At 33.9% G+C, this 70,429-nt stretch overlaps 7 protein-coding genes and 1 non-coding gene across 14 annotated transcripts in view; 5 read left to right on the top strand and 3 right to left on the bottom strand.

The window, feature by feature from the left end:
- Positions 1-8,987: 8,987 nt before the first annotated feature.
- On the top strand, positions 8,988-16,444 carry LOC110632549 (uncharacterized). 2 transcript variants are annotated; one of them, XM_021780815.2, is made up of 7 exons: positions 8,988-9,379; positions 9,468-9,610; positions 10,369-10,640; positions 10,774-10,967; positions 14,782-15,044; positions 15,631-15,693; positions 16,040-16,444. In XM_021780815.2, the coding sequence occupies exons 1-7, from the start codon at positions 9,094-9,096 to the stop codon at positions 16,283-16,285; spliced, it is 1,467 nt and encodes a 488-aa protein (XP_021636507.2). In that variant the 5' UTR covers positions 8,988-9,093; the 3' UTR covers positions 16,286-16,444. The 2 variants fall into 2 exon arrangements, with proteins under 2 accessions (XP_021636507.2, XP_021636515.2); XM_021780823.2 differs by having other exon boundaries at positions 8,991-9,379; positions 10,813-10,967.
- A 1,960-nt stretch (positions 16,445-18,404) lies between these two features.
- LOC110632539 (26S proteasome regulatory subunit S10B homolog B) lies at positions 18,405-22,041 on the top strand. The gene is made up of 10 exons (XM_021780804.2): positions 18,405-18,584; positions 19,113-19,232; positions 19,709-19,845; positions 19,994-20,155; positions 20,244-20,330; positions 20,426-20,512; positions 20,597-20,734; positions 21,267-21,458; positions 21,532-21,630; positions 21,799-22,041. Exons 1-10 carry the CDS (start codon positions 18,482-18,484, stop codon positions 21,871-21,873), a joined length of 1,200 nt encoding a protein of 399 aa, XP_021636496.1. The 5' UTR covers positions 18,405-18,481; the 3' UTR covers positions 21,874-22,041.
- Positions 22,042-22,977: 936 nt separating this feature from the next.
- Positions 22,978-24,571, bottom strand: LOC110634023 (uncharacterized). Of its 2 annotated transcripts, none has more exons than XM_021782913.2 (5): positions 24,243-24,571; positions 24,031-24,105; positions 23,730-23,849; positions 23,467-23,562; positions 22,978-23,259 (listed from the first exon to the last, which is right to left on the bottom strand). In XM_021782913.2, the coding sequence occupies exons 1-5, from the start codon at positions 24,447-24,449 to the stop codon at positions 23,128-23,130; spliced, it is 630 nt and encodes a 209-aa protein (XP_021638605.2). In that variant the 5' UTR covers positions 24,450-24,571; the 3' UTR covers positions 22,978-23,127. The 2 variants fall into 2 exon arrangements, with proteins under 2 accessions (XP_021638605.2, XP_021638597.2); XM_021782905.2 differs by having other exon boundaries at positions 24,031-24,171.
- Positions 24,572-25,904: 1,333 nt separating this feature from the next.
- Positions 25,905-29,210, top strand: LOC110632513 (uncharacterized). Of its 4 annotated transcripts, none has more exons than XM_021780793.2 (8): positions 25,905-26,192; positions 26,339-26,431; positions 27,012-27,093; positions 27,195-27,273; positions 27,892-27,931; positions 28,019-28,153; positions 28,424-28,535; positions 28,621-28,990. In XM_021780793.2, the coding sequence occupies exons 1-8, from the start codon at positions 25,981-25,983 to the stop codon at positions 28,735-28,737; spliced, it is 870 nt and encodes a 289-aa protein (XP_021636485.2). In that variant the 5' UTR covers positions 25,905-25,980; the 3' UTR covers positions 28,738-28,990. The 4 variants fall into 4 exon arrangements, with proteins under 4 accessions (XP_021636485.2, XP_021636478.2, XP_021636464.2 ...); XM_021780786.2 differs by having other exon boundaries at positions 25,907-26,192; positions 28,424-28,561; positions 28,670-29,210; XM_021780772.2 differs by having other exon boundaries at positions 25,909-26,192; positions 28,424-28,561; positions 28,667-29,210.
- Positions 29,211-29,845: 635 nt separating this feature from the next.
- TRNAL-CAA (transfer RNA leucine (anticodon CAA)) lies at positions 29,846-29,929 on the top strand. Its single transcript has one exon. It is a non-coding gene; the product is annotated as a tRNA-Leu (tRNA).
- A 353-nt stretch (positions 29,930-30,282) lies between these two features.
- On the bottom strand, positions 30,283-35,609 carry LOC110632479 (uncharacterized). Of its 2 annotated transcripts, none has more exons than XM_058132417.1 (6): positions 35,312-35,609; positions 33,756-33,799; positions 33,253-33,665; positions 32,064-32,095; positions 30,960-31,941; positions 30,283-30,844 (listed from the first exon to the last, which is right to left on the bottom strand). In XM_058132417.1, the coding sequence occupies exons 3-5, from the start codon at positions 33,581-33,583 to the stop codon at positions 30,979-30,981; spliced, it is 1,326 nt and encodes a 441-aa protein (XP_057988400.1). In that variant the 5' UTR covers positions 33,584-33,665; positions 33,756-33,799; positions 35,312-35,609; the 3' UTR covers positions 30,283-30,844; positions 30,960-30,978. The 2 variants fall into 2 exon arrangements, with proteins under 2 accessions (XP_057988400.1, XP_021636440.1); XM_021780748.2 differs by having other exon boundaries at positions 33,253-33,668; positions 35,312-35,608.
- A 6,902-nt stretch (positions 35,610-42,511) lies between these two features.
- LOC110632461 (protein TIC 20-I, chloroplastic-like) lies at positions 42,512-45,533 on the top strand. Its single transcript, XM_021780702.2, has 3 exons — positions 42,512-42,803; positions 44,273-44,475; positions 44,753-45,533. Exons 2-3 carry the CDS (start codon positions 44,283-44,285, stop codon positions 45,388-45,390), a joined length of 831 nt encoding a protein of 276 aa, XP_021636394.2. The 5' UTR covers positions 42,512-42,803; positions 44,273-44,282; the 3' UTR covers positions 45,391-45,533.
- Positions 45,534-68,915: 23,382 nt separating this feature from the next.
- The window catches only part of LOC110632454 (bZIP transcription factor 44), a 1,538-nt gene continuing 24 nt past the window's right edge, over positions 68,916-70,429 (bottom strand). The window contains exon 1 of the mRNA XM_021780693.2: positions 68,916-70,429. This exon is cut by the window's right edge and continues 24 nt beyond it. Within this exon, the coding sequence (XP_021636385.2) occupies positions 69,251-69,727 (477 nt within the window). The 5' untranslated portion in view covers positions 69,728-70,429 and the 3' untranslated portion in view covers positions 68,916-69,250.

Consider the following 70,429-nt stretch of genomic DNA (forward strand, 5'->3'; position numbering starts at 1 on the left):
TTTATTCCCAGCCTTTGGATCCATTTTGTAAGGCAAGACTCTGAGCCATTGGATTAAGAGAAGAAAGGACGGATATTCTGAACGAAATCCCGACCCTCCATTTTGATTCTCTTTAATTCTCAGACATCCGATTATGTCCTTTTGAATCTAAACCCTCCGTCTCCCCTTGGTGAGATCCTGACCCTTCATTTTGGGCACCCGTTCCCTATAAATACCTGCATGCAATACTGTAGAAGGGACGAGAAAAATGAGAAGGTGGTGATTATAGTGAAAAGACTCTGAAATTTGATTCAGTCTTGCTACTTGCCATTCTGAGCTTTTGTGGTGTGGAGATACTTTAGAAACCAGTTTTCTTAAGTATTTTCATCAAAAGGAGCTCTAAGTCCTAAAACTTCCATTTTTAGTTTCTGTGCTACCATCTTCACATCACCTCCTTTCCACCGTTCTAGTATCTGGCATTACTTTTTGAGTTCAACCTCGTTCCGACCTATTCCCATTACTTCAGGTAAGTTCAAGTCTTTCGGCCGTCAGCTTTCGCCTCTATAAGATTAGCGGACTCCGAAGTCAGCTCATCTGTCTCCTCAACTTGCCATAGGTAAGCGTCTAAATTGTTATTCTGTTGAATATCCTTGTTTTGTCTTCCCCAGTTCTCTTTTGAAATTGCTTTTATATCCGATCGCACTAAATCTCAAAATAGTTTATCTAAGCCAATAGTTATTCCCTGTGTCTTCTTTTATTTCATTCACAAATTCCATTTATCGTCACTCAGTTTTCATTTCCTTCAAGAGTAGATATTCAAATCATTGGCAACTTGTAAATGCTCAAAAGAATATAGGCAGGGGTATTTCGACATAAGAGTTTTCGATCTAAAAATAAAATAAAATAAAAATGACAAAGGAAGATAGGTGTAGCATAGGTCGAATTGGTTGAAAACAAGAATAGGTTAAACAAATAAGTTATGAGGTCGGGCTACGAAATGAGCCCGGGGGGTAATATAATAGATCGGGAATCAAGATAAGATCGGATCCCGGATTAGCGACTAACAGAGATCGGATATCGCTAATCGAAGAATTCTAATAAAGCCATCATGTGAAAGATCGGCAAGGAGTTCGGTCTTTCATCCACTCTCTAGTTATAAGGCCCTGTAGGCTAGGAAAAGCTTTATACGAGTTTTCTTGTGTCTTAGGTACTTTATTCTCATAAAAGGGAGTCCAGAAGGACCCTTTGCCAAAAATCATTAGTTTCAAAGTTCCTACAAACGCCATTCTAATAAACACATTAAGAGTTCGGGGGAGAGTTCTTACCCGAACTCAATTTAAATTTTTAATGAAACACATTAAGAGTCCGGGGGAGAGTTCTTACCCGGGTTCGACTTAATTTTTAAACATAATATGTTAAGAGACTAGGGGAGAGTTCTTATCCAAGTTCTCAACTTAAATTCTCAAATACCAAGAGATCAGGGGAGAGTTCTTACCCGAATTCTCTATCAAAATTTCAATAAAATATGTGGAGATCGGAAGAGAGTTCTTATCCGAAATCTCTCGCTTAAATTCTAAACAGAATATACTAAGAGATCGGAAAAGAGTCCTTACTTGAATTCTCGGCCAAAATTTTAATAAAATATGTGGAGATCGGATGAGAGTTCTTATCTGGAATCTCTCGCTTAAATTTTAAATAGAATACACTAAGAGATCGAGGGAGAGTTCTTACCCGTATGCTCAGCCAAAAATCTTAATAAAATATGTCGAGATCGGAGGAGAGTTCTTATCCGAAATCTCCCACTTAAATTTTTAACCGAATACATCAAGGGATTGGGAGAGAGTTTTTACCCAAATTCCCTTAAATTAAATCCAAACCAAAACATCACAACTTCAATATTCAAATTAACCCCCAACAAAAATCCATCACAAAACACCTATTCACTGAAGGGTCATCTCATTTACTAATGTTCTTGGGCAACCCTAAATATTGAAATATTAAAAATTCCTTTTATCTGAACAAAAGATTAACATCATCATTCCAACCCCCTAATTATCAGTTTTAATTTATAAAGAGTATAAAATTAAATTTGTTTACCCTCGTTGAGGGACGATGTGAGGTGCCTAACACCTTCCCCACATGTATACAGACTCCAAACCTAGAATCTCTGTTCTCAAAGTGGTTTTAATTTTATTCCTACAAATGGTTTCCTTTAATTTCCCTCAAAATTAAAGTGGCGACTCCTTACTTTTCCCACTTCGGTGACAGTTCATCCAGGTGACCGCAAAACCCTTGCGACAGCTTGGCGACTCCACTGGGGACAAAGTCTCAACCCTGGTTTAGAGGTCCAAAAACATATTTAATTTTATGCTCATATAAATTAAAACCGTAATTAGGGGGTTTAACTTACAAAATTTGATAGTCTTGATATATTAATTGTTATTATTCTTTCTAACCATTTTGCTTACTTTAATTATCTTATTTATCACAGCACTCTTCGTCTGAAAAAAAAAAAAAAGGAAAAAAACTCCCCCATGCAGATAAGAGGTAAATATGTCCCTTCACGCACTGAATACTTACACAATGTCCTCACACACTTTAGCCCTATACCCGGGCTTTCTTACCCTTTTAGGAAATAGGAGGGAGTCATGTAGCGGTACCCGTGGGTTTTACCCCATTAGTATCTACGAAGGCTTTTGCTCAGATTGGAACTTGTTCCATCTACTGTGATACTCGTGGAATTCTCCCGTTAGTATTATGGTGGTAGAATGGGGCTCTGCTGTTTACAGTAGGGACAATTTAGGAACCTATGGCTTTAGAAAAATTAGACCTTGAACTAAACTATCACGGTAGCTGAAAACAATAGCAAATTACCCCGTAAGGTAGAACTTTCCAATTAGATAACCTATCTGGTATTAAGACTCTCCCTATTTTAGGACAAAAGGGACATACTTGCTTTTACCTTACTTTGCTTATATTTTTAAATTTTTAAATAACATAAGGGTAATTTTGAATCATACTGTTAGGATGATCTAAACACCTTCCTACTTTGATAGGTGTATAGATATTGTCATGCCAACAGTATAATTCAAAATTACCTGAATTTATTCTGCTAACCTATTTTCTCTGCAGGCATTATAAAGCGGAGTCTGTAAAGGATAAACGAAAACTTTAATATGGCATCCTCGAGTCAGTCAACTGAAAGAGTTCCAAGGCAGGAACAAAATGCTAGACAATGGTCTAAACCGCTTCATAGTTCAGAGTCCTCACAGATTGACGACGTAGGGGTAGACGTCGGCCCATTACCTCCATTGGATCCAAGCAAGATTGAAGTTAGAATGACTGGTCTTGAGGATCTATCTAGCAGTTGGAAATCGCTTCCTGATCATGTCAAAGCAAAGTTTGAGGAAAAGTATGAGAGGATTGCAACTTTGATATGGGTCAGAGTATAAGCTCCTGCATTAAAGGCCATGCTATCGACTTGGAACCCCAAATATGGGGTGTTCTCCTTCAATGATATTGATACAACTCCCACTATAGAGGAATATCAAGCACTGCTAGAAATCCCTTTTGTAGCGCAGAATCGGATTTATCTACACTTTGAGCATAGGCAGACCTGGAAACGGTTCGTACATATACTTGGAATCTCCGTAAAAGAAGCAAAGGCAAAAGAAACCGTCAAGGGAAGCACATATGGGTGGTATTGGACTCACGTCAAAAAGCATTTAGATCTGCATATCTAGAGCAAGCAATGGGAATGGGCCTCGTTGGCACTAGCGTTGGGAATTTACGGCCTGATATTGTTTCTCGGACCTTTAGGAGTCATAACCTACGGTGTCACGGAAATATTTTGAGCAGTAGAGAGGCAAAATGTCAACCCAATACCAGCAATCCTCGCAGAGACCCTTTTAAATCTGACCTATTGTTGACGACAGGGTAAGGGAACCATCAAGTGATGTTCCCAACTATTACATCTTTGGATCCTCAGCCAAATCTGTCCTTTGGAAACTAAGGGATTAACCTGGTATCCTGACCGACCTCTCATTAAAAAAATGGTTAGATTGGTAATAAGTCTGAAGAATGAACTACAATGGCAGATTCTAAGCTTCAACAGTCATAACTATTGCTGGAGAAAGTTATGGACTGTGGGCCAGCCTATTTTGTTCAGTACAGGAGATAATCACTTGGTACCTTTGATCGGACTGACCGAATATATAAGTTATATCCCAGCTTTGGTAATGAGACAATTCGGTTCAACCCAATTCGAGCCCAATGTTGAAGGACTTCATCAAGCTCGTTTCTATCATGAACTTGGCGGAGAGGAAGAGCTGAAAGCATTTCGCAAATCCTGGGAAAAGGGCACCATGATTGAACGGTCGCCTAAAGGGCTGAGCACCACAGAAGATTATCTCAGATGGAGAGCAAGCAGAGGTCAAGGGTGCCAAGTTTCCAAACTAGCCGAGCCTAAGGGTAGCACGCCTCATCGGGAAGTTCTTTCAGAAAAAGTTAATGCCAAGATGGTCAGCTCTCTACCAAGTTTGAACTCCGAAAACCAGCAATTGCAAGAACGTATAAGGCACTTGGAAGACCAACAGCAAATCCTGAAAAAGGAGGTAAAAAGGCTCAGGGGAGAAATGATAATAGGAAAAGCAGAATTTGAGGAGCAGGAAACACAGTGGGAAAAGGAAAATACCTCGTTTCAAGATGCATTGAGAGAGGCAGGAGTTCAGAATAGCAAATTGCGAGAAAAGCTGGAATACCAAGAAATACTCATGGAAGAATATAAGCAGGAAAACAAAAAGAAGAAGCTTGAATTGAAGGAGCAAGCGCAGCTTATCAATGACATTTTCAAAGAATGTGCCAAAGAAAGGAAAGAAAAAGAAGACAAGCAACCCTCCATCAAGAGCTGAGAGAAAATTTTGACCAGCTAGAAAGAATAATAGCACAGGGGAAACAAGAGCTCCTACCAGAATCTGAGTACGCCGTGAAGACATTTAACCCTGCCAGACAAGAAAAAAGACTCTATGAGTACCTCAAAAGATGTCATTGTATTTTAAAGAGTCTTCCTGAACCTAGGCAATAGCAAAATGCTATGTATGAACTAATTGATTAATGAATTGTTTTGAACCATGTTTAGCAAAATGTGAACGAATAGTGTAACTCCCGTGGGAACTATCCCCGTTAGGGTTATGCGAAAAGATGAATGCGTCATATGGACAAGTATCATAGATGTGCATATGATCCCGTCATTCGCCGTTGGACTATCAAGCGATGCCATGATAAAGTTGACACAATTTGCCTTCTGCAGACTCCATTTTGGCGGTTATCTGCCACTGTATCCTTTGTTTAGTTAGGATCTTTAACTCCAATAGAATTTAAAATTAATTTAACAAATTTTCCCACAGGAAATCAATATTACTCCAGACAAAGCAAACCCGATCAAGCAAGTAGTTCTGTCACACCCCGGCTTAGGGGGCCCCAGCTCAAGCCCCTCTATGGGTGGCCTTCTTGCCAGCGTACCCTTCTAGAGGCCGGACCTGCGACTCACAAGGTACTGTCTGCTTTGTGGAATTAAATCCCTTCGCTTCTGCAGCTTAATTGGTGAGAGGCGAAGCAAATCCGTGAGTGATAAGGGTTCGAATCCTAGCTCTGCAGAAGCGAAGGGATTTAATTCCACAAAGCGGACAGTACCTTGTGAGTCGCAGGTCCGGCCTCTAGAAGGGTACGCTGGCAAGAAGGCCACCCATAGAGGGGCTTGAGCTGGGGCCCCCTAAGCCGGGGTGTGACAATAAAAAGGCGCCTTTATGATAAAACAAGATAGGGTGCTCCGGCACCGAATGTGGCACTTCTTGCTCGGCTATACGGTAGACGGGTAAGGGGCGTCACATTTAGTGGTATCAGAGCTAGACTCCCTCTAATACGGTGTGTGGTGCGAGGACGCACCAGGCGGAAGCTGGTGGGCTTGTCACGACCCAGGGATGGGGTTGGGACGTGCTTGTTCAACCAGCTACGCATTGGGGTGAAAACTTCGTGTCCCACATCGGAAACGGGAAGAAAAGATTTGGGCCATATATGTGGGAGCCTTCCTCACCTGGTCAGCGCGCTTTTGGGAATGAAACCTCCCAAGGGACAAATCCGTGAGGCCCATGGACCAAAGCGGACAATACTAACTAGAGAAGGATCTGGCTGTTACAAGTTCAACCAAAGAGAGTGTACTTAACAAGGTCTCGAGTGAAGAAGATAATGGAAGACCAAGAACAAGTACAGAACCTACAGGAACAAGTTTCAGAATTGAGAGACCAAGTCTCAGAGTTGATGAAGCTAATGAAAGAGATGTCCCAAAATAGACCTACTTCAGAACCAAATTTGCCACTACCTCCCCCACTCCCTATAACTGTTGATTCCCATCAAGCTTTAACCTCTTTCACCTTTCAACCTCCTATTCCTGATCCAACAATCATTGTTAACCCAACACTCCCAAATAATGACTTACCCTTTTCCTATTTTTCGGCTGTCTCAAATGCCGAACCTCATCCTTCCATACCAATCCCTCCAGTTCACTCTGTAACTTACTTCCCAACTGGGGGAATAGCTCATGCACTAGGAGGGAAAAGTAAAGCAAGAGAAAATGAGAAATTATCTACTCTAGAAGAAAGATTAAGAGGTATAGAGGGTCTGAATATGTATGGCTCAGTAGATGTATCGTCACTGAGATTGGTACCAGATGTGGTGGTACCACCCAAGTTCAAAGTTTTGGACTTTGACAAGTATATCAGAAATTCAGATCCCGCATCCATCTGATCACTTACATAGCCAAGATGTCTGCCCTCACTGAAGATGATAGGCTTCTGGTCTATTTCTTTCACGAAAGCCTCTCCGGGGCAGCTTTGCGATGGTGCATACAACTAAATAGGAGCAAACTACGCTCCTGGAAAGATTTAGCCGATGCTTTCCTGAAACAATACAAGTTCAACTGCGATGTTGGCCCCAAAAGGAGAGACCTCTAAAATTTGGTGCAGAGAGAGAGGGAAAGCTTTAAGGAGTATGCCCAGAGATGGAGAGAGAAAGCAGCGGAGATATATCCTCCAGTTACTGATAATGAACTCTGCTCTCTGTTCATTGAGACATTGAAGGCTCTGTACTTTAATCTGATGATCGAAAACACCTCCAACAGCTTTTTAGACATCATTCAAGCTGACGAAAGAATTGAAGCTAACCTCAGGTTAGGGAAACTACAGGAGTTGACTGAGAACTTTGCAAAGAAGACTGCCATTTTTGAAAAGAATAAGGAAGGTGATGTACACTCCATCACCCGACAAGCCCAACCTCCATTCTCTCAAAATAACTTTCGGCCGTACCCTCCTACTCAAGGCCCGATAATAGCAAATATTTCGTCCCCTTTTCCCAATTATCCTCACCCTCGCCCATAATACTCGCCGCAAGCTACTTACCACCCCAGACCACCTGCTCAACTTGTTCAATCAAGACCACCACCTCCCCAAACCAACCCGAGACCACAAAGAAACCCTGATCCACCGCTCCCTCTTTCACTCAGTGAAATATACCGGTACCTACTCGGTATAAATCAAATAGTGTCTATCCCCTTTGACTCGATTCAGCCACCATATCCTAGGTGGTATGATGCTAATGCCTGCTGTTAATATCATGGTGGGGCACTGGGGCACTCAACTGATAACTGTGGAGCTCTCCAGGGAAGAGTACAGGCCTTAATCAGAAATGAGTGGTTAAAAATTAAGAGAAATGGCTCTCTTCCCAACGTCACATCAAACCCATTGCCCAATCATGGTACAGGCAATGGCGTAAATATGATAGAACCTTGGGATGAAAGGTGGACCTTGGAGGTAGATCAGCTGATCCCTCATTTTGAGGAAATTTTTACAATGGCAGTAAGAGAGAGATACCTTTGCCCCCATGCATCCCGGTCGAAAAGTGATATAGGATGCCCCTACCACGAAGGAGCTGCTGGCCATGAGCTCCAAAACTATGATGAATTCCGGCAAGAAGTACGGAGGATGCTTTCGCTCAAAACTTTAAGATGTTAGCGGAGGTTAAGGATAGAGGGCGAAGTGAACATGGCCAGATTCGGCTAAGATGCCTCTACCCCCAACCCAAGGTTAACCTTTTCTACTCCCAACACACCAACGCTACCGATAACGGTTATCCGAACTCAATTTAAATTTTTAACGAAATACATTAAAAGTTCGGGGGAGAGTTTTTACCCGAACTCAATTTAAATTTTTAATGAAATACATTAAAAGTCCGGGGGAGAGTTCTTACTCGGGTTCGGCTTAATTTTTAAACATAACATGTTAAGAGACCGGGGGAGAGTTCTTACCCAAGTTTTCAACTTAAATTCTCAAATATCAAGAGATCGGGGGAGAGTTCTTACCCGAATTCTCAATCAAAATTTCAATAAAATATGTGGAGATCGAAATACAATTTTTATCTGAAATCTCCCGCTTTAATTCTAAACAGAATATATTAAGAGATCAGGAGAGAGTCCTTACCCGAATTCTCGATCAAAATTTTAATAAAATATGTGAGGATCAGAAGAGAATTCTTATCTGGAATCTCCTGCTTAAATTTTTAACCGAATATATCAAGAGATCCGGAGAAAATTTTTATCCGAATTCCCTTAAATTAAATCCAAACCAAAACATCGCAACTTCAATATTCAAATTAATCCCCAACAAAAATTCATCACAAAATACCTTTTCACAGGTCATCTTATATACTAATATTCTTGGATAACCCTAAATAATGAAATATTAAAAATTCATTTTATCTAAATAAAAAATTAACATTATCATTCCAACCCTTAATTTTCAGCTTTAATTTAATTTATAAAGGGTATAACATTAAATCTATTTATGTCGTTGAGGAACGTGATAGTATGAACGTGATAGTATGCTTAAGTACCTTATCCACCCATATAGGGACCCGAACTCTGTTTCTCGGAATTAGTTTTAATTTTATTCCTACAAATAGTTTCCTTTAATATCAAGTGGCGACGCAAAACCATTGCGACATGCTTCTTCTTCTGATTCTAAACGCAAAAAATTGCAAGGATTAAACGGTGAAGTCTGAAGTGGAATGGGTAAACAATCAAGCTCGTGGATTACAATGCAAAAGAAGAGATGGCCACTGATGATTCTCGCATTGTTCACTCTATCAACTGTAATGGTGTTTTTCATGAGATCTGCCTTCGATTCCTGTCATTCTACCCCTAGCAGTACTAATCACCATTTTAGAGAAGCAAATGAAGTTCCAAAAGCTCAATTTTACTCCGCTTCTCATACACCCAGTGTTGCTCCGAATCCTCTTGATTTCATGAAGTCGAAACTTGTTCTCCTTGTATCCCACGAGCTTTCTCTTTCTGGTACTCTCCATATTTCTCTCTCTATGCTCAATTTTTTTGCTTTCTGGTCGTTTCTTAGGAAATGAGTGGTGAATTTTCAATATTGCAGGTGGTCCTTTGTTGTTGATGGAGTTGGCGTTTCTGTTAAGAGGTGTTGGTTCCCAAGTTGTTTGGATAACTAACCAGAAACCGGTGGAACCTGATGAGGTGATCTACAGTTTGGAGCATAAAATGTTGGACCGAGGAGTCCAGGTGATTTTTGAGCTTTCATTCATTTTTCCTTTTTAAATGATTTTCTTTTGAAATGGGAAAGAATAATTTTTCTGAAAATTCAGCCATTAGCATTTGCTTTGATCGGGCAAACTTTTCTAGATGTAGTATGTGAAGAATTCTTTTTAGTCGTGGGATTATGGTTATATGATCTTCATTGTTCTTATGATGCTGGAATTCTCAAGAAAATATCAGTGGCTTTTAGTGCAATGACTCTGAGGTTTATTATTATCTGCTTAATGACAATATGTCAGATAATAAGATAAACAATGCTTAGAGTTAGTATCTGTATCTCTTCATGTAACATTGGTGAGGATATAATTAAATCTTAGATCATTTGTATTGCCTCAGAAGTTAGAACAGATTTTGATTAAAAAAAAAGTTAGAGATTGTCCCAGACATTGCCTTTATTCTCCTTGTGTTCTGTCTTGAAAATCGGTTTGATTGATTGTCTTTCTTTTAGGGGCCAACTTTGTGCACCATAATTCAACTGCCTTGGTCTTGTCAAAGGCAGACTGCCACTCAAGGGATAAGGGATTTGCAAGAAAAAGAAATAGCTCCTTTGTGGTCTAGCCCCAATATTAGAACCCCAGGAATAAGATGGAGAGCCAACCTGCTTACCAGCTAGACTAATCCTGGGATTATCTTTCTTTTTATCTGAAATAGAGAAACTGATATTCTTTGTAATTTTGATGACTTCGTTTATGGTCTTCCTGATGATGAATTTTATTTATTGTTAGGTCTTGTCAGCAAAAGGTCAGAGTGCCATAGATACAGCTCTTAAGGCTGACCTGGTTGTTTTAAATACTGCTGTTGCTGGGAAGTGGCTGGATGCTGTTCTGAAGGAGAATGTTCAACAAGTTCTACCAAAGGTTCTGTGGTGGATTCATGAAATGCGAGGGCATTATTTCAAACTAGAGTATGTTAAGCACCTCCCTTTTGTTGCAGGTGCAATGATTGATTCGCATACAACAGCAGAATACTGGAAAAACAGGACTAGAGAGCGGTTAGGGTATGCTTCTTACTCTTGTAAGTGTCTGTCTTACTGTGCTTTAATTCATACCAGGGCTTCTCTATTTCAGTTTTTCCCCCACATTGAATTTGATTTGTATTTCATTTTCCATATGCTTTTTGTGATATTCCAGATGGACCAAACCTCATATATACCTTGTTTTGATTTGTAGAATTAGAATGCCTGAAACTTATGTTGTGCATCTTGGAAATAGCAAAGACCTCATGCAAGTGGCTGAAGATACTGTAGCCAAACGTGTTCTGCGTGAGCATGTTCGGGAATCTATTGGAGTGAGAAATGATGATTTACTGTTTGCCATCATAAATAGTATGTACTTCCTATGATAATGATAGATAATTCGACCTGCACCATTCTATTAGTGGTTAGAAATTTTATTGTATGCATAGATTTCTTTTTTCTTCCCCCTGTGGTTAATTTAACAAAATAATGCAAAGAAAATAAAATGTACTGTTACTGATGTTATGTTAGTAAGTTGTGCTAAAGTCCATCCTTTGCATAGCTCTTATTCTTATTAGTATGATATTTGGCTTCTCTATTTCCTATATGAAAATGGCATGTCTCGAACCTTTTATTTTTGTGAAAAGGAGATATGTTAATGTATTTCCTATAAGAAAAAGAAAGTAATTGGTTGATCTACTTTTAATAGAGAAAGACAGTATTGTTAATCTCTTTAAATGAAAGACAGAGAAACGGCATGTTTTGTATCTCTCCCATGACACAAGGTGAAATGTTAATTTTCACAGATAATTATTGAATGTCAACCGCCTCTTGATTGAGGCATGCATGGACATTGATTTGTGGGCTGTATGTTGGGTATCTTTCTGCATCAATCATTGGATGCAACTCTTGTGTGACTCTGTCAATGATCGAGTCTCTCACCTAGCACAAATCCTAATTTTGAAAATTATGTCACCAATGACAACATTGCCCTGAATGCGTTTGTTCTGGTAAATATAGCTTTAATGCAAAATTTTTTTAGTATCATATACTAACAACTTCTTTACTGGACAATACATTACTGATTGACGTACTGTTAGATATCGGTCCAAGATTAGTTACTGAACATAGACATTGAACATAATTCTCGGAAGAAGAAGAATGAGATGAGAGAGAGAAGAAGAATGAGATGAGAAAAAAATAGAATCTTGAGAGAAGAAAAATATCTTGTTATTGATTTTACAATTGAATCCCTTGATACAAGCAATATCTCTTATTTATAAGAGAGTATCTTATCAGTTGCTAACTGATTTAGTTGTGTAACTGACTATCTAACAATATTTCCCTCCAACCTTATCGTTATCCACTACTCTCAACTACTTATTCCTCCTCCTTCTCCTATAATACGTAACAATACCCTCTCCAAGAGAATCTTCTTGTCCCCAAGAAGATTTGAAGTCAGGAAATTGGGCTATAAAGGATTGGTCCTCCCAAGTAGCTTCCTCCTCGGGCAAATTGATCCATTTGATGAGTCCTCGAAGGATCTTCTGATAATCCCTAGAAATTACTCTTGTCTAAAGAAACTTTTCAAGAGCAACCACCATATTGTCTTCTTGTAGGGAAGGCAGGGTCTGCACTATTATGATTCCATTACCAACCTTTTGCTTCAATAAGGAAACATGGAAAACATGGTGTATTGTAGCTGAATCAGGAAGCTGAAGCTTGTAGGCCACTTTCCCAATTCTAGCAACAATCTGGAAGGGTCCATAGTATCTTGCAGCCAACTTGAAATTCTTCCTCATAGCTACTGAAATTTGTCTATAGGGTTGGAGTTTGAGATACACCCAATCCCCCACATTAAATTACCTGTCAGTCCTCTTCTTGTCTACATACTGTTTCATCCGGTTTTGAGCCACTAACAAGTTTTCCTTGATCAACTGAGACATCTGCTATCTTTCCTTCACAAAATCAGATACAGCTCCTACTGAAGTAGAATCAATTGGCAAAAGAGTCAGAGGAGCAGGCTTATACCCATATAAAGCTTCAAATAGAGCCATCTTTAAGGCACTGTGGTGACTAGTATTATACCACCATTCTGCTAATGACAACCATTGCTCCCAAGAATGGGGTTTTTGGAAGCATGAACACCTCAAGTAGCCTTCCAAGCATTGATTCAATCTTTTTGATTGAACATCAAATTGGGGGTGATAAGCTGTACTAAAGGCTAGCTGAATACCCATCATCTTAAAAAGTTCTTTCCAAAAGAGACTAGTAAACAACTTGTCTCTATCTGAAATCACAAGTACAGGGCATCCATGCAACTTAAAGATGTTGTCTAGAAAGACTTTGGCAACATCTTTTGCTGAAAAAGGGTGCTGCAAGGCCATGAAATGAGCATATTTGGTGAATTTACAAATCACCACCGAAATAGTATCCTTTCCCTTGGATTTCAGCAATTGTTCTATAAAATACATAGTGACATGCTGCCAAGCTTGAGATGGAATGGGAAGGGCTGTAAAAGTCTAGGAGAAGCACAAGTCTCACTTTTACATCTTGCACAAATGTCACAACTTTTAATCCAAGTCAATACCCCTTTCAACATATTAGGCCAGTAGAAATGTCTACTGAGTCTGACATAGGTGGCATTAATGCCAGAATGGCCTCCCAACTGAGAGCCATGATAAAGTGTTGGTAATTGGTTCCTAAGATTACCACTGCTTCCTACATATAATCTGTCCTTATAGAATAACAGTCCATTCTTGAAAGAAAATCTAGGATGTGCCTTATCATCAATAGACAAATGAGCAATGTAATCAAGTGCTTGTTTGTCTTCAGAGTAACTTTGAATAATTTGAACCATCCAAGTGGGCTGTAAAGAAGAAGTAAGAACCATCAGTTTGCTGTTAGAATCTCCAGGCCTTTTGGATAAAGCATCAGCAACCTTATTGTCAACCCCTCTCTTATATAATATGTTGTATTGCAGCCCTAGCAATTTTGAAACTCCTCTGAGCTGCAAATTAGTGTGCAATCTCTGTTCCAAGAGATGTTTGATACTCTCATGGTCTATCTTAATAAAGAAGGGTCCTTGCTCCAAATAATGTCTCCATTTAGAGACAACAAATTTAATGGCCAGTAATTCCCTTTCATATACTGATAAAGCTCTAGTTCTTGGCCCAAAAGCTTTGGAAATAAAAGCAATAGGATGATTATCTTGTTGTAACACAGCCTCCATCCCAATGCCACTAGCATCTGTCTCTACCACAAAGGGTTTGGAGAAATTTGGTAAGGCTAGCATTGGTGCTGTAGACATAGCTTCCCTAAGCTGCTCAAATGCTTGGTGAGCCCTATCATGCCACTGAAAGGCATCTTTTTTAAGCATATCAGTCAAAGGCTTACTAATTATGCCATAATGATGCACAAATTTCCTATAGTATCCAGTCAGCCCAAGAAAACTTCTTAAATCTTTTACTGATGTTGGAGTAGGGCAAGAAACCATAGCTTGAACCTTGGTAAGATCAGTAGCAACCCCTCTGCCAGAAATAATATGCCCCAAATAATCAATTTCAGCTTTACCAAAGGAGCATTTGCTCAGTTTGGCATACAACTGCTATTGTTGCAACACTTTGAAAACCTCTTCTAAATGTCTCAAATGCTCCTTCCAAGATGTACTATATATCAAAATGTCATTAAAGAAAACTAAGACAAACTTCCTCAAGAAGGGTTGGAAAATATGATTCATAAGTCCCTGAAAGGTGGCAGGGGCATTAGTCAGCCCAAAGGGCATGACAACGAACTCATAGTGCCCATGGTGTGTTCTAAAAGCAGTCTTATGCACATCCATAGGATTCATTCTTATTTGATGATACCCAGCCTTCAAGTCAATTTTGAAAAATACTGTTGCTCCATGAAGCTCATCAAGGAGATCATCTATAATAGGTATTGGAAACTTATCCTTAATAGTAAGGTCATTAAGCCTTCTGTAATCAATACGTAACACGTACCCATTTTTACGATGTGGAATGATACCTGTTGTAGCTTTGGTTAGCTTCTTTTACTAGGCTATCCCACTAAAATCTGTTGTATAGTGTTACCAATATACATTTTTAATTACCATTGGTCGTTGTAGATAATGTTATTCATGCAAATCTTTCATTTATTGAGCATTAGGTACATGCCATTGCAGGCGTTTCACGTGGAAAAGGTCAGGATCTCTTTCTTCGTTCTTTTTATGAGAGTCTGCAACTGATCCAAGAGAAGAAGCTGCAGGTGCCATCAGTGCATGCAGTAGTTGTTGGAAGTGACATGAATGCTCAGACAAAGTTTGAAACAGAGCTGCGTAAATTTGTTCAGGAGAAAAAGATCCAAGACCGTGTTCACTTCATAAACAAAACCCTGACAGTTGCTCCATATTTGGCCTCTATTGATGTTCTTGTTCAGAATTCTCAGGTTAATTTTGCATTCTCACTTTTTATAGGAAGTCATTGTTTCTATCTATGACGTTATTCTTGATATTTGCTCCCCAATACAATAATTTCAATGGTGCTGCTGTCGTCATTATTGATTGGAAAGCGATAGTTTTATCTAAAATCAATTAATGAATTAATGCATGAGAAGAGACTCCAAAAATTTTTCAAACTGCCAAAGACTTCCTTGGAGAACTTTTCCTAATAGGGTACATCTCCGTTCATCAACTAATTATCTGATAATGCATCCGTACACTTTTGGAATCTTGTTTAATTTGCATCTATGGAAAGATTCTTTGTAAAATATAACATCAGAAGGTAAAAGTAATGGCAAATGTAATTATTTGAAATATACTTATCCTCTGCCATTTGATGTCTTTGTTATTTTGGATGTTGTAATTAGTAAATGATTGGCTGTGCTTTGGGTATTAGTTCTCTATATCTTTTGAGTTTCTTTATATTAATTTTCTTTAATTTCTCATGTTCTTCCTGCCAGCTTTTACTTCGGAATCCACATACAATTTTGCTATGTATTTTGCTTAAAATTTAAAGTTGATATTTATGTGTAGGCACGGGGAGAGTGCTTTGGGAGGATAACCATTGAAGCAATGGCCTTTCAACTGCCTGTGTTGGTGAGCCTTTCCGTCTAACTAAAGTACTCTGCTGATGCTCAATCTAACCATTTTTGCCTGTTAGAAAGTCATTGTTAGTATCTGTTTCCAGGAGCTACATGAGCAGGATAAATATCTACAATTTGTTTTGCAATCCTTCCTTTACTAGTAAAGTTGAAAGGGATGACTATGTTTTGTTCACATATACTAAACAAATGGTATATGCAATAGCATATACAAGTTATATGTCCATGTTTTGGATCACTCGACTCTATTTCATTGCATATGCAAGCACACACACATCAGATTATCAATTTTCTTCTGTTTTCCAAATTAAATTCTCATTTTTGATTTGACAATTACTCAGGGTACTGCAGCTGGAGGAACCATGGAGATTGTAGTGAACGGGACAACAGGCTTGTTGCATCCTGTTGGGAAGGAAGGTGCAACTCCTCTTGCCAATAACATAGTGAAATTAGCAACACATGTAGAAAGGAGGCTGACAATGGGAAAGAAAGGATATGAGAGGGTGAAAGAGAATTTCTTGGAACACCATATGTCGCATAGAATTGCTCTGGTCCTAAAGGAAGTATTGCAGAAGGCAAAATCTTAGCTTGAATTAGCTAGTTAGCACATTTTATCCGTTGATTTCATGCATTTTTTAGTTCCTTGTATTATATGTATTGGCAAATTGCATGGATATTAAAAAGTTGAGTTTTCTTGTAGTTCTTCAAAAAGAATTCTGTAAGTAAAGCCAAGAATTTTAGATTAATTTATCTTTTTAAAATTAAGAATTTTAAATTTATATAAATATTAAAAATAATTTAAATAATAAAAATATAATTATAATTAATTTAAAAAATGAATGACAGTTTTACCAAAGCAATTCCTTTTATATATTTATATATAATATAGATTATATGAAAATATAAGTAAATTTATTTTTTGGGATGGAGACAATAATATAAAATTTAAATTTTAATTGAAAAATCTGTTATATCTCTGTGTTTTTATTTGAATCTACTAAATTTTTTATCGCTGATATATGTCAGAATTGCACAATTTCAAAATAATGAAAAAAAATTTTCTTAAAAATTTCTCAAATGAAACCAGTGGAGACTATTATTATTGTGATAAAATAATAATTTTGAAATATTACCAAGCATGTAAAAGAAATTTCTTTTTTAATGTCCAAATTATAGAATAAAAATAATTAGGTTTATTGACAAAATTAATTGAAATTGTTAAATTTGAAAATTTAATTTCTATTAATTGGATAAATTGGTTGAAAATACTAAAATTAAAATTATTAAATTAGTCTTAATTTTTTTTAAAAAATATTTTTTTGTAATTAGACCTATTTAATTTAATGTTATTACAATGAAAACATTAATTTTCTACGAGGGATGTCAAAGTAAAGATATGAATTTCAATAATTTTTTTAAAATATTACTGTAAATTGATGTTAGAATAATTATTGTTATTAAAAATTTATATTGTAATAGTAAAAAAAATTATAATATATTTTTGGCACTTGGCAAAGTGATAATTTAAAATTTTTTTATTTGAGTTACTAAGACATTCTAAATTTTATTTTTTTTTATTAGCTCAATTAATAATGTATAAACTTTGACAAAATAAAATTGAAAATTTTTAGATATAAATTATTTTTGAACCTGCTTTTAAGTTGAATTAATAATTATTTAATAAAAAAATCATAAAAATTAAAGTAGAATTTATCACCTACATAAAATTACTTTTATTAATCAAAATACACTATTTAAAAATCAAAAATTCATTTATATAAAAATTAATTAGTGATATATTAAAATAATTGATTGAGATTTATTAAATATAAGCTGTGTACTAACTTATTTCCACTTTTTCTACCTTTTGGATAAAATTTTATTATATTGAATTATTAATATTGTTGATTTTTTTTCATTTTTTTTATTTTATATATTATAAATTTATAAAAAACAATAATTATGAACCATCAAAATTATAAATTTTATATTATAAATATCTAATTAATTTATCATATATACATGATGTATTTATTTTATTCAATTATATATTAAAATAAACCTAATAATTTATTAAGATATTAGAAAAAATTAATTATTATCTAAAATATCCGTAATATATCATTATAATATAATGTAAAATGTTAAATTCAATAATAATTTTTAGTCTTAATGTTTTTAATAAGATTTTCAATTTTTAAGGAAGATATGTTAATTAATTTGGTTTTTATTGAATTTTTAATATCGTTTAGTTTTTTATTAATAATTTAATTATATTCTATAAAAAAATAAATAACAAATTCGTAATATTAGTACATAAATTCCTTATTAGATTATATTTTATAAATAAAAATAATAGATTTGTAATATTAGTGTATGAACTTCCTATTAAATTAATATTTCTAAATTTTATTCAATTAAAATTTCATATTAATTAATTAATTAATATTTTTATAATCATTAAATTAAATAATTATATTAAATATATTAAAGTAATTTTATACATTTAAAAGTTCACTATTTCATTCACAAATTTATATATATCATAGATAGATAAATAGTTTTTAAATAATTATAATATTTGGTATAGATTACTGAGATTAGAAAGACTGGCTGCATGTCAGTGAATCCACCATTAAAACGACGTCGTATAAAAACAAGAGGAACCTGGGTGAGATGCCTGTCTTTCAAGTAAGCGGAGGTTCTATATAAAGTTCATTTGGTTAAGAAGGGGGGAAAAAGAAAACAGGGAAAAAAAAAAAGTTCAAAGTGCAATTTACACCATGAGCAACGGAGAAGAAGATGCAGCACGACGGCGTACTGTGGTGGCGGATTATCGCAAGAAGTTACTCCAGCACAAAGAGTTGGAGTCCAGAGTACGAGCTGGTCAGTTGAGCAAATTACTGAAAAATAGATCCGTTCTTCATTTGCTTCATAGATCTAATATGGCTTTAGTAGTTTTTGCCATTCTATTGTTATTGCTTTGGATGAGTTAAAAATAGATTTAGGTTTGATTCGTCGTTGTAGATTTAGGTTTTATCCATATTGAATTGTTTAATATTACGATACTTCATTGAAGAACCATTCTTTTTTTTTTTGTTAAATTTACGAGATTTTGGAATACCTAATGTGTAAATAGATTTTTGTTAATCTATTAGGCTTGGGAATTTTGGAAGCTGCAATTCTGGACTGGCTTTATTATTTTCATGATTCTAATTCTAATTGGAGAAGTAAAGCGAAAGAAAATCTTATCTAAAGGAGAAATGCTAATCTCTGCCCTTTGAGAAAATAACTATATTATGAAATCAACTGTGTGCTCTGAAACTCGATTGTGATGTTGCTTTTGCATTTTATAACCATTCCAATAAAGATGGTGGGTGATGTTGAGATTGAGTAGTGATTACTTTCTTGCAGTGAGAGAGAACCTGAGATCTGCAAAGAAAGAATTCAACAAGACAGAGGATGATTTGAAGTCCCTTCAAAGTGTTGGGCAGATCATAGGTGAAGTTCTTCGCCCTCTCGACAATGAACGCCGTAAGTTCTCCTTCTGAATCTCCTCTTTTTCCTACTTACAAATTTATGCAGAAGTTCTTTTAGGCTGGCCTTTTCTACTTGTGTGCATTTTTGGCACCATTGCTTGTTTCCAAATGTTGGGAAGTATTCTCTGTGATTCCCTTGACTGTGTTTTACTATCATCTGATCTTTTGTGCTTTTACAATTTGTCCCTTGTTGTGAGACCATGAATTGCAGAATTATTGCCTGATAATAGTAATTAAAGGAGAGAAATGTGAAGAAAATTGTATTAAATTTGATGTATCTATGCATATAAGTTATACTTCTATATATGCATGAAGAAGGTGCATAAATGGAAAATCGGTCTTTGCAGCCTTTGATTCCATATCTCATATTTACTGTCTGCTGCTTTGTTTGGTTGGTGTGCCTATAAGAGCTAGTCATCATTCATCATAGTTGATAATCATAGAGTAATTGGTACTTCTATATTGTTTCAGTAATTGTTAAAGCAAGCAGTGGCCCTCGATATGTGGTTGGCTGCCGCAGCAAAGTGGACAAGGAAAAATTAACGGCCGGAACTAGAGTGGTTCTAGATATGACAACACTCACAATCATGCGGTCTCTCCCTCGTGAAGTAAGTTATTGTGATTCTTTCTTTAGACATTGACTTAAAGCTGGAGAAAGAACTGGTCAAGGAAATTTTTTTTCTCCTATCATACTTGTGTTTGAATTACTTTTGTTGCATCATGCATGATGTTCAAAGTGTGTTCCTTGGCTTGAAGGTAGATCCGGTTGTTTATAACATGTTGCATGAAGATCCTGGTAATGTGAGCTACTCAGCTGTGGGTGGTTTATCTGACCAAATCAGAGAATTGAGGGAATCCATTGAGCTACCTCTCATGAATCCTGAGCTTTTCCTTAGAGTGGGGATTAAACCTCCGAAGGTGATTATATGGCTATTAAATTACTTATCATTAGTCATATGCAATGTGGATAAAGTTGGTTAATATTCCTCTCAATTTTTTGTTTCAGGGCGTCCTTCTTTATGGACCTCCTGGTACAGGAAAGACTTTGTTGGCTAGGGCTATTGCAAGTAATATAGATGCCAACTTTTTAAAGGTTAGATACTGTTTTCTTTATTGTGCTTTTTTCCTCCTATTCTATTGTTTGTGCTCGATTAGCTCTTGTTGACATATACTTTTAATTTGATGAAGGTTGTTTCGAGTGCCATTATTGACAAATACATAGGAGAAAGTGCTAGATTGATACGAGAAATGTTTGGATATGCACGTGATCACCAAGTAAGAAATTTGGATTTTTAGATTTGCTTTTTCCTGTGTGGTTCATGCCTCCACTAGCATTACCAATAACTTTTATTTTTGTAGCCTTGCATCATTTTCATGGATGAGATTGATGCCATTGGTGGGCGCCGTTTCAGTGAGGGAACAAGTGCTGATCGTGAAATTCAAAGAACGCTGATGGAGTTACTTAATCAGCTTGATGGATTTGATCAGCTTGGGAAGGTAATTAATTATATTACATGTCCAATCCAGCACTGTGATCTCATACTCGCATTGAAATTCATGTTTTTCTTATCAAAGGATGGTTTTTAGGAAAATTGTCTTGGATTTTTTCATCATTTTATCTTGGACATGGAAGGGGTTACTCGAGCATAGTCCGGCATTATGCATGTGCTTAGTGTTCCAATGAAATTTTGATAAATGTCATCAATGTCTTAGTTATTACCTGGAACAGTAAGTGTTGATGTAGTTATTGATGAGAATATCAAGGTTGAGGTTTGTGCATGAAGAAATTGTCGTTCTTCACATGCAAACCTTAAAATTAGAGTAATAAAGCCCTGCTGGAATTTGTGTTTTTGGGCTCATAACCTTAAAAATTGAATTTTTAAAAACTTTCCAGAATTGGATTTTTTTTTCTCCGTCAACGCTGATAAGCCATTATCATTGTTTTAGCTCTGAAGCTTATATATCATTATTAGTATGCTTGTTTATATGAATTGGAAATAGACATGATTTATCCTATTGTCCTCTGCAGGTTAAAATGATAATGGCAACAAACAGACCTGATGTTCTCGACCCTGCACTTCTACGTCCTGGGCGATTAGATAGAAAAATAGAGATTCCACTGCCAAATGAACAGTCACGAATGGAAATCCTTAAGATTCATGCTGCTGGCATTGCCAAGCATGGGGAGATTGACTATGAGGCTGTTGTGAAACTTGCAGAGGTATGTCAAAAAGCAGCTTTCTAGAATTATACATTTTAGTGCCTCATTTTAATGATTGTTGCAACTATCTCAGGGATTTAATGGAGCTGATCTCCGTAATGTTTGTACGGAAGCTGGAATGTCAGCAATCCGTGCAGAACGTGATTATGTCATCCACGAAGATTTTATGAAGGTAACTTTTTAGTAACTATGTTGCAATGATCTAAACATGCCCATATGTGCAGTATTCATCTTGAGAATTGAATGCTCTCTTTCATCATCCAGTGCAGGGAAGAGTTAACTTCGCTGTTTGTAAAATTTATAATTGCACAGTATGCTTAGCTATATATTTGTTTTGCAGGCTGTAAGGAAGCTTAACGAGGCAAAGAAACTTGAATCAAGTGCACATTATAACACTGATTTTGGGAAGGACTAGAAGCCTTTTCTTTTTGCAGGGCAGTGCATTTGTTTCAGAAATATTTGATGCATTGTATGTAGGAACATTTTATCACACAAGTTTTCTTAACTCATGGATTTCACTCTTGAAATTTTAAATTGATCTCAGTAGCCTGAGCATGTGGAAGATAAAATTCTTTTGGTTCTACATCGAATGCATGCTTATTCATAGATGGTTTGGGGCTAGTTTTGATGTGGTTTCGCCGCACGCTCCCCTATTTGTAGCAAAACAAGTCCGATAATCAAGTAGGGAAATTTGGAATAGATAAACCCATGCCCATCCCTATTAGTCCATTGCCAAAATGGGAACATGTGGAACTGGGTAAAAAGACTGTCATTCTATAAATGCTATATCAATTAAAATTATACTATATTAATTCTGGAAATTATATTGATAGTTTCTTAACATTCTGTTTGGCATGTTGCAGAATTCATTTGTAAATGAATCATATGTGGAATTTATTTGCAAATGAAGTTTCATGTTTGCTATGTTCCTTCCCAAATCGTTCTTTAGAGATTATTGTGCAGGAAAGTTTACATTTTATTTTATTGAAAATGTATATTTGTGTTTTTGAAGAATTAAAATTATATAACACTTTTTATTTAAATTAATTAATTACTTGAATTATTTATAATTTTAATTTTGATCTATTTGGTAAAATTATAATAAATTAGCAAAAGTACCAAAATTCTCTATTTATCAATAATTTTAATGATTTAAAATACACAAGACACTTCAATTGCTAAGAAATTGTTTAGTTAAATGAAAATATAAATTTTTTAATTTAATAAATATTATGTCAGCATAAATAACTTAGAAACTAATTATTGAAAGTCACTAAAGAATTTTATGTTATTAAAATTAAATATTAAAGCTTTATGTTACAAATTAAAATTTAGATATATTATGATATTGTCTTTATATTTTACTCAGATTAATATCAAACATGTACAAGTTACTAATTGTATTTCATATTAATTATAATGGACTAATAAATGACTTGAACTCATTTCTTTATTCATTAAAATAATTTAATTATTTTTATTTAAATAATATAAATAAAACCCCACATTAATTTTATCATTTAAAAAATTGTAATTCATAATTTAGAATTAATCACAAAATTAACATTTAATGAAAGTGTTTTATGTAATTTACATTGTAAAAATGACTATGATTTTGGCACTTTCAAGCTTCTAGAAAATGGAAGCAACATATAAATTTCAATTTATGTCATCCACTCTCAACAAAATGGTAGCTTTCTTTAGACTTGGTTTTGGTTTTGCTGGCTACCTTGTACTTTATCATCCTCACTATCTTGAAGAACCAGAAAGCACTCACCAGTTGTAATCCCAATGCCATCACCTAAACAAAAATACCCATTTAGATTTTTGTTTAAATGCCCAAAAAGTGAAATTTTTATTTGGTAAACTGAATATATATATATAATTATTATAACCGTTAATTATGGTAGAACCTGCATAAGATCACCACAATTAACAATTATAATGAACTCGTTGTATATACATCAATTTTATAGTATAATTTTCCAAAAGAGTGATGTCCTTATACCTTAATAACAAGTGGATTATTAGCTTTAATAGTAACATAAGTGAGGTAAGGCCCAGCTACCATTCTGGCAAACGAGAATATAATTGCGAATGACATCTGCAAGATGAGATTACATATAATTAAGACATTGTTTGGTTAGGGGTAAATGAGTTAGGAAAATTAGGTAGTGTCTACTTCCACTTCTACTTACTTAAGGCCTAAGATTCTTAATTAATTACATAACTTGTATGCAGTAGATTAAACGTGAGGTTTAGAGAAATTACATCTGCTGCTAAATTAAGGGCAGTGTCCCTGTAACCAAGTTCCTTGAGAAGTTCCCTCAAGTGGAGGAAAGGGCTTGACATCTCCGTCATCCACAGTGCCGTAACCAGTTCTGATCCACACTACGCCATAGAGGCAAACCATGAATCATCAATAAGTTTGTTGGTGAACAACCGTTGTTATTATAATAATCATATGATTAAAAGATTATTTAATTGTAATTTCATTCAAAACATTCTTCGATTTGATTCGAACCTATAAACAACAAATATAGAGAAATACAGAAGAATTGATTTAGGTTACCTTTTGATAAGCAAGGCCAGCTCCCAATCCAACAATGCTAACCAAATGGTGAATTGTATTGTCTAGATTGAATCGCTGGTCGAAGAGGCAACATATCAGATCATATATCAGATAAGAAACGCTCACTGCCAGCGTTCGCATCTGCTCCAATTAATTCAAACGTATAGATTAAATTGAATTCCAAAGAGATCTATCTCTATTGAAAACCATACCTGGCTCGATGAAGGTTTTGAAGCCAAAGGACACGCAGGGCACCTCCAATCTTCAACGGAAAGGGAAGCTAATGTCACAGCTAAAATTGCATGGATTGAAGAAACCAAACGATTGCAGAACTCGAAAGAACGATTTGGCAACAGCTTCCTGATCAACAGAAAAGTGGTTGCCCATGAAATCACTCCCAAGATTATTATATTTTCCATTTACAATTCTTTTCTTTTCCACAAGTTGAGATGAGAGTACAGTTCTTGTAGAAGTCTTTGCACAATGCAAGCGTGTTTCAACTTTCAATCTTGATTGTTTTTAGTTTGTAGTTGAGCTTCATTTATTTTGTGTCCATGGAAATAGGTGTGGAAGAAGTAATAAGGATTGGCTAACTATTTAATTATTTTCTTTATTTATTTATTTATATATTTAATTACAATCTATTTTTCTTTGTATTTGACTATGATATATATATTTTATATCTCTTTCTTGGTCAACTTGCCATTAGATATATGTTATAACAATAATTATCCTTGTTAGATACGGATTAGTGACAGAAACAGACTGACAATTTTAAGAGTCTTTGTTCTTATATAACTTACACATTCGCACACTCTATATCCTATATGAGATCCTAAAAGATAAGTTTCTTGGCACACCAACTTACAAACCTCAACTAAGGTCATATCGAGATACTTAGCTCTCTCTTATTTTTACTTAGACGTATTTTTTTTATCTATAAATAGAATATATACACAAATGAATTAGTGATAAGAATACACTAATATTAAAATCATGATAATTTTAACGAGTCTTCCTTTTTTTTAATTAAATTTTATTAAATTGGTAACATCATTTTCAGTTAGTTTCTTGGCATTTTCAGGCAAATCATTGAAGGGATTCAGGAGGTGAAAATAGCTACTTAACCATGACACCTGTCCTATCTCTTTCTTAATAATAATAATAATAATAATAATAATAATAATTACCAACTTTAGTTGCATATTTAAAAAAAAAAAAAAAAAAAAAAAAAAAACGAACGGCCCATATGAGAACTTGTTGATTAAAGAGGCTCATCTTAAAACTGGGCTTTGATCCAAGGGCTATATAAGAACCAGCTTCTAATAGCCAAGCCTTTATTTGTGAAAAAAAAATATTTTTTATTATTAAAAAAAAATTCAATTTAAATTATTATTTTTTAAATATTTTAAAATAAAAGTTTTATTATAAAAAATAGTGAGAAATAATTTTAAATTTTTTTAAATCTTAATTAAATTTTAAAAATAAAAAAATTTTTTTTTAGTTATCCATTTAAAAATAGACAAATGTGAATATAAAATATTATTTTTTAATTTTCCTAGAAAATTATTCTAATTTTCACAAGTGAATAAACCTTATTTTTATTTGAAAAATAAATAATATTTTTATATTCTTAAAGAAATTTATTTAGACATGGGCCCAAGCCCTAATATGGCAAGAGTGGGCCCAAATCCTAATAGCTATGAACAGCTCAGCCCATTAAAGCCAGCAATCGCAGCCCACTAACTGTGCTTTACTTCGTCGAACTTAATTTCGAGGAAAGATTCGCCGTTCCAACCACCGAGCCGGTTCCTAATAGCTATGAACAGCCCAGCCCATTAGAGCCAGCAATCGCAGCCCACTAACTGTGCTTTACTTCGTCGAGCTTAATTTCGAGGAAAGATTCGCCGTTCCAACCACCGAGCCGGTTCTTTCACCCAATATTTCGTGATGGAGATCTACCACGTACCGGCTAGCTTTCCTCTTCCGGTGCGTCATTTTCAAAGAAATTCGCCGTCAACGTCTTTGTCCTGCTCAGCCGCAGTTGTCAGTTCAAGTTCCCAGTCCGATAAGATTGAATCGGAATGTCGGAACCGGATGTTTATTCTTGGTATGGGATTTGTCGGGCAATTCTTTGCCCAGAGCCTCAAAAAGGAAGGCTGGTAAGTAACTCTTCTACTTCTCTGCACAACGAAACTGTCTTTGAACTTTTTAATATGCTGTGTTATTCTTCAGTCTTCATTGTTGCTTTATTAATTAAGTTTGAAACGAGCTGTCACTGGGACTGTCACTGGGACTGTTGCTTTAGGGCTGTCACTGGGACTTGCACAAGCATAATGAAGAAGAAGGAACTTGAAAAGAGAGGATTTGATGTTTGCCTTTTCGATGCAAATGAACCAGAGTGAGTTTCATGTTCTCTTTATTCAAGGACTCAAGGCTTCGTTTTATTTCATTAGTTCAGCCATTTTTGCTTCATAAAAAGTTGTAAATCGAACAAGTTTTAATTTTGCTACAAAATGGATGAACTGATAAATGGGTAATGGGTAAATTTTATAAGTCCTGAACTTTGTCCCACTAAAAAATCTAACTTTAAATTTGTTTCACAAAGGTTTTCATATTAAAAATTCTACAAATGCAGTTTCAACACTTTATAGATTCTCCTTTTATTATTATTTTTTTAATCTAGAAACCTAGAGGAATTTTTGTGAAACAAAAATTAAAGTTAAGGGATGGAAGTGAAGAACTGGCTATAAAAATTAACCCTAATAAATAAATGAATATACCAAATTTACTCACATGAGACGAGGAAAAGGGCAATAATAAGAATTGAAAATTATATTGGATAAGTATATTGAATAAATAATCTAGAGAAATGTTTTTTTTTTTTCCTTTAATTTATTTTTCAGTGTGTGAATAATAAATTGGCAGAAGCTATGGCTACAAAGTGGCTTTAATAACTTATCTTGAGATTTTTTTCCTAGCAGATTGAGCATTCTAAGTACTTTGAAATCTTATACCCACCTCCTTGTATCCATACCTTCTATTGTGGGCATTGGTGATCCGGTATGTTGTAACTACTTTCCCATCTTCATATTTTTATTTTGTGTTAATTTGATTCCTCTCAGTATGATAGGTTTGCTTATTGCTTTCTTATCATTATTTAGGTGCTTCGGCATGGAGACCTTCTCAGAAGTACACTGATGGATGGAAATCTTCAATGGCTTAGTTATCTGTCATCTACTAGTATGTCTTTGGTATTTTGCACGCATGCAGACATGAATATGAGACTCATCTTTACATGCTTGTATATGTCATGCATGCATTTTATGTTATTTTAGCCTTTATCCCTCTATTTGCTATTTATGATGCACAGCATTCACTGAAAAATAATTGCAAACACATTCTGCGGCCAAGTGCTTTGATTTCTTGGAAATGATATTAATCTATCTTACATAATGTCTTGTATCTGCTCTCAAGTGTCAATGGCAGTTTGTCTCAATAATCTAAACAGAAATTAATGGAAAGAGACGAAAAGGATTATTAATGCGGTATAGATATCCTTTTTCCATCACTATCAATAAGAAAACCCAAAAAAAAAAAAAGATATGGAAATGAAATAAAGAATACACATGGTAAAAGGATGTTGAATATTGACATTTATCATCAGTGATGCTAACTCTTCCAACCCACTTCGATTGACTAATATGTCCATTTTGGGAATTTCTCTGGAGAAGCTGCATTCTCTGTTATTGAATATATTCTTGCCCCTTGAGTGAGAAGTATCAATGCTATTTCAATTTCATCCACAATCATCCTGCAACTACTTGTTTTTTACTACATAAATCTGCTTCTTGTTGGCAGGTGTATATGGTAACTGTGCTGGTGCTTGGGTGGATGAGGAGTAAGCAACCATCTTGGATGCAAATTGTTATGCAAGATGTTTACATCAAATGCCACTAATTACACATATATAATGTCCATGTGACAGTTACCCAGCAAGCCCTGTAAGTGAGGTGGCTAAATCAAGGTTAGCAGCTGAGGAAGGATGGTTAAATCTGGGCAGCAGTCTTGGGCTTTCAATGCAAGTATTTCGACTTGGAGGTATCTATGGCCGTGGTAGAAGGTTGTGGTTGCTATCTCTGTATGCCCATGCGCAGTGGTTTTTGTTTAATTCAGACTTGAATTCAACAGTTGATTTCACACTTTTTCTGGCTTGTCTTTTAGCATAAGACATCCATAGTTCCATATATATTACTCCCAGTAGTACCATTTGACTTGGACAGACTGTTTTATTAGGATAATCCTGATAAATTTCTTTCTGACTAATTGATCATGTAACTGTCCTTGCACATATGTTTGTCATGAAGCTAAAGTTTGAGACAATTTTTTGCAGTGCTGTTGACACAATAATTAAGCAGGAGCCTTTGTCAAAATTTCAGAAAATGAGAGTATCCAGGCAATACACATCCAGAGTTCATGTTGAGGACATTTGCCAAGCACTCAAGGCTAGCATCTATATGCCCTCCATCAGGTTAAGTTTCCATCCAAGTCTCTTGCTATACTCTGTTGAATTATATATAATCCATGCAGGTTGTGAGATATGTGCCTGAAGCATCCTCAAATATGTCATTATCAGTAGAATTTACAATATTGTGGACGATGACCCAGCTCCCCGTGAGGAGGTGTTTGCATATGCAGAGGAGTTGATTGAGAAGAAGTGGCCTACCTGGGTTAGGCGAAGTACATCTTCTGAAAGAGCTATATCATGTGACAAGAAGGGTAGTTCCACAGGAGAGAAACGTGTTTGCAATGAGCGTATGAAAACAGAACTAGGAGTCACGCTTCTTCATCCAAGTTATAGATCAGGATTGCTGAGCATTATAGATCAGATGGAAAATCCATTTCAATCCAGTCCATTCCAATCGTGAGCAGTTCTTTTGTCAATAGAATTTTTTTTCCCCCAAAACAAATGTGAATAATTTAGAATCCAGCATATCATTCAATCATGGCGGACAAGTTTGTATTGGCTTCTGGTGTTGTAGAAACAAGTATAGGTTGGTGAGACGTGAGACAAAAAATGTATCTTGTATTGCATTTTGAAAAATATTGGAGCAACTTTTTCCCAATACTGAGGGAAATTGCCTCTCTCCCGCAGGTATAAGATTTATGCTTTTAAACCATCCTTTGTTTGCAATTGCTTATGTCCCCAGATGAGCTAACAGTTGCGATTATATATATATATATATATATATATATATATATATATGCGCGTGTGTGTGTCTGTTTGTGCGCGCGCGCCCCAGATCAGCTAACGGTTGCAATTTTATATATATATCTGTGTGTGTGTGTTTCTCTCCTGCAGGTATAAGATTTATGCTTTTAAACAATCCTTTGTTTGCAATTGCTTATGTCCCCAGATCAGCTAACAGTTGCGATTATATTTATATGGGGCAAAATATTCAATTTAACTCTTATATTTATTGAAAAAATTTAATTTAATTTATTTTTAATTTTTTGTTCAATATAAAAAAAATTAATTTAAGTGTGATTTAGTTCAAAAATTAAAATTTATGAGTTAAATCGGATAAAAATTTTAAAATAAATTAAATTTAACTTTTTTGAATTTTAAGATATATATATATATAACTGAAATATGCATTTAAAATTTACAGTCTTAAAGATTATTCTATTACTATTAAATTAACATTTATTGGTAAGTAATATTCATTTTTACCTTCGTAATGTGGATCTGTGCGCTTTCTTCTCTCTTGTGTAAAACCTACTATTGTGAAAACTTCAGCTAAACCACCAACCAGTCAGGATGGCCGAGTGGTCTAAGGCGCCAGACTCAAGTTCTGGTCCTCGTGAGAGGGCGTGGGTTCAAATCCCACTTCTGACAATATTCACTTGCATTTTCTTTAAACTTCTATAAGTAAGTTTAATTTTATTTTCTATAAAAATTTGTCTTTGTTACTCTCTATTTTTTTCTAATACTTGAATCTCTAAGCCTATTTAATTTATTCACATTTCAATCGATCACCATCTGGCCACTCAAAAGTATATTATAAAAGGAAAATTTGATTTGGACTAGTGTTAATAGTTTTAATTTCATTGGTTTCTTTTCTTAAAAGAAATTTACTTAATAATAGACAAATGGGAGTTTCATAGTGCTCTAAATTGGTTATCTACCACAAGACAAAATGTTCGTATTTTAATCCTTCACTTACTAAATACAGACGAAGAAAAGCAGTATTTCAATTTAAAACCAATAGTCATTCACATTTCATTTAGTGGAGAAGAAGCATTTTTCATTTTCCTTCCCACAGGAGAATAAGCTAAGTTCATAGAATGGAATTCAGAATTGAACCCATTAAGACTTATGATTTATCCTGTGAGAGTAGTCATATACAACGCTCGGTACCTTTATCATCTACTCCAAATTAACTAGTCTTCTGGTGAGACACACTATGTCACAAATTTTCTTGCAGATGATAGAATTCACTGATTCACAGCTGATTGGTAGCCCATAAAAGTGCCATTAAGTTGTCAAAATTAATAAACTCCAACCCTTGACGACCAAAAACAAGGGCTCCACTGTTCAAGGTAGACTATCCTATTACTAAGATTATGGTCGGATAAGTTGATCTTTTTCCTATTTTCGGCAACCAAATAACAACAAATGCGTGAAGTGAAGGGGAAATCTATGGAGACAGCTAAGTATTTTGGCCGCTCAAATCTGCTCGGAGCCTGGGTGGGATTGTTCGCAGCTCTTGCATTCAACTTCATATATATAATTGTACCTCCAACATATCCCCTACATCATAAGAAGAAAGACGGCTATAATTGATTAGCTAAAACAGCATACCTTGAAGAAGAAATCTTCGAAAAGACTGGCATAGCACCAAAAATAATTAGACAAAAATACTTACCTTGTAATAATTAAAGAGGTCAATATTTGCGATATCTTGCCCAAAACCCTTTTTTCCTGGCAGAATCCTTCTCTGACAGGGACTTACTCCATTTGGACCCAAATGAAAAGTGTCGTCTCAAGAACGGTTTGGCAGAGGAGCTTGCTGCATTGGAACTAGTCTCCATCTTTGGAGCTCCTTCCCATATGGCATTTTTTTGGTAGTCAAAATCATCAGAATCACTGTCAAGATAACTATCTATAACTCGGCTTCTTGAAATTTTATGGCTTCTAGACTTCAATTCTGCTTCAGCTCTTAAAGCCTTTTTGGTCATCTTTGAGACTTGCTTCTCTCCTCCCATGCATATTGGGCAAGCTGGGTCATACCTATCAACTTCCAGTGTCATGGTCTCCAAACACTCAGCATGGTACACATGACCACATACCAGCACAGCAACAACCGAGAGTTCATTGCTGGCAAGAATTCTCTGGCTGCTCCAAGAAGATCTCTCTGTCAAGAACTTCGAACAAGCCCCACAAGTTTGAAGATCTAAGGAGGGAGAACATGAAAACCTGCTACTGCATCCACTCACTTTGCTCAAACCATAGCCCAGGTGCTCACTGTCAAAAGACCACCTCTCCCTTTGTGAAGAAGCCACAAGCTCAGAAAAGGTTCGCATGGACCAACCATCAGAAGAACCACCGTGTGATCCCATTGCTAAGTCGTGGCTACAAGTGGAGAGCACAAATGATGACCTACCTTCAGATAAGGAGTAATTATTAGGCGACTTCAATCCCATAATTCGACTATCAGAAATCTGCCTTAATAGCCGATGCCCAGGTGAATGCCGAGCCCGTCTTGAGGGGGTCGAGTTTGGAGGAAGTGGATGACCACAGGTGGGCAAAGGATCAGCATTCGGTGTTGAAAATGATGAATGTACAGAAAATGAAAGCTTTGAGGCAGGTAGCTCTGCAATATCAGGAGATTCTGCTGAGTTCTTCCCCTGAAGATAATCAGAAAGAAGTCCAAGGATATTAAGCTATCAACAGGAAGAAAAAAAGAAAAAAAAATACAAACAAACAAAGGTTACAATAATAAATTTCATTTCAACTAGTTCAAACTCACATGTACAGGGTCATTGCTTTCCATTAATAGGCCTGCACAAAGAATACAAAAAGATATGAGATACAAAACAAGGTGGGCATCAAAAGACTGCATTTCAAAAACAAAAATATTAAGAACAGTTTGCAACAAAAAGAAGTTAGGGAAGGAATGGAACGGGTAATCACTACATGCATAGGACTCTGCCTTTTGTCAACTTCAGAAGGCATCAAGTAACAATTATAAATCAAAATCAAACGCTCATGATTATCACAATAAGCTGAAACATTCAATCAAGTCCATTAACAGCACATGCTCAATGACCTGGCACCACACACTGATCTGCCACAACAAGAGCAGAGGACGAGCAGTGGAATAACAGGAAGAGAAATGGTGTTTACAGGTTCCTTTTTTTTTCCAACAGGAGTTTTTCCAGGATTCAATTTCACAATTCATGAACTTTTACATTACAAATGGAGACTCGTGAACAAAAACTCAAGCATCAACATCACTAAAAAGATCCATGGAGAACATAGAGTAAGCTGAATTATTGCAGAAAGAAAAGGTACAAATTCATATTGCAAATATCAACAAATAGACATTTATTCAAATCCAAAGGAATTGGTAAATTTTTTGTACAAAAATATTGACAAAAAGAAATAGAAAATACTTCTATCAGGCTAATGAATAAAAAATTTTTGGTTTACATGGAGTGTAAACATTATATTCCAAGATTCAGCTCAAAAAGATGTTGAATGCTAGCACTCTGGAATAATAAGGGTCAAAGTAGAGAATGAGAAATTTGGTGAGATGAGCAACCATAAATGTTATAATCATACTTCGCTAAATTAACACTGGGCACTTCGTTATATATTTGTATGAGTGGGCTTGAGTTGTAACAAGATACAAGTACAGAATAAGTAAATAACAGTTTGAACTATGAATCCGTGCTTCATAGATACAGAAGTGTAGCATTCCAAAGACATGATGTATCTCTGTTGATCAATTTATGTATAACCATCTTGGGAGGATTTTTCATGGATAGCGAAGCACCTGAAGAGTAAACTTGTCCAGATAGAAACAACATGGCATTTAGACTAAGCACATTTGTAATTATGTCTACATCAAAGGGGGCCTATCTAGCTATCTGAAATGAATTAATGTGAATTACTTAGCCTTAGAATGGAGTTAAGATAATAATGCAACACTTTACCTGAACGTTGAGCAATTGGATTTGCTACCATTCCTTCATGTACTGGAGACTTTATAGAGACGGGTGTTCCAAAACTCTCATGCAGACTAACCTCATCAGAAAGATTACCCCTATCAGAGCCTAATGGCCCCTTCACCTCCACACTAACATCTCTGCTGAATCCATGAGAAGTTTGATATGGTGAATCATCAATCTCACCAGCCACACGCCTTCGATTTTCCCAACGGAAGCTCCATGTTGGAGAGCATCTGTCATTCCTAGGCACAGTGTTACCCCCAGTTCTGTTAGGAAGGTCTTTTTCTCTCGCAGCAATACAGCAAGCTGACCCCATGATCACTCAAATATAACAGACTACTTAACACCACAAACAAAACCCAAGAAGAAATGCTTAGCAGAGAAGACGCTAGAATCTCCTGCTGAAAAAGGTAAATACAAATAACATTATCAGATTTATTAACAAAAATTAATTCTGAATAAAAGCAGGAAAATAAGTAGATACAGACCTCAAATCAAGTCTCCAAGTGAAGAATCACACTGTTACATCTTCCTGAACAAATGGAGAGAGAAAAAAAAATCACATTTCTCTAACCAAAAGAATCATCAATTAATAACTTTAATTAAAAACTCACAGATACAGTTCATCCTTCTAAATGGAAAAAGCACATAATATGCATATTCTAAACCATTTGCCAACAAGAATTAAATAATTTTTTTAAGAAAAAAACAAAGAGGAGGTAATATGGTATCTTGCAAATTAAAAATATATCAAACAGAACTCCAAATAAAGTAATTAAATGCTAAAATAAACTCACATGCATCCACTAGCATTATAATTACCTAGCTTCAAACATGTTTTTGTAACGAAAGAAGATGGAAACTCTCTCTCTCTCTCTCTCTCTCTCTCTACCACACGCACACACACATGTGAAGATAGTGATCCTGAAACAACTCAATCGAAGAAAATGAAGAAAGAACAACTAAGATGACATCCATATAAATTTATAGCTTTCTCTCTTGTAAAACATTTTGCACCAGAACTTCTAAACCTTTTACCTTTCCATGTCACACGACCAAGCTTAATGATAATTTTGCATTGATCTTGGGGTCATAGCAAAGTAATTCAGAAATTATTATTAAGTATTTTTCTCTTCTAACTAGAAAATACGAGTTGCTGTAGTCAACAGGAAACTAAATAAAATAACTTCCAGCATCATTCAATAATACAGAAATTTATAACAGCTAGATGAATATTTCTTACATGATTCCTAACTCCAGAATTACTAGACATTGAGAATGCAGTCAAAATTAGTAAGTCTCATTTCATTTTAAGGTAAATATCATCTAGGGAACTTCCCTAAGTGAAACCAAAATTTAGTCCTTAAAAAGATATTAAATTTTAGTCCATAGACACTTATTTCGCTTCTATGAATGAGGTTTGAACTTCTTCCTCTTTGATTGGAAAGGGTAATGAGGCACTATTGGACATATCAGTAGTAGGCCAAGTCTGACGGAAGAAAAAGAACATGGGTGTTCAGGAAAACCCTTTTACAGATTGTCAATCTGGTTCACTAATACAATTAATTTTACTAATACTTCATAGCTCCCAACCATTAATAAAGTAATAACTTAAGAGATCCAAAGTAACACGCTAATCAGTTCGAGGACAACAAGGATATAAAGCGAGAATCCATTGATAATTACTCATTAAATGCATCCATATCCTACTACATGAATCAAAACACAACTATTTACTCAACAAACGCTTTAAACTCCCCATTAATACACATTATCTAAATAAATTAGCACATACTTTTACCCATAAATGTATACATCTACTAGCCGGCAGACAACGAATAAATAAAAATCCAGAAATTAAAAAAAAAAGCTGCAAATCAAATGAAATCGCTTAAAATCTCAAAACAAAAAATATATTAAAAAATGCAAATAAAATCGAGAACTACAGCAATCCATGACAAAATCAAACTAGGGTTTATCAACTATTTGTGTAAAAAGGAATTGAAAAACACAAAAATATAAAACGGAAGAAACAAAATCTCACCATTCTAAAGGAAAATATGATTCAACGAAGCGAACAGCACGCTAGATAAGAAAGCGCTTCTTCTTCTTCTTCTCGTTGTTCTTCGTCTTCGTCTTCGTCTTCGTCTTCACTGTACCTTAAAAATGGAAAGCCCAGACAGAGTGGGACCAAGGATTGGACTCATACGGTGTGCAGTATAACGACGTGAGAAGAGTTGGGCGTTGTTGGCAGAGGGAACGGGCGATCGTTATAACGGAGTTGAGAAGGATGTGTAAGTGAAGCCCACCTGGGGAATTGTGCCGCGTATGATAGTTTCGCTTTATGCCCTCCTTTTTCTGAGAAAGTTTGTCCCTTTCTTACCCAACCTTTTGAGTTTAATGGTGTCGCGTCTTGTGTATCCTGAATCGCGAAGGGCAAAAGGGTAAATTAAATATGAGCTTTGAAGGGTGCTTTCCATCTTTACCACACACGTGGACGCGGAGTGCCTAGTACGTGCTGCGCAGGCTATTTTCATAGCGAGTACAAAAGGGTGGCTTTTATTAAAGCAGTGATTCATCTTTAATTACAACTGTAAAACAGTATAAGCTTTCCTTTTATTTTGAGATGACCATTTATATAACATAAGAAGTTGTTTGGCTTACTTTATTAAAATCAGTTTTTTAAAATAAAAAAATTTATTAAAATCAATTTGTAAGTATATTAATTTAAAATTATAAATATTTAAAATTTTAAATAATTATATATTTAATTAAAATTTTTATAAATAATTGATAAATAATTAATATATTTAATAAAAAATAATTTATAAATATATTTATTATTAAAATAATTAAAAAAATATTAAATGAGTTTTATAATTAAATTTTAAAATTTAAATAAAAAAACATTTTAAAATTATTTATTAAATTAGTTTATAAATATTAAAATAAAAAATTAAATTTTCTAATTTTATTTTTTTAACTTATAAGCTCAATTTATAAGTTTAAATACTGTTATAAATAAACAGATTAACATATTTTTAGAATTTTAATTAATTTTTAAATTAAATATTTATATTAAAATATATTTAAAGTTAATTAAAATGTATATATAATTAAATTAAAAAATTTTAATATAAATGTTTATTGTAAAATTATTTAATTTATTTTAATATAACCTGACCCTTAAATATACTCAAGTTATCATATTATTTGAAAATTATTAATAAAATTATGGTAATAAAATTACAAATAAATATTTGATTTAATCTTTAATTATATTTTTATATTTATATAATTATAAATAAATATGAATGATGTGGATTAATTTAATTAGTTTTATTTATAAATAAGTTGATAAATTAAATTTATATAGAGAATATTTGGATTGACTACTTACTTTTAACTTTTAATTTAAAATATATTTTTTAACTTATAAATTAATTTAAGAATAAGTAATTAATTGTTTTATAAAACTACTTAAAAATAATTTTTAAATAATTTAAATGTTTAATTAAAATATATTACTAAATAATAAAAATTATATACACCGTTAACCAAAATATATAACTAATTATAACTGTTAAAAATGAGGTATTTACCACATTACAAATATAATTAATATTTAAATTTATCTTAAAATAACGATGGTATTAAATCAAATGACCAAACACAACCACCATCTAGCCTTAAATTATCTATAAAACTAGCTTGTTTAGAGCGAGTTTTCCTTCAATCATGCAATACCTTGTTTTTACATTTATTGCTCAAAAAAATTTAAAAATAAAATAAAATAATAATATGTAATAAATAAAATAGGAAGTGAAAATTTTAAAATCATGTGGTTATGCTGATAGCAAGATATTGCAACGTGGAATATGGGTACAAAGAAAGAACGTTAAGATTGGGAGAAGGATTCTCAATTGATGAGTCTACGTTGATCAAGTCAGTAGGATATAATGAATGAGAGATCATGTTGACCTTTAAGGTCATGAGTTTCCTCTAGATTCCAAGTGTGAAAGAAAGAAATTCTTGAATTGAAAGTTTTTCGAGTTTGAGAACTTATCCTTTAAGTTATTCTATAATGGTAATTTATATCTGAATTTTTTTTTTGTCTAATATAAAAAATTTCATTTATTCATATAAAGAGAGTACAAATGGGGATAAATTACAATAATGAACATTAACCTACCCATACATCTATACTATTCAAAAAAGTTGGAAGAAGAAAATAGATGATACCCTTATAAAGATCTGGAGAAAAAGCATTGATTTTTTACATTTACCTTTGCATACAAAGATGTTGTAGACGGGTGAAAAACGTATTGATCTCCGAGTAGATTGGTGTAAAGGTTCTCTACCATCTGCAACCTGGTGGCATCACATAAACTTTGATTTTTACTTGAAAATTTTCTTATCCACTAGATAAGGTGAGGCAATGATCTTTAAGAAAATGTGAAGATAACTCTTCTTTCAAGCTTAGAAATCCCATATCAAGGACAAAACCAAAAGTTATAGGAGGCCAACTTCACAAACAGGATAAAAAAACTAAATAAATCCATGAAAAATCAATGGGTATAGAAGAATTACCTTTATTCATAAGGAAAATAACTGAAAAAGTAAAGATAAGATAAGTAAGGGGTACTGCCGGCTAGGGAAAGGCTGGCAACAACCCTTAGTTGAGTTGTAAGAAAAACTTTGGAGAGAGAAGTTGGAGGAAAAGTAATGCATGAGGTTTTCCATATCTAAGTATTTATCTTATGATTGTCCAGTTATTGTTATTTTAGCATATGAAAAATTATGTGGTGATTGTTTGAATATCTAATTATTGATTCTAATATACTGAAATTTATTGAGAGTCAAAGTTATTGTTAAATACTATTCCACTATTAATAGATATGACCAATCAAGAAGTCTTTGCGTATGCGTCATGATTTATCTATTGGATAATATGATACCTTTGTAGGGTTGAATGAGGACAGAGTCCATTTTGCATTTAGTCTCGAGGCCAAAAATATTGATCAGGTTAAACGCTTTTTATTCCTTATTGTGAACTCTCAAATGGGATGTTTAGTTATCAATCGGGTTAATATATGATTCCACTTGCCGTTATTTATTCAATGTATATTTTTAGGCCATATCAGTTGTTACCTATGGTCCGTTTTGAGGTAGACTACAAAGGGAGTTATACTAATTCTCTATATTTTAATAAATCAATTGCACCGATAGTGTCAAGGTGAAAACTTTCAACCAATGAGTATCTCATCAGTTAAATTGTTATAGAAAGTTATTTACATTAAACCAAATTGAAATCTTCTCGTTACAAGACAACCCTTTTAGGATTTCTCCTTTAATTAATGGATGTTCATATTAATTCAAGGCGATAATTCGGAAATATGTTGTTTTGAGTCTATTGATTTATAACACCTTGTTAGGAATGAGCAACTTCTTTTATTACGAAATGGCACCTCTTTTATTATGAAACAACACCTTAGTCTCTTGAGGTGAATTTTCATTGTTTCAATTTTAAAAAACGATCACTATATGCATATATGGATTAAAACTTCCTAGTGTTGATTGCTTATGTGATCTTGGGTGTCAGCTTCTATCCTGGTGGTAGGCATTAGTAGTGTGATTTGTCAAGATCCCGGATGTTGTCTCCCAAATGTAGCTTTGTGTAGAGATGAGTATTTACTGCCTTATTATTCTTGAACATCAAGCTGCATTCCTAATGTCCAAAGTCTTCCTGGTCTTCTATTCGAGTATCCAAAGTCTTCTTAATCTTCTTTCTTCATTTCGAGGGTCCCTTTGAAGGAGTTGACATCTTGAGACCCTAGGAGAGTTATTTGTCTTTCATACTCATAGTGTTATGCGAAGCTTTTCTTTGAGAGGCTCGAGGCAATCTTTTTGAGTGCAAAAGAGTTGATTTAAAGACTACTTGTGTTTTCTCTATCATGTTGTTTACTTGAGGATGAGAATATTGAAGCCATATGTCGATTTGGCATCTCATTATTTGCAAGTGTTGGAAAGACATATTTGAATCATGGTCATATACAAAAATTTACGAGGATTGTTGTGAATGGAGTAGTCTTTTCACTCATTGACATGAGATTGTGTCTCAAGACTTTTTCCATGACTCTCAACACATTAAAAACCTTATTTGGATAGTGATGACAAGCATTTATGCTTTTTTAAATGGAGAAAATGAAAACAAAGCTTCCCATAAATGATGCTATTTTGATGTGGTTCGAGATATACTGACCACTGCTAATACCATACCCTAGAGCATATCATTGTATTGTATCTTGCAAGTATTCATTTCCCATTAATGGCAAATATCATTTTTTTTTAATTTGAATGGTTTGAATTTATTTGAAATTGTCATTTAATATCTTATTAGATGTTCTATTCTTAAGTTGTTAAGAATATGAGTAACAGAATATTCTAGTACAAGTATTATAAATTCGATTCATAATCAAAGATACTTCATTAGGCATGACTTATCTGAAATAATTATCACTTATATTTATTTTCATGGATTAGTATGCGATACTAATGGAACGGAATGGTGAGTCTCATGCCATATGACAAACATCATGGGCACTTATAAGATAAGTAGGCTAAACCAGTAATATAGAATGAATTATACATGGAGTTTACTCTTATCAATGCAAAGTCATCTAGATCATAATAGTGCATATAATTCCTTGATCTGAGATAACACAATTATCTTGTATATAGGTGGTTTGAGTTTTATACTGCTTTATGCTTGTACTATATATGAGTATACGAGCATGTGTTAGCGGACTAGTTATGTGTGGAGATAAGTGTTAGTCAAGATGAGATCCCTTACTCTAAGTAAATAGGGATAAAATCTTATGTCCATTTAATTATTCTTGATGAACTCAAGTTCCTGATCATGACATATAAACTTAATCAGAAAAAAGTTTTTAACAGGAAAGTCTTATTAATCAATAATTAGAATTAAAAGAGGACATATAATTCTATGCAAAAGAGTTTGACCTGAATTATAACTCTAGCTGGAATCGAAATTTTGTAATAGAGAGATTTTAGTACATGACATATATGATCAAGGTTCATGAATTGGGAATTAATTCATAACTGATTTGGTAGTCATGATACATTATGCTAGATGTCAACCATGATTTATGAGAACTTAAATGAAAAGGGAATTTCATTTTAAATTTAAAATGGTTTCAATAATATTAAGGAGCTAATATCATTCTTATTGTCAATTAGTAATGAACCTAGCAAGTCACACACATAAAAGTATCAAGATCAAAGCAAAATTAATTTGATTAATTAATTAGATGGTTTAATTAATTAATTAAATTAATAAATTTAGTTTATAATTAGATTACAAAGTCCATAGCATGACTTAAAATTAAATTTACTAATGAAAATATTCAAATTAATATTTAAAGTATTTAAATATAAACTTAATTAAGGATGAAAATTAATTTGATTAATTTGGATTATGGACTTAGTCAAAATTTAGAAAGTACTTAGTCAAAATTTAGAAAGTTTGACTTGTCAAATTTTGATTAGGAAGAAAGATTAATTAGTATTAAGAATGCTAATTAATCAAAATTAAATTTTTAATTAAAATTAAGCATTGAAAAGTGTACCAATCATATTTTGAAAACTCATTTAATGGTTAAATGAGAATTTAACACTTGCAAGCTTACTCTTTAATTAAGGAAATTAAAAAAGGAATAAAAGGAGAAAAAGAAAGATAAATAAATAAATAAATATATATATATATATATATATATATATATATATATATATATATATATATATATATATATATATATATTTATCTTCTTCTCCATGTGCCGTCCATCATTCCTCCATAGACAAATAAATTTTCTCATCTTCCTAGCTTGAAATTCAAGAGAAATAATTGTTGTTGATCTTGAATCAAACCTTGAGAAAGTGTTTCTCATTACTTCCAATTACTTAGAGCCAATAAAACTTGTCTTCTCCTTTCTTTTCAACTTAGCCGAATTACAAGTAAGGAGAGTCAAGGGTATTTCTTTAGATCAAAGTGCTTTAATTAAGGGACTTGCGTGGACAAGCTGAAGAGCCAACACTTAGTGGCTTCACTCCCCATATTGAAGGTAGAATTTTGATTCTGTGCCTATTTGGATGAGTTTTCTCCATAAATCCTAACTTATTAGAATTTAGAGATTTTAGTTCCTAATGGCTAATTAGACTTATTAGCAATTGAGAAATATGTTTTATGATTAAAACAAAGTATTTTGCAATAGTATAAAGTGTTTATGTATGTGTGGAAGAAAGATATATTCTTGAATCAAAAGTTTCTCAAGGTTGAGAACTTACCCCACTAAGTTGTGTGACACTAGTATTTATACATGAAAATTTGCATTGTGATTGATTAATTGTTGTTCTTCTAGCAGATGGAGTACTTGTGGTGATTGCTTGAGTATCTGGTTGCTTTATTTAACCTACAAAGATTCATTGGGATTCAAAAGTTATTATCAGATATTATTCCACTGTTAATAAACATGACCAATCAAGAATTCTTGAATATACATTTTGTTGAAGTCAGGATTCATCTAATAAATAATCCTCAGTCTTGTTGGGTTGAATGAGGACATAATCTTTCTTGCATTTAGTCTTGAGGTAGAAAATACTGATGAACTTGAATGCTTCATATTCCTAGTTGCGAATCTAGTCCCTAGCTGGAGGCAATGGAAAAAAGGGAGAAGAAAAAAAAAATAATTTTTTAAAATTTTTTAATTTAGACATTAAATAAAGGAGAAAAAAAAAGAAAAAAAGAGAAATTTTATTTCTCAGCTCTTTATAATTAATTCAAAATATTTCTCTTTAAATTAAAGAGAAATGAATATTATTTATATTAAAATGTTTAAATATCATTTTACAATATAATAAATATAAGAAAAAAAATATAATAATTATATTTTTTTTTCTTTCAAAAGAGAAAATATATTTTTTTCTATTTTAATAATTTATAGAATATTTTATCTAAGCAATATAAAGTTAACTTTTTTTTATTTTCTTCTCTGTTTAATTATTTTTATTGATTATGGTTTGTTTTATAATATATATTTTTGGACCATATACAAATAATTAATTTATAATTTAAATGTTTGAAAGAATAAAAATAATAAAAATAAAAAAATAATTATTAATTATGTAAAATGAATAATTTTTATTCCTATCCAAACTTGCTATCCATATTTGGATTTACTTTACCCTTGTATGTCCTCTTCTCTCATCCCCATCCAAACGAAACTGACAGAGACATCGCAATTTTGCTTTCAAACCCTAGACAGCCTTAAGCTGCCGCAACGCTTGAAGCCACCATCTTCATTGTCCTTAACGATTGCCGCTCGCTTTCTCCCCATCGTCGCCGTCACTATCTTTTACCATTTTGAAGCCATGGCGATCGCTGTTTAGAATGAACGAGGAGCACTAAATAGCTGTCCATTTCTCTCCATTGTCCAAATCACCGTCACTGTGTGTGGGTGAGTTCCCCCCCCCCCCCCCTCTCTCTCTCTCTCTCTCTCTCTGTTAAGGAATTTTTCACTTATGTGCTGTGGAATTCCTGTATAGTTGGTGTGCATTTAGTTCTGTAAAGTACTTTTCTATTTCGGGTAATGAGGATAGTTAAACGGGTTCTTGAAAATTTTTGCAGGCACCCTACGACTAATGAGTAATTAGAACTATTGCTATAATGATACACTGAGTAATGTGTAATCGAACCCTTTGCTTGAATATTGTAGCTTTTTTTCGATGCATTGCGTTTGTGATTTCAATTGTCAACATGAATATATTTGATTAATAAGGAGAAGTTTAGTTTGTTGCCTTTACTTTTAGAAGGTATGCAAAGTTAACTAGCCAGTCCCCATCTTGAATTGATGCTTAAAGAAAATGCCTCATGGTCAACATTTGTATAATAGTATGTTTATTTTTGGTGGTGAAGTGTTTTAATACAAGGGATGACTTCTGAATTTAGGGCATCCATTAACGGGGATTTCATCACTAAGAATGATGAAGCTACTTTTATCACAAGTTTTGAACTGGCCATAGTTATTAAAGGCTCAAGGCACACTAAGGCACCAAGGAATCCTGGAGCCTAGGTGCAAGGCCTGAGCGAGGTGAGGTGCAAAAGTAAAAAATTTAAAAAGTTCATAAAAATCAAATAAATGTGATGTTTTTCTTTTTTTTTTCTTTTGGCATATATCTTGAATTAGGTTTGTTGGTTTGAGTTTAAGTGGTTGTCCTTTTTCCTAATGAAAATGCTCGCTAAAGATAGCAATAAAGAAAGCATGCCTTTCTAGAACCTTGTGCCTAGAACAAAGGCGCACACTTAAGCGCATAAGGCGCTAGGGTTCGAGCCTGGTGAGCCTGAGGCGCGCCTTTAAGAACTATGGAGCTGGCTAAGATCAGTGCTTTACTATTTGTATTTCTTCCATGAGGGTTTCCTTTCTTTTAATATTCATTTTTTGCTCATTCGTTATCCACAGTTAATAAACTTTTTTTTTCCTCCCGAAAAAGTTTATTTTGGTTTTTGGAGTCATCTGGTATTATTTGGTGTTTTGTTATAAGATATGATTTGTGGGACTTTTGTTTATGGGTTGTTGTTGCTGCAAATGGATGGAAAGTTGATCTGATAAAATTATCATCTGGCAATTGTATATTTTTCCACATAAAAACCTGTTTTCTTTAGCATTTTTCTGTTTTTGTATGGTACTGTTAGCATTAAGGATTATAGATCTGAAAAGAAAAATATTGCTTTAGAATTTTATACGGAAAGTCTGGAGGGACACACTTTCTTTTTCATGACTTCTTCTGGTTCCTATATGTCCCCACTCTGCCATCAGAGCTAAAATATACGGCGTTCTAAAAAGAAACTTGGGTGGTTGTTTCTCTTTGTTATAGATCTTTTTTAATTTCCCTTGTTAATTTCTCTTGTTACCTTATGTCCAAAAAGGTACTTGAAAATGATTCTAAATGGATACACAATGCCTCCTGTGGCTAGATGTGCTTTTACAAACACCAGGGCATGTAAACCCATGCCTAGTAGCCTGATATCTGCTTGTGTTCCACCATTGACTTCCAAGGCTGCATTCTTAAACATCAGGAGCTCATGGCTGTCGGTTCCAGATCTTGATTCTAAATCCTGGTCATATAGAGGTATATGCAAATATTCTTGTCTGTCTCTTTCTTTTTTTTTCTCTCTTATTTTATTTTGTCCTTAATTCCCCATTTTTCTGGAAGTGGATGAGAAGCAAATGGTTGATTTTGTATAGGCAACATATTTGGTACTTTTTTATCAAGTGGGCATATCACGAAGCCATGACTCATTAATGAATTCTCAACATAACTCTGCTCATTTCGGTGGTCTTGATATGATGTAGAGCATCTGAATCATGGTTCCTTTTTGTTCTAATTTAGACTTCTTTAATAATAGGTTCGCCATTCTTGCACCTTTCTGCTGCATCAACCCTGCTCTTAAGTGGGGATCAAGGAGGAATTTGGCACACAATTCCCTCATTACCGAGGAAGCGAAGATCATATGTGTTCCCTCGAGCATCCAAAGATGTCCCATACAGTTTTCGCTACCCTCCTATGACCAAGAAGCCAAGATGGTGGTGGAGGACTTTAGCATGTCTCCCCTATTTGATGCCTCTTCATGAGACATGGATGTATGCTGAGACTGCATATCATCTACATCCCTTCCTTGAAGACTTTGAATTTTTGACATACCCATTCCTTGGAGCGATTGGCAGGTTGCCAAGCTGGTTCCTGATGGCATATTTCTTTGTTGCATATCTTGGAATTGTGAGAAGGAAGGAGTGGCCACACTTTTTCAGATTTCATGTGGTGATGGGCATGTTGTTGGAGATTGCTCTTCAAGTGATTGGGACTATGAGCCGTTGGATGCCACTTGCTTTCTACTGGGGTAAATTAGGTATGCATTTTTGGACAGCGATAGCATTTGCTTACCTTTTTACGGTGTTGGAGTGCATACGGTGTGCTCTTGCTGGTATGTATGCTGATGTCCCTTTTGCCTGTGATGCAGCATACATCCAAATCCCTTACGATTAGGTAGTATAAGAACTTAAATTAGTGTGGTCTTTCCATTTTATGGTTTTATTGGACACTTTTTGAGCAGAAATGTATGGCTTAATGCTAAATACATCTTGTGTAAATGTTTCATTTGGGTTACCTGAGTGCCAGGGATTCACATATGAAGTGCTTTTTTTTTTTTTAATTGTTATACATGTTACTTTGAAGTTTTAAAATATCCGTGTAATCTTGCCACTGTTCCTCTACTTTAAGAAGTTCCTGGTTGTGGATTAGCTCAGTAATCGTAAGTGTCCTTTTTGCAGCTGGCTGGATACTGAATACAGATCATATTATGTATGCCTAGAGGTTTAATACAAAGCTTTGGTTCCCAAGTGGAATTCCTGGTCTGGAATTGATTAAATCATCTTGCATATTTTGTTTGATTTATCATCCATAGAGAATGACTGGATTCAATTCAACTCAAAGATGATAATTGAATTTATGAGTTGCGCAGAGCGGTTCACTAGTTTTCCTCGGGGTTGTTCTCATCGACTGTTTTGGACGGTCCAAAGATTTACAAGCAAATGTTGCCTTTGGTTGAACTAATAACTTTTGTACTTGAACGTCAGATTGGGACCGGCAGAGGGCCAGAGGCAATTTTGAAGGTTGATTTGTCTTTGAACCTAGCCAACTTATTGATCATAAGTGGCAGGCAGAAGTCTTTGGGAAGCCTGAGAGCCCAAAAGTCAAGCTGATCGTTGTCTTATTGATTAGCCAATGATTACGTGAGTGAGTGGCCCTATGCGTCAATAGGAGCCCCACCCCCAGTAAGAACAATGGCTCTCGCACCATCATCATCTCTTGAAAAAAAAAAAAAAAAAGTTTTGGGCCAATACCAAAAGGGCTAAGGGGAAAAGTTTGGCCTTCAATAATGTAGAGATAATTCCCAACTTGATTAATGATCGTCGATAGGGGAAACCAACTTAGCACGCCTGTGATTTGAGCTGATGCAATCATAACCTACTCAAATTCGGACCCATTTGTGAGTTTTTCTTTACACACTCAATTATTATTTTTCTTTAATCATTATATTTGAGCATGTCATTGTAGTCTCAAGTCATCCTTGGGTGGCTTTCAAAGCAAAATCTTTAATTAAACACAATTGTTTGGTCATTTATGCTGAATTAAGCCACCAATCTTGTATGTTTGGTATTATCATAATTCCAATTTAATTGGTGCAGGAAAACACATCTATTACCATTTTAATTGGTTGAGAAAATGACATGGGTATGCTTCCAATTATCTAAATTATTTAAAGAACAAAAAATCTAAATGGGACATTATTATTATTATTATTATTATTATTATTATTATTGGTAAGTGGAGGTTGTCACCTTAGCTTGTTTCTTGTTATTGTTAAGTTCAATTAAATAGCTGCAGAATTTAAATCAGTCTCTGGTAAATTTATCATTGCTATAGCTTTAGTTGACATTATAAAGCCACTTAAAATTTTAAAACTATTGACGATCCACTAAACTAAGGGAAAATGACACAATTTGCTCTGCCAGTTTATTAGTGACTACCCACATGCTTTCATCACCTCCTATCTGATAATATTTATCCTTTACAAAACTTTATTTATCATGCAATCAAATGCCTAACATGGAAAGGCATGACTGCTGAATCATCATCCTTTGCTTCTTCTTTTGGACATATATATATATATATATATATATATATTCTTTGCCTACCTAAATTTACGCACTTCCTTTGCCTCCATTCATTTTATTTTTTTTAATGCTCTTGGTTGAAAAGTTTTCTTATTGAATAAGTAATTTAATTTAATAATAGTAGTTATGGCATCTCAGAAGTAAGTGCTTTACAAAACTAATTAAAATGAAAGGGGATATGGCAACCCACTGAAAGAGTCAACAATAATACAAGTACATTATTTGTATTTGTTTATTAATGTTATTTGAATGCTTAAAGAGACTAAATTAATTTATAATCTAATTAATAAAGAGACTAAATTAATTTATATTCTAATTAATATTTATTTTTTTCTTAGAGATTAAGACTATTTATTTTATGAAAAATATCTTATATGTGAAAGATGTTTTTCATGAAAATTTTTCATAAAAATATTTTTTATTATTTGTTTATAATATTAAATTAATGGTACGTGTTTATATCATATATAAGTATTTTCACATTTTAATAAGATTATTAGAAAAAAAAAAAAAGAAAATGACTTCCCTTTCCTTAAAAATGATATAATTTTCTGTTTGATAAAAAAAAATTAAAAAATGTGAAAAATATTTTTTATAAAATAAATGGAACCTAAATGTTAACCCTGGTAGTAGATTAACAATTATTTTCTGTAAAAAAATAAAATTTATACAAGTAAAATTTAATCCTTAATTTTTATCTTGTACCAAATACATGTGATTTCTTTCATTAGGAAGGGCATCCATCTTTCTTATTGTTGTCCTCTAACGTTGACGTAACAATAAATATATAATTTTTTTTTTTAATTTAAGGTGAATGATGAATTTAATTCTCACATACATGTATTGAAACGTTGTAATCTCTATAGGAAGACTACTAATGTTCTTACTGGATCATCAGCAGGGAGGCACAAAAAAAAGGGAAAAAAGGAAAAAGATTAGGAGACCATCCAAATCATCTCCTAAAACTTTAAAAGTCGTCTCCTAAAGTTTAGGGTACAACAAAACTCGTCCTCAATATTTGTCTCCTCAGCGAGCATCTCCATTTTTTATGGAGGTAATTTTAGAGAGTCGTCTCCATTTTCAGGCATGGAAATCATTCCCATTTTTTGAGATGATTATCGTCCCCTAACATAGGGACTAAAGTCGTCCCCATTTTAAGAGGACGATACTCGTCCCTTATAATAATAGGTAAGATGTTAGAGACAAGAATTTGCTAAATGAGAAATAATTTTTAACATTTATATCAATTCTTTTTTATAAATTTTTTTAAGTGATTATTAATATGTACCATATTTTGTCTAAAATTACAAAAATTCAGAACACATAATATTATATCAAAATACAAAAAAAAAAAAAATCACATTGTAAAAGTTTCCTTACTTTGTTCCTTTATATCATTTTTCTAATTTTTGTTTACTAATTACTACATTCTTATAAAAGGTCAACAAAATCAAACATATAATTAAATTTTAATTAAAAAGCTAATAGAGACGATAATTATTTTCATTCATTTATTTAAATATTGTGTCACGACCCAACCTATGGGCCAGACTGGCACTAGGACCCGGGCCAGCCTAAAGCCCCCGAGGCCCGTAGTAAGCCTAACTATTCACTTAACCCAACTCTAAGGCCCATTTGGGCCCAATTTCAAGAAATCAATCGGACAGAGTCCGGCCATAAAATGGACCTTTCAACGGGGAGTTTTTGACTCACCTGACCTGTAAACACAATAAATACTCAATTGGGGAGCTCAGCTCACCCTCCACATACTCATCAGCATAAAAATAAATGGGAGCTCAGCTTCCTCATCCAATCAATCAAACATGCATAGAATATTAAGTTTACAGGTCCAAAATAATAATTTAGTTTACAGACCCATATCAAATAAATATTTCTAACACATGCGGAAATTCTAGAAATTTATAGAATTACACAAGCATGAATAAATAACCTGCGAGGGAGAAAGCAGGTTAACCTCAAAAATATCTTCCTGTGGCCTGGAAAAATATTGAACAGGAGTGAGCGTTCGACTCAGAGAGTAAAATATCAATTTTAACCATAATCTCTATAACTAACTAAAACTAATGCACCCTGTGGAGTGAAATGCATTCATATCATAACAGCAAAAAGGTAATTTGGAGCACTCACACACCCAGTAATATCAATCATAATATATGGGAGCTGATCCCCTATACAGCTCTCTTAAATCCAACCTGGTGCCAGGGAAGAACTCAAGCCGGACTTTCGCTTAATAAACCAAATCGGGGTCCCAGCGAATAACTCAAGCCGTGACTATCCCGAAGGACCGGGTCCCAGCGAAGATCTCAAGCCGTGTCTACCCGTCCTATCCATAGTCCACACCACATCACACGCACACAAACGCACGCACACTGCTCCAAATTACCACAACAACATCCATGGCACTTTAACAGTTATAAATACAACATAAAACATGCCTAGAGTTTATCTACATAGATACATACATATAAGTGATGCATGAACATGCTTGAACATATAATAATAGTGAAATTACAATTAAAATTAATATTTTACTCACAGACTTGACAACGGTCACTGGGGCGGCTAGGCGGAGAAAGAAGGCTGTTCCGGCTCACCTGACAATTACATTACAATTATTTAATACAAATGACTCGAAAAGACCAAATACGCCCTAAGTCGTGCCGAAAATTCAGCAGAGTCTCCCATATACCTAGGACCTACCCAACCTGCAAAAGGGCTCAAAACACACTTCTATATTCGCAACTCATATATCCACAACTCAATCACATCATACAGCCCCTCCTGGGCCCATCAAATCAGTCATCCATCACAATATGTAAAATTTCAATTTAGTCCTTATAATTGATCATTTTTGTAAAAACTGTCCAAACAAGCTTTAAAAATTCTAAAACTTTGCCCCGCGCTCCTTAACGATATTACTAGGCTATTGCAAAAAGAATCATAATTTTTTGAGCTACCACGAATATTTTATGGATTTTTAATCCTATTTAAGCACTAGAAAATTACGAAAAAGCAAGGTTCGGGTTTACCTTTGCCGATTCCGACTCCGGAGACGCGCTCGGGACTGACAATGGAGGGGTAGCCAAAACCTCGGTCCAATTCGGAGACTTTTCCGTAACAGTCCATTCGCCGAAAATTCACGCATCTTGGCCAATCGTCGAATATCCGCGAATTGAGGATACCTTCACGAAGCCCACAACACGGGGGTTAGTACATAAATTTTTCATAATTTTCTAAGCTCATTTAATGCTCAAAAAAATACTGAGAAGTTTCGTGGGACCCACCGAAAAACGGTGTCGGAAAATTTTGAAATTTATATCCCCGCGAAGCTCTCGACGAGTGGAGCGCTCTGGTACTCTCGATTTTCTCGTGGGGTTCACGGTTTGCGAGAAATCTAGCCCGAAAATCAAAATGGGCTAAAACTTCCCGGGCAAAAATTGGACAAACCGCTCAATGGATTTCGGTGTTCTTGGTGTCTATGGAAAGCTCTCAACGAGAAGATGAATTTAGACACAAGACCTGGTCCGATTGGTGGCCGGATCGGCCGGATTTCGGCTGGGAAGACGAAGCGGCGCGCTTGCACGTCGCATCGCTTCGGGCACCGTTTTCCGGCATTCCAGGCGGCGGCCGGTGGGCTGGGACGGCTGGGGACGAGCGCCGGCGAGCTAGGGTGGCAGGGGAGGTGGCGGTGCGGCAAGGGGAGGAGGGAGGAGAGAGAAAACGGGAGAGGAAGAGAGGAGGGTCGGGACGCGCGCGGGGAGAAGAAGGAAGAAAAAGAAAAGGCCGGTCCGATTCGACAGTTCGATCCGGTCCTGTTCGATTCGGCCGGTTCAATTCAGGATTCAAAATTTTGAATTTTTACTCTGCCTTGGGACCGAAAACGAGGTCCAAAAATTTCAAAAAAATTCTAGAAAACTCAAAAAAATTTATAGACTCTAAATATATTTTTAGTTTTGCCACGTGATCTTTAAATTAATTTTTAAAAATCATCAAAGTTTATATTTTCGAAAATCGAACCCGATTTTTAAAATCTGAAAAATCTCAAATAATTTTTTTAAAATTTAAATAAAATTAAAATATCAATATTACTCATAAAATACTAAAATTTAAAATTTTTGGGGTGTTACATATTGCATATTCTTTTAATTAGAAATTTGGTATCCAAATCTTAGTTTTATAGAAATAGGGATAACAAAATATTTTGTCCCTATTCTATTTAATTTTTTTTAATAGGGAATCACAAAAATGATTGGTCTCCTATTTTTGTTACCTTATCTCACTATTTTTGTAGTCACGAAAACTTTTACTATAACTATGAATCTCATAAAATATTTATTTAGGATCCTACCACAAGATTTTCAAATAGAATCATAATTTGAAAGTCATGAGAATATAGCAAAATATAAAAAACCCATGTCTTCTATGACCAATTTAATTTTATCTTTTATTAATTATTATTTTATTAAAAAAAAGTGAATTAAATTCTACATATAATTAAATTTTAGTTTAAGAATTAATAGGAAACGAAAATTATCTGTCCCCTACTTAGCAAAAATTTAATATTGTGGACCTTAGTACTTTAATACTAATTTATTAAATATTACTTATTTTTTCAATTAGAAATTTGGTTTCAATTTTTATTTTTGTAGAAATAGAGACGACAATACATTTTATACCTTAATATATGTAATAGGGACAACAAAAAATCGTCCCCAGTGATCCTCTTTTATTATTCTCATAAAATATTTTATGGGACTATATATTTTTTATCGTCTCTAAATATTATTAATAGGAGACGATTAAAATAATTATCCCCAATTAATTAAGTAAAATATTTTTGGGGACCATTAATTTTAACTTGTCCTCTAATATAATTTCTTATTCTCACTAATTTTGTAGCTTAATACATTGAAATCTTGACCCAACAGCATAAATCTTGAAGCCACACATTTTTTTTTTTTAGGGAAAAAGCAATTTCATTATCCAAAGATAGTAAATGAATAAGGAAATTAGGAGGGACATTGACACAGCACACAATCAAACCTTTAAAAATAATATTTAATTCAAGATTTTAAGAAATATAAGATCCAATTAAGAATCTAAAGATAAAATAAAGTAAATTAATTTTATTAAAAAGAAAATTTTATTAAATAATTTTGAAAATTTACACATAATAAAAATATAATGAGTATTTATAGAATTTTAAATTTTAATTTAGATATAAATGAATTAAAGAGTCATAATATAAAAAAAAATTATACATAATTTAAAGATAAAATAAAGCAAATCAACTTTATTAAAAAGAAAACTTCATTAAATAAATTTGAAATTTTATATATAATAAAAATATAATAGGTATTTATAGAGTTTTAAATTTTAATATAGATAAAAATAATTAAATGGTTATAATTTAAATAGAAAATATATTTAAAAATTTAAATTAAATAAAAATAATATTATAAAATTTTAAATAAATTAAAAAATATAAATAAAATTTTTATAAAAAAATAAAAAATTCATCTAAAATTAAAAGCACTTGTAAAATATAGAAAATGCAAATTTTTGGGTTTGATATTGATTTACTCAGCGCGTCAGACATAACTCCATTTCTGGAGGCAACACTAGCCGCAGTTATGCTTGCAAATCACATTAATCAGTGGTGGCGCCACTTGTACAGTAGCAGGTCAAATGACCCCACTAAACTACTATTTCCCTTATTTATTATATATTTTTAAAGTTTGGGACAATTAACAAAGAAAGAATTTAAGGTATTTAATTATTGGATATAATTAATAATTAATATTTAATCATTAATTGATGATTATTATTATTAGTCGATAACGAATAACTGATGATTGTTAATTTATATTAAATATTTGATAAAATTATATTTAATTATTATTATTATTATATGAAATAATTAATAAAGATATATATTATATAATTTATTTTATTATTTAAATAAATATAAAATTATAAATTTATTTTATTATTAAATTAAATATATAATTATTAAATTAATATATTATATTATTTATTATATTATTAAAATAAATATATAATTATTAATTTATTATTTAATATTATTTATTTTATTTTTAAAATTAGAAAATAATTATTTAAAAAAATAAATAACTTTAAAAATATAGGTAAAATAATAAAATAATTATTATTAATAAAAAATTTATAATTAATTTTAAGTATTTAGACATAAATAAATATTTTATATTTTATGTTATTAATAAAAAAATATTTTAACAAAATTAAAATACGTTAATTAAAATATTAAAATTATAAATAAAAAAGATAAAACTATTAATAATATTAATTTTCAAGTTAAATAAAAAAGAGTAATATGGTCAAAAATAAAAAATAAAATAAAATCAGCTATCAGCTGATGAGAAATAAGTTTTAAAAATAGAGTGATACAAAGTGCAATTGATGGGTACCGTATCAGTTGCCCATCAGCTATCAGCTTTATTTTTTTAGAGAGTGTTTGATTCACCTGTTGAATGTAGCTGATAGAGTGTTTGGTAAGTTAAAAAAAATAAAGCTGATAGCTGATGGATAGTTGATATAGTACCCATCCGCTGCAGTTTATATCAGCTCTGTTTTTAAAGCTGTTTCTCGTCAGCTGACAGCTGATTTGATTTTATTTTTTATTTTGATCATATTATCTTTTTTTATTTAACTCAAAAATTAATATTATTAATACTTTTTATTTTTTATTTATAATTTTAACATTTTAATTAACTCATTTCAACTTTAGTAAAATATTTTTTTATAAAATATAAAATATTTATTTATATCAAAAAACTTAAAAATAATTATAAATTTTTTTCTTTATGAACAATAATAATTACTTTATTATTTATCTATATTTTAAAAGTTATTTAATTATTTTTTAGAAAAAATTTAATTATTTTCTTATTTCAATAATAAAATAAATAATATAATATAATAGATTAATAATTATATATTTATTTTAATAATATAATAAATGATATAATATATTAATTTAATAATTATATATTTAATTTAATAATAAAATAAATAATATAATATAATAAATTTATAATTTTATATTTATTTCAATAATAAAATAAATTATATAATATATATTTTATTAGTTATTTCACATATTAACAGTAATAGCTAAATAGAGTTTTACTAAACACTTAACATAAATCAGCTATTATCAGCTATCAGTTATCAGCCATCAGCTATCAGTATCAGCTATCAGCTAATAGTTTTCAGCTGTATTCAACAGTTAAACTTAACAGGTCCTTAAACTTGCAAAACACTCCAATTCACTTGTTTGGGTGTCTATCAGATATCAGTTGCACTTAACAGGTAAACCAAATACACCCTTATTTTGACTCCACAAAAGGTGTCGAGAAGCTTTTTAAACCTCATAAAAAGCGTTCAGCAAGCCTTCCCCTCTTCCTCCATCGTCCATTAGGACCAATACTCTAACCTTCTCCATTATCATTCCTCCTCTTAATCTCCCATATTTTGCTTAGTTCTCACCATTCTAAGATATCAAAAAAAAAAAAAAAAAAATCCAACATAGTCCCACTAAAGCTATTGAAAAAGCTCTTATAAAGGCATTATTGACTTTGCAAGATGCAACTATAAGTATGGAAAAGGGCATTTTCCTCAATAACGATTGTGAAGAATCAGTTATATAACCGAATCAATGATTAATTGATAAATGATTGTCTAATTACTTACATTGAAAATGATGAATTTGATATTATTATAATGAACCGATTATTCAGTGCTTTCAAAATATGAAAATTCATCGAAAATTATTGTAATTTATTTTAATATTATATAATATACTAACTCTATTGGCATTATTCTTATTGATAATAAAAGAATATCCCTTATTAATAGTCCACACTACGTTATACTTTCTTGTTATTTTTACTTTAATTTATTTTTAAACTCAGAACGATTGTGAGAAGCCGTATTGGAAAAAAGAAATTATATATGAAATGTGCATTTTTCGAACGTGGTAATAGCTGGTATGAGTTAATTTCAAAGGCCACAATCCAGCTTTGCTTCTTCATATATACACTTTTGCCTGTTATATAAACAAATGACAAATCCCTCCATTCTTGAACAGTTATTTATTTTTATTAAGAGTTTCTTAGTTTTCTTTTATAAAATTTCAATTTAGTATTAAAGATTTAAAAAGTATTTAAAATGTATTAACGTTTAAATTATCAAATATATAGATTAGTTTGATACTAATGTTATTATTAAATTTATTTATTGATCAAATAGTCAATGAAATTGCTTTCTCTATTGTTTTGGAATTTGCATTGATATGCTAATATTTTTTTTAGTATAATTGATTCTAATCGGAACTTAAAATAATTATTTACAATTTTTTTTTCCTAAAAGTTTTGTCCATATTATAAATGAGATATAATTCAATAATATTAAAATCATTTTTAGGATTGTGAATTCTTAAATTCAAGACTCAATCAAAGCCAATTGTGATAATAATAAAAAAATATCTAAGTTGGATAATATATAGAGCCTTATCTGTATTTTTAAAAAGAAAATTCTTGCCTAAACTTGATTTATAATAAATTCGAGATATAAATATATAAAACTCATATATTTAATAAGTGAATCTTATTATATATTTTGTATTTTAGATTCATATAAAATTGGATCTAAATAAGTAATTAAATTGATATGGAATGTTCGGTTTTGGTATTTAAAAATGCAATCATTTTGATTTTGGGAGCAGTAATTAATTATAATCTTGTATTTGATGTTTATGTCCCAGCCCTCCATTAATCTAATAAACAAACATTTAAATTTGATGGCACATTTCTTTCATTTCGCTTTTTTCTTTGGCAAAAAATTCTAAAATTTAGCTTCTTTTTAATATTTTATAATTTTAATTTTAATAATATCACACAAAATTTTTTAAAATTCTATTATTTAATAATATTCCCTTCTCTTTTTCTCTTTTCTCCCTTCCCTTTTCATAAGCCAGCTCTCTCTTCTCCTTGCTTTCTACTTTCACTCTTTCACTCTCTCCTACTTTCTATTTAACTTAATCATTTTGCCCTAATTCACTCTCTTAGATCAATGATCTCTTTGTTAATTTTTTGTTTTCAGAAACTTTTGCTTACTAATTACTATTGCATATAACAAGGTCTATGTGGTGTCACACAAGAATGCATAATTGGCTTTCCATCTACAAGGAGCTTGTTATTGATTTTCTTGTGTATCATGCATATTAAGTTAAACTTGATTTTGATTTTTATGTCTTTGTGGGTGACACACTTGTTATTTTATGGTAGTTGTGGGAGGTGTGAAAGGAGTTTATGTAATTTGGAAGCTTTTTCCTTTTTATAAATAGATTATTAGAGGGAATGCCAATCCTCAAATTAATCTGGTTTCCCAACTCATTGATAGAAATAACTTTTGTTGGAATGTGTCAACTCTCAAAGAGGTATTTCATGAGGAAGAGATCACAAATATCTTAGTTATCCCTATAAGCATTATTGATCGAGAGGATCGTCTTTTACGGCATTTCACTCAAAATGGTTCTTATATTGTTAAGTATGGATATCACATGGCACATCATTTCAAACTTATTAAGCAAGCTGAAGCATCAGCTAGACCAGGACCAAACGCTCAGGCCAACTTGAATTCCTTTTGGCGAAGCTTATGGAAAATTCACCTGCCTCTAAAGTTAAGTATCTTCCTATAGTGACTCCTTAAAGAACATATGCCTTCTAAAACCCTCTTCAAAACAAGGTGTCATAATGTTTCAGATGATTGTGCTTACTGTGGGGAGAAAGAAAACTTGAAGCATATTTTCTTCTCATGCCCAAAGGCAACTGAAGTTTGCTTACATTCCACTTTTAGGCTGAGATCATCTCTTCTTAGGGGACTCTCAATGATAGACTGCTGGACTGATCTATGTTCCCCTTTCCATCACCATCCTCAAGGCAAAGATTTGATTTCCCAACTCGTGTTCATTATGTGGTAGCTGTGGAAAAACAGGAATCAATAAGTTTTCAATGAACAACCTCTTTCTTTTCAACAAGTATTATTAGCAGCATCCTTTCACTTTAATGAATTTTCTAATGCTCAGGACAGATAGCTTAAAGTGGAAGCTCTTTTGCGAGTTAACCAATCCTGGTCTAATCCTCCCAATGGCATAATTAAGGTAAATTTTGATGTCAGCACTAATTCTTCCAAACGAGTGGGTTCTATTGCTGCTATTGCCCGTGATCATGCTGGTCATCCTATCTCTTGGTCTTGTAAAAGAATTATGGGAATTTCAGACCCCTTTATCCTAGAGAGCCTTACTTGTAGAGAGTGTAACACCCTAGGCAAATCCCACATCGGCAAAACACAGGAGAGATACTGGGTTTATAAGTTGGTGGTTCGTAACCCCTAGTGACGCATTTTAAAACCGTGAGGGCTTTGGTCCAGAGCGAACAATATCACTAGAGAAGGATCGGGCCGTTACATTGTGGTATCAGAGCCGCTCCGCGTGCAACCTTGAGGGGGGTGGATTGTAACACCCTAGGCAAATCCCACATCGGCAAAACACGGAAGAAATGCTGGGTTTATAAGTTGGTGGTTCGTAACCCCTAGTGATGCGTTTTAAAACCGTGAGGGCTTTGGTCCAGAGCAGACAATATCACTAGTGGGCCGGGCCGTTACAGAGAAGCTATCTTGCTTGCAAAGAGTAAAGGATTCCAACATATCATTATCGAAGGTGATTCTCACACTGTGATTAATTGTCTTAATGGTGCTTCAATCCCTCAAGAGATTCAAAGCATTGTGCATGATATTTTATCCTTTGCTAACTCTTTCCTCTTTAAAAATTTTCATTTTGTTAGAAGGGAGGAAATAGAGTAGCCCATACTTTAGCAGTAAAGGCCATTAGGGATGAGTTTTTTTATTCTGAACCCTTTAGAACAATAATACTGTAACACCCCTGATTTTTTTATATATTATTATTGGGCTTCGTGTAGGTATCCTCAATTCGCGGAAATTCGACAGTTGTCCGGATCTGTGAATTTCCGGCCAGACAAACCAGCTACCGGAAAAGTCTCCGAATTGGATCGAGGTTTTAGCTACCCAACCATTTTCAGGCATCCCGAGTGCGTTCCCGAAGTCGGAATCGGCAAAGATAAACCCGAACCTTGCTTTTTCGTAATTTTCTAGTGCTTAAATAGGATTAAAAATCCATAAAATATTCGTGGTAGCTTAGAAAATTACGATCCTTTCTGCAATAGCTTAGTAATATTTCTAAGGACCGCGGGGCAGAGTTTTATAATTTTTAGAGCTTATTTGAGCAGTTTTTGCAAAAATGATCAATTATAAGGAATTAATTGAAATGTTACTTATTGTGATGAATGATTGATTTGATGGGCCCAGAGGGGTGTGTGATGTGAATGAGTTGTGGATATATGGATTGTGGATATAGAAGTGTGTTTTGAGCCCTTTTGCAAAGTTGGGTAGGTCCTAGGTATAGGGAGACTCACTGGATTTTCGGCACGACTTAGGACGTATTGGGTCTTTTCTTGATTTGTATTGAGTCATTTGTATTAAATAATTGTAATATAATTGTCAGGTGAGCCGGGACAGCCTTCTTCCTCTGCCCAGCCGCCACAGTGATTGCCGTCAAGTCTGTGAGTAAAATATTAATTTTAATTGTAATTTCGATATTATTATATGTCAGCATGCCCATGCATCACTTATATGCATATAATTATGTAGTTAAACTCTAGGCAAGTTTGATGTTGCATTGATAACTGATAAAGTGCCATGAAAGTGTTTGCGGTAATTTGGTGCAGAGTGCGTGCGTTGGAGTGCGTGGGATGTGGTGTGGACTATTGATAGGACCGGGAGTCACGGCTTGAGTTCTTCGGGACCCGATCCTTCGAGGGGTAGTCACACTTGAGTTCTTCACGGGACCCTCGATTTGGTTATTAAGTGGAAGTCCGAGTGAGTTCTTGGCACCAAAGTTGGATTTAAGAGAGTCAGATAGGGATCAGCTCCCATATATTATGATTGATGTTACAGGGTGCGTGAGTGCTCCAAATTTACTTTTTTTTATGTTATGATGTGAAAATGTTGTTGATGTTGCATTTCACTCTACAGGGTGCATTAGTTTTAGATAGTTATAGAGATTATGGTTAAAATTGATATTTTACTCTCTGAGTCGAACGCTCACTCCTGTTCAAAAATTTTTATAGGCCACAGGAGGATATTTTATTTTGGGTTAACCTGCTTTTCTACTTCGCAGGTTATTTATCAATATTTGTGTAATTTTATTTACTCCTAGAATTTCCGCATGTGTTAGAAGTATTTATTGATTATGGTCTGTAATATTATTATCATGTTGGACCTGTAAACGTATAATGATATGCATGTTTGATGGATTGGATGAGGGAGCTGAGCTCCCATTTATTATTATGAGGATATGAGTATGTGGAGGGTGAGCTGAGCTCCCCAATTGAGTATTTATTGTGTTTACAGGTCGGGTGAGTCGAAAACTCGCCGTTGGAAAGTCCATTTTATGGCTGGACTCTGTCCGTTTGTTTTCTTGATACTGGGCCCAAATGGGCCTTAGAGTTGGGTTAATGAACAGTTAGGCTTACTACGGGCCTCGGGGGCTTTAGGCTGGCCCAGGTCCTAGTGCCGGTCCGGCCCATAGGTTGGGTCGTGACAAATGTGGTATCAGAGCTTAGGCTCCAGATTCATAGGGAAAAATTATCTAAGTGTTGGGAAGAGTCTACTAGGAGTCACATGCGGAGTATAGGATTCTGTTTCGTCTTTTCCTGTAATTCTTTGTTTCTAGATTCTACGTTATACCTCGGGAAATATAAGATTACCTCAGTTAGTGTCTTGATTTTCGTGGAGTACACAGAAATGTGAAATAGAGTTAGTAGACATGTGAGATCTATCATGAGGATACGTACTCCAAGAAATGTTATATTTTTGTCGATGGGTTTAAATGGTGTGCCCATTTCGTAAGACACGAGTACATAAAAGTGAGTCTTAAAAGTACAGTTGCCCTAGATAAGGATGAGGATACCACTACCGCAACATCGGTAGATGACCCAATGTAATAAGTTTGTGATAATAGAAGATTCGGAGAGATAAGAAATTAGGAGACCTAGTCATGACGTATCGTAGTAACTATACAATGTTCTCGATGTCTGCTCTGTAAGCTGCAGATTACAGTACCGACATGAGATTATTGTGTAGAGCTGCGTGCATCCCCGTGGTGCTCCATAATGAGGGTGTTTGAGATGGCTTCTGTGTTGGTACAGTTATGCCGTAGCAGTTCTATATTTGCAGAGGAGTTGGGAACTCGGCTAAGAGTCTAGAGTTAGAATATTGAAAGGTCACGGTTGGGTGTAACTAGAGTCGGTGACTCGATACCCAAAGACGAGCTAGAGTTACATCAAGAGTTGCCATCGCACTGCAGGTTTGGACTAGTTGCAAAGTAAAGGTGACACTTATAGAGTGAGAATAGTATACCTTGTGTGTATCAGTATGGAATAAAGTACAACTCTACTACCTAGAGAAGGTCGAAACTATGAATTGATGATTTATAGAGCTATGATATGATAAAAGAGTCATTAACTTGACATGGTTCTGGCAAGGTGGTAGATGTAATACCTTTGTTGCAGCAAGTTAGGATATAGTCCTATCTTTCGTAATGGATCAAGGTTATTAATGATAATGATGACTTATGGAATAGTGTCCCGGATGGACCGTAGAGTGTGGTAGAGAGTACTTGGCTCGGGTATCCTGGAGAGGATACAAGTTCCATTATAGGAATCATATATAATCAGATCACGATGGATGTAAATCCTTTGAATTGGATGACGGGTTTGGGTGCCCGAAATCTTAAGTTTTGGAATTGAGTAAACATGGAAAATAATAATAATAATAATAATAAAAATAATAATAAATAAAATTACTGCAGAATCAGTTCTCGAGGTAGTAAGGGTATTATGTAAGCTAAAGGATAAGAATAGAGATCATACAATAAAAGTATGATCAGTAATTTCTTTGAGTTCCTTTCTAATTTCAAATTATTCAAAACAATAGTATAATCTAATTATAATAGTGTTAAGAGTAATAAATTAGCGAAGATAAATCACAGAAGGCCAATGGATAAAGAAAGTGCAGAATGAAAGTTTGGGCAATTGATTGCAGATGCAATATAATCTAAATGCTAGTGGAAGTACTAGCTAGAGTGGTCAAAGGACCAAATCTGAGTAGCAGACATCTGATAACGCGATAGAGACTCTGAAAGATATAGTTAGCAAGTACAGCTATTATGTTAGGAAGAAGAATGGAACCAAGGATAGAATAGTCAAGTTCTATTTTGGGTAAGACAAAGGAAATAAATGAAAGGACAACCTAAAGAGCGCATAATAAAAGGAACAAAGTTAAGATATAGGATAGGCTAAGTGTTATTCTTGGCAAGGAGAATGACAAGGATGGAAAACCCAAAATGGGACCACATTAGTGAGAAAAGTGATGGAGGTATGGAATACAATAATAATGAGTAAATGTTAGAAGGTGTGCGATGGTATTGCGGACTACCTAAATATGTAGAGAAAGAGAAGTTCGTTAAGTTAAATAAAAGTCATCTAAGGGATCAAATAGGTATGATGAGAGGAAAAGAATGATAGATAATGACACATAGGTTTTAGGTTAGACTTTTGAGATAGTGAGAAGGTAGTTAGAGGTTCGTTATGAATGTCAGCAAACATTTTTAGTGTGATCAATGTAATCACTTTGTAGTGAAGCAATAACGACAGGACAATAGTAGTGGTAGAACGAAAAGTGACAAGTCTGGATGGTTATAAATCACTAGAAAGTTCAAGGATCAAATTAATGACCCTAGATAAGGGTGGAATTAGTGTTGGAAGAATTTATTAGTGAGAGAAATCTTTCAGAATCAACAAAAGTTAAGGGCACAATAAAAACGATGATAGATATGAATCATAGGTCGAGTATAAGTAAAGTTAATAAATTATAAAATATTATGTCAAGAAGGAAAATGGTACGGTAAAGGGTTCATGCAGATGATACCTTATAGGTAGAGCATAATTGTGCTAGGAGATGATGAAATTTGGAGAGAAAGACCAAGAAACTTAGGTGAAACGTTATAATATAACAATCGGGTGTAGTTGAATATAAGAGGATATTTTCTTTCTTTTCAAGTTTAGCTTGTGCTTTTGGTTCTAGAAGGTTATATAAGGAATGTAAACCGAGTCAAGGAGACCTAGTTATTGAGAGTTTAGTAGGCACAAATTCATACATAATTTCCTGATATGAGAATGACAGAAGTGCATACCTAGTATTAAGTATGAAAGGACGAAAAGAGTAATGACAGGAGTTAAATTGAGTTAGCTACTAAGGCTTGCAACTGCTTTAAACTATGAGTTGGAGGAAGTACTATTTATGGTTGAGATTCAATAGATGAAATTGTTCTTTGATGTGTAATTTGAGGTTGAAGTTTAGAAAGCTATGAGCAGTATATATGATTATATTAAGGAGAATGAACACGTGAAGTATCTTGTTTGGAATTAAGGCATGACACATATTTCCTAAAGCCGTGTTAGTTCAGATGGAACTTATAGTTTATGGGGCTCATATTCATCCAGGATAAGCAATTTCCTACTCAGGCTGATAGGGAATGATAATGTTCGATAGTTAAGTTGGAAAAAGGGGATACAAGAAAAAAAAATTTTCTATGGGTAATTATAAGTGTTACATAAGGTGAAGAATGTCTTGGTAGGAGTAAATCATATGGTTATAATTATTGTAGTAATGAAACTATTATTCAATATAAGAATAAGAAATAAAAAGAAAGTTAAAGTTGATGATGGGATAGACATCTTTGAAGGAAAAGGTTTAATGATGAGATAGGACTAAAATTAAGGAATAAGTACAAAGAGTTAAAATGATACCAACAATACCAAAAATAGGAAAAGGGAAGTGGATAAGATGCAAAGGACAGGAAGAGAGCTCGATAGAGTCGCTTATAATGATGAGGATAAGGAGTGTCTAACCATGCCCCGTGTTAACACTACCTATGAGCGGTGAAGGATACACCGGTAATCGTGACGCCTCGAGTTGGCCTAGGGTGTGTTTTGATGCGGAATGGAAAAGTAGTGGCTTGTGCTTCAAGGCACCAAGAGGCATGAGCGTAACTATCCCACCCATGATTTGGAAATGGCGGTGTAGTCTTTGCACTAAAAACTGGAGACACTACTGTATGGTGAAGTGTGCGAGATATACACCGACCATAAGAGTTTGAAGTACATCTTCCAACAGAGGGATTTAAACTTGAGACAGAGGAGATGGATGGAGCTCGAAGACTATGATTGCCCCATCCAAGCACCACCGGGAAGGCCAATGTAGTAGCAGATGCTTTAAGCAGAAAATCTTCTGGCAGTTTGGCGCACATTTCAGCAGAGAAGAGACTGTTGATTCAGGAGGTACATGAGTTGATGGATCAAGGTTTAATCCTAGATCTTTCAGATGAGGGGGTATTGTTGGCTCACTTTTCAGTGAGGCCAGACTTGAGGGACAGAGTTAGAGTTTCCCAGCACAGAGACCAACAATTGATCAAGATTATAGAAAGAGTACAGCAAGGTGAAGGTGGTGAGTTCGGATTTGCCAATGATGGCGCCCTAGTGCAAGGTTCTAGGATATGTGTGTCCGATGTGGACAACCTCAGGAATGATATCATGCGAGAGGCACACTACACACTGTACAGTGTCCACCCAGGTTCCACCAAGATGTACCATGATGTGAAAGATAGCTATTGGTGGAATGGCATGAAGAGACATAGCAGACTTTGTGTCCAAGTGCTTGACTTGTCAGAAGGTGAAGTTTGAACACTAGAGACCGTCAGGGAAGCTGCAAGAGCTCCCTATCCCAGAATGGAAGTGGGAAATGATCACTATGGATTTTGTGACTGGGTTGCCTCGTACCACATGAGGATATGATTCGATATGGGTAATTGTAGACCGCTTGACCAAATTAGCTCACTTCTTACCTGTAAAGACTACATACTATGTGGCACAGTATGCCCGGCTCTACATTCGAGAAATAGTCAGATTGCATGGAGTTTCGGCTTCCATAATATTTGACAGAGGGCCCCAGTTCACTTCTCAGTTTTGGAGAAAGTTGCAGGAGGCACTTGGCACACGCTGAACTTTAGTATGGCTTTCCACCCTCGCATGCACGGACAGTCAGAAGGACAATCCAAACATCGAAGACATGCTTCGCATGAGTGTTTTGGATTTTGGAGGTCAATGGGATGATCGGCTAGCTTTGGTGGAGTTTGCCTACAACAAGCTTATCACTCCAAAGATAGGAATGGCACCCTATGAGGCACTATATGGAAGAAAGTGTAGGTCTCCTCGTGTTGGACAGAAATGGGGAAGCGAAGGTGCATGATGTAAACCTAGTGCAAGACACTTGAGAGATAGTTCCTTTAATCGTGGAACGATCAAAAACTTTTCGATGGCGTAAGAGTTATGCAGACCCCAGACGGAGGGATGTGGAGTTTGCAGTGGCGACTATGTATTCCTGAAGGTTTCTCCAATGAAGGGAGTCATGAGATTTGGAAAGAAGGGCAAGTTGGCACCTCGGTATATTGGACCTTTTGAGGTTACTGATAGAGTTGGAGCAGTTGCCTACCGGTTGGAGCTACCACCCAACCTCTCTCACGTTCATCCCGTGTTTCACATCTCCATGCTCAGGAAATACATTCCCGATCCTTCTCATGTACTGCAGCCGGATGTGATAGAGCTAAAAGAGAACTTGACATTTGAGGAGCAGCCTGTAGCCATAGTGGACTACCAAGTGAGACAGCTGAGATCAAAACAGATCCCTATGGTTAAGGTTTTGTGGAGGAGTCAGTCAGTGGAAGAGTGCACCTGGGAGTTAGAACGGGACATGCGTAGCAAGTACCCTTATCTGTTCAATGTATAATCATGTGCTTTATTCTGCCTTGTGTAAAATTCGAGGACGAATTTTCTGTAAGGGGGGAAGAATGTAACACCCCTGATTTTTTATATATTATTATTGGGCTTCGTGTAGGTATCCTCAATTCGCGGAAATTCGACAGTTGTCCGGATCTGTGAATTTCCGGCCAGACAGACCAGCTACCGGAAAAGTCTCCGAATTGGATCGAGGTTTTAGCTACCCCACCATTGTCAGGCATCCCGAGCGCGTTCCCGAAGTCGGAATCGGCAAAGATAAACCCGAACCTTGCTTTTTCGTAATTTTCTAGTGCTTAAATAGGATTAAAAATCCATAAAATATTCGTGGTAGCTTAGAAAATTACGATCCTTTCTGCAATAGCTTAGTAATATTTCTAAGGACCGCGGGGCAGAGTTTTATAATTTTTAGAGCTTATTTGAGCAGTTTTTGCAAAAATGATCAATTATAAGGACTAAATTGAAATTTTACATATTGTGATGAATGATTGATTTGATGGGCCCAGGAGGGGCTGTGTGATGTGATTGAGTTGTGGATATATGGATTGTGGATATAGAAGTGTGTTTTGAGCCCTTTTGCAGGTTGGGTAGGTCCTAGGTATAGGGGAGACTCTGCCGGATTTTCGGCACGACTTAGGACGTATTGGGTCTTTTCTTGATTTGTATTGAGTCATTTGTATTAAATAATTGTAATATAATTGTCAGGTGAGCCGGGACAGCCTTCTTCCTCTGCCCAGCCGCCACAGTGATTGCAAGTCAGTCTGTGAGTAAAATATTAATTTTAATTGTAATTTCGATATTATTATATGTCAGCATGCCCATGCATCACTTATATGCATATAATTATGTAGTTAAACTCTAGGCACGATTCATGTTGCATTGATAACTGTTAAAGTGCCATGAATGTTGTTGCGGTAATTTGGAGCAGTGTGCGTGCGTTGGCGTGCGTGTGATGTGGTGTGGACTATGGATAGGACGGGTAGTCACGGCTTGAGTTCTTCGCTGGGACCCGATCCTTCGAGGGGTAGTCACGGCTTGAGTTCTTCATTTGGGACCCTCGATTTGGTTATTAAGTGGAAGTCCGAAAGTGAGTTCTTCATTGGCTCCAGTTTGGATTTAAGAGAGCTGTATAGGGGATCAGCTCCCATATATTATGATTGATGTTACAGGGTGCGTGAGTGCTCCAAATTTACTTTTTTTTATGTTATGATGTGAAAATGTTGTTGATGTTGCATTTCACTCTACAGGGTGCATTAGTTTTAGATAGTTATAGAGATTATGGTTAAAATTGATATTTTACTCTCTGAGTCGAACGCTCACTCCTGTTCAAAAATTTTTATAGGCCACAGGAGGATATTTTATTCTGGGTTAACCTGCTTTTCTACTTCGCAGGTTATTTATCAATATTTGTGTAATTTTATTTACTCCTAGAATTTCCGCATGTGTTAGAAGTATTTATTGATTATGGTCTGTAATATTATTATCATGTTGGACCTGTAAACGTATAATGATATGCATGTTTGATGGATTGGATGAGGGAGCTGAGCTCCCATTTATTATTATGAGGATATGAGTATGTGGAGGGTGAGCTGAGCTCCCCAATTGAGTATTTATTGTGTTTACAGGTCGGGTGAGTCGAAAACTCGCCGTTGGAAAGTCCATTTTATGGCTGGACTCTGTCCGTTTGTTTTCTTGATACTGGGCCCAAATGGGCCTTAGAGTTGGGTTAATGAACAGTTAGGCTTACTACGGGCCTCGGGGGCTTTAGGCTGGCCCAGGTCCTAGTGCCGGTCCGGCCCATAGGTTGGATCGTGACAAATACTTTGTATTTTCTGCCTTACCTTCTTGAGGCTTTGAATAAAATCATCTTTCTAAATATATATATATATATATATATATATATATATATATATATAGATTCGGGAGTTAGTTTGCAGCATCTTGACAGCCAATAACATTTCAAACTCCACATTTTCACATAATGATCTCATTGATTATATTATTTATGTTTGCATTTCGAGATACTATTATGTGTGAAATTATAATACTTTTTAAGAACGTGCTCGTATTTTAATTTACATTTTTATAAATATCATGGTATGTATTTTTCTTTTTAAGGATATTATTAAGGTATGCATTTTAATTATGTTGATTAAGAATATTATCATTAATTTATTACACTTATTTATGAATTATCTTGATAAATTTATAGAAACAATATAAGAAATAAAAATAAAAAATAAAATTAGTCAAAAATAACATCATCTTTGCGAAGATTATTTTAAAAAAATTAGAAATTTTGACAGATTACTGACATGCTATTGAGATTTAATGACATCGGAAATTTGTTTGATGCTCATTGAGATTCTGAGCAAATATTCACAACGATCTATTACTGAAACTTTTAGCGACAAAAAAAAACCAAAAATAGAAAAAAAAAAAATCCTTCGCCAACTTTTTTTAGTGATAATTAGTTTGCAATCTTAAATAAGATAATATTTTTCAGGCCAAAAGGAAAAATTTTATATGCCATAAAATATAATCAATAATTATCAATGAACTCGTATTTTATGAGTAATATTAAAAAAAAAATAAAAAATAAAATTTTAGAAAGTTTAAAAAATTTAACCTACCACAAAATATTATTAACAATGACCAACGAATTTGTTTTTAGCATGTAATATTGAAAAAAAAATAACAATGAAATATGCGTCGCTAAAATTAGCGGCAACAATTTAATGTTGCCAAATTTAGCGACGCATGAAAATTTTTATTGTAAAAATTAGCGAGGAGAGTATTAAAGTTAAATTTTTTGTCCATTAAAAATTCGTCACTGAAGCTTTAGTGACCAAAAAAAAAAAAAATCAAACAATAGAGAAATCCTTGGCTAATTTTTTTTCAGTGGTGATTAGCTTGTAATCTCAAATGACAAGAATTCTCTCAACCATAACCCTAAAATTATTAGATTATTCTGTGCCCACAGAAAGAAGTAAAATCCAAAGATATGCTCAGACAAACTAATTTTGTTGCATAGAAATATGGTTACTTTTCAAGTTGTGCCATTTATACATGTCTTTTTACATTTGTTTTTTTAATTATTATGTACTTATTTTTCTGGTACAAGTATTTGTTTTATTCAAAAATATAAACAAGCATTTCAGATTTTTATTAAATAAATATTTTTTTTAAATGATCAAAGTTTAAAATCTCTTAAAATTTGTATTTAAGAACTTAAATTTTAAAAAATAATTTTAATATTATGAAATTAAAATTTATTAATTATTAAATTATTAACTTAAACTCTGTTTGATTTTAGAAAATATTTTTTTACATTTTTTTCGTATTTAGTATATTTAAAAAATAAATTAATAAAAACATATTTTCTTAAAAAAAATTATTTTTAAAGAAAATAATTTTTTATTTTAAGAAGAAATGTCATTTTTTACATTTTAATAATCTTATTAAAATGTAAAATTTTTCTTATTTAAGTCTGATTTATCATAAATTTGACATAAAATATATGATTATAAGTTTCATATATTTATATTTTAAATTTATAATAAAAATTTATCTAAAAAGTGACACATATTATAATATAAATATATATATTATTAATTTAATATTATAATTAAATAATAAAATATAAAAAATATTTATAAAAAATATTTCTCTATACAAATTATTTTTATAAAATAAATGAAGTTTTAATATAAAAAATATATCATAAATTAAATCAATCACTAACGTAGAAGGATAGGAGCATAAGAATAAAGATGAGCACTACACCAGAAAAGAAAACCATTACCATATACCAATAGTGGCAGAGAAAGAGGCCAAAGATATCCAGAACCTTTCACACCATATTTATAGCGACCCATTACAAGCCAAAACACCAATCATCATTTTCCATCAACCTTCTTCTACGACTCTTTCATAGACATGTTGCTCATCCTAAGCTAATTAAACAAGCATTCAATATTTGACCAAAAAAAAAAAAGTAGCATTCAACACTATAGCTAAAAAAAGACCATGGACAGACCACCAATGAAATATAAAGAAGAAATTAGAGACAACCATAGATTGACCAATTTCTAGCTTTGAATCCTCCTGAAGACATCAATACTGAAAGAAATCTGGAGATGCCATGATGGGGTGGTTGAGGTAGATCAAATTAAGTGGGTTCATGAAGGTGTCAGCAGCAGCAGCAGCAGCAGTTGATTGGAGATCTTCAGTTTCAAAAACCCTATTGCTTGTGTTGATATAACTGAGGATTTCATTTAGGGATTCAAGTCTTTGGCTAAGTTCCACCAACTGAGCCCTTAAAATAGAGTTCTCAGCCTCAACATTCAAGTAGTGCTGGGTGGTGATATTGATGCTCGTAAGGATTTGGTTATTGTCCTTCCTCAGCTCTGTCACTTGGGACATCAATTTATCCAGGTGCTGCTGTTTTTTCTGCCTGGATCGCCTTGCAGATTCTCTGTTGGATTGCATTCTCTTCCTTTTTCTTTGATCCATCAAGAGCTGGATGTCCTCTTCAGAGCCAGAGTTGTGAAGCAGAGAGGAACCTGATGAATTTCCACTGGAGGATGGCATATAGAGATATATACTATATATAATTATATATTTACACCAAAATTACGGCTAATAATCTCTACAAAACTGAGATCTTGATCTTACCTTAATGACTTGAAATTTGACGCAGGACCCAGGAGCTAATATAAATTTGATGGGTAATCAATATAGCTATATATATGCAACTAATATACTATATTAGATACAGGCAGAGAGAACAAGTTATTATTGAAAACACATAGAACCAATAAAGGAAAACAACAGAGAAAGATTGAACAAGATGGGTCCTGCGCCTGAGAGACGAATTGATCATAAACCCGGAACGGAGGATTTCACTGAGAACTGGAGACATGAATCTCAAACATTAAGATAAAAATATGCAGCATCAAGATTTAGAGAGACAGAAAAGGTTTTGTATTTGGCAAGGCAGCAGCCAGAGATCTCTCGGCTGTCAAATGGAAGAAGGATTTCAAGCCTTTGACTTTATGGGTATTATCCCAAAGATTCACAGCAAAAAATCCAGAAAGCAGCCAAACCCACAAAAGAAGGGCACCGAGAAAAACAGTTTCTGACGTGAAACCAACAGAACCGCAGCCCTCAGGGAAAGAGCTAGAAAAAGCAGGAAATTCTTGGGGAAGAGGAGAAAAAAAGTGAAGAGGATAATGAGGGAATTGGTGAGGGAATTTATAGTACAAATGGGAAGAGAAGAGTGAAGAGAATGAG

Source organism: Hevea brasiliensis, chromosome 2, assembly GCF_030052815.1.
Source record: "Hevea brasiliensis isolate MT/VB/25A 57/8 chromosome 2, ASM3005281v1, whole genome shotgun sequence".
NCBI lineage: Eukaryota > Viridiplantae > Streptophyta > Magnoliopsida > Malpighiales > Euphorbiaceae > Hevea > Hevea brasiliensis.

Bases quoted from the DNA above. Each gene is read 5' to 3' on its own strand.
- LOC110632549 (XM_021780815.2), top strand. From the start codon at position 9,094: ATGGGTAAACAATCAAGCTCGTGGATTACAATGCAAAAGAAGAGATGG. The intron at 10,968-14,781 runs GTATGTACTTCC...ATGCCATTGCAG, and splicing joins ACTGTTTGCCATCATAAATA to GCGTTTCACGTGGAAAAGGT. The intron at 15,045-15,630 runs GTTAATTTTGCA...ATTTATGTGTAG, and splicing joins TTCTTGTTCAGAATTCTCAG to GCACGGGGAGAGTGCTTTGG.
- LOC110632539 (XM_021780804.2), top strand. From the start codon at position 18,482: ATGAGCAACGGAGAAGAAGATGCAGCACGACGGCGTACTGTGGTGGCG. The intron at 19,846-19,993 runs GTAAGTTATTGT...CTTGGCTTGAAG, and splicing joins TGCGGTCTCTCCCTCGTGAA to GTAGATCCGGTTGTTTATAA. The intron at 20,156-20,243 runs GTGATTATATGG...TTTTTGTTTCAG, and splicing joins TGGGGATTAAACCTCCGAAG to GGCGTCCTTCTTTATGGACC.
- LOC110634023 (XM_021782905.2), bottom strand. From the start codon at position 24,449: ATGGAAAATATAATAATCTTGGGAGTGATTTCATGGGCAACCACTTTT. The intron at 23,850-24,030 runs GTAACCTAAATC...TCTATGGCGTAG, and splicing joins CTGGCCTTGCTTATCAAAAG to TGTGGATCAGAACTGGTTAC. The intron at 23,260-23,466 runs GTATAAGGACAT...ATTTTTGTTTAG, and splicing joins ATAATCCACTTGTTATTAAG to GTGATGGCATTGGGATTACA.
- LOC110632513 (XM_021780772.2), top strand. From the start codon at position 25,981: ATGGAGATCTACCACGTACCGGCTAGCTTTCCTCTTCCGGTGCGTCAT. The intron at 27,094-27,194 runs GTATGTTGTAAC...ATCATTATTTAG, and splicing joins TTGTGGGCATTGGTGATCCG to GTGCTTCGGCATGGAGACCT. The intron at 28,154-28,423 runs GTTGTGGTTGCT...AATTTTTTGCAG, and splicing joins ATCTATGGCCGTGGTAGAAG to TGCTGTTGACACAATAATTA.
- LOC110632479 (XM_058132417.1), bottom strand. From the start codon at position 33,583: ATGGGGTCAGCTTGCTGTATTGCTGCGAGAGAAAAAGACCTTCCTAAC. The intron at 32,096-33,252 runs GTAAAGTGTTGC...TTCTTTGTGCAG, and splicing joins TCCAATTGCTCAACGTTCAG to GCCTATTAATGGAAAGCAAT. The intron at 31,942-32,063 runs GTGAGTTTGAAC...GATTATCTTCAG, and splicing joins AAAGCAATGACCCTGTACAT to GGGAAGAACTCAGCAGAATC.
- LOC110632461 (XM_021780702.2), top strand. From the start codon at position 44,283: ATGATTCTAAATGGATACACAATGCCTCCTGTGGCTAGATGTGCTTTT. The intron at 44,476-44,752 runs GTATATGCAAAT...CTTTAATAATAG, and splicing joins TAAATCCTGGTCATATAGAG to GTTCGCCATTCTTGCACCTT.